This window comes from Arachis hypogaea, chromosome 5 (genome assembly GCF_003086295.3).
Source record: "Arachis hypogaea cultivar Tifrunner chromosome 5, arahy.Tifrunner.gnm2.J5K5, whole genome shotgun sequence".
NCBI classification, from domain to species: Eukaryota; Viridiplantae; Streptophyta; class Magnoliopsida; order Fabales; family Fabaceae; genus Arachis; species Arachis hypogaea.
In genome coordinates this window covers 110,321,200-110,393,288 of record NC_092040.1, presented here as the reverse complement: position 1 = coordinate 110,393,288, position 72,089 = coordinate 110,321,200, and the positions used below count along the sequence as shown (strand labels likewise).

The following is a 72,089-nucleotide window of genomic DNA, read 5'->3' as shown; positions in this document are numbered from 1 at the left end:
GTGACGGGTCTCAGCTATACCCATCAAAGTAAGATAATGGCTTAATGCACGTGCGATGGTGAGAGCTTCGTCCAATGACAACTTGGACAACTTTGAAGCCAATTGTTTCTCTAGCAACTCTGCCATGTCCTCAATCCCTGCTTGTCGCATGTTACAACCACTCTAGCAAATAAGAACATACAACAACAACAAAAATTAAGAGCTGTATCCTCAGTAATCTCCTATTTTTTACATACTAGAATTTTATCCTTGTTCTCTAAATACACAACAGCACATGGCAATCGACTTTTCATGAAGATATAAATATATGTGTGTGATGACATCTAAACTAGTTGATTATGTGAAAAGTGCAATAGCAAACTGGACATCACACTCGACAAAAAAACAAGTGTTATGGCATTAGATGAAACCACATCAACGCGAAACCGGTCACCTGATTAGTCTAGTATTGGCTAAAAACTAGATGCCTCAGCAACCAATAAAAAATTGGGTAAACTATTAGAATTGGTAGACGTTTATATGATTAACTGTTTTAAAAAAATAATTTTCTTTCAACAAAAAAATATCTTAATTTCCCTAATATCTTAATTTCACTAATTTAATAATTGATCTTCTTTTTAAAAAAAAAGATTCTTAGCATAATGAATTTACGGCTAGTCCATAGTCCATATTATATAATATTCATTTGTTAACATAGCCAAAACCAACAAGAGAGAAAACAAAGCAAAATAAGGAGAGCAGTGCTCTTAAATGATCACCATCCTTATTCCTTTGCAGATAGTTCATCTTTTGCATTTTTGGAATAACAATTCGTTATGCCATCTGTCCATAGTAGAAAATTTCTACATTTTGTGCATGCATCTTCATTTTCTTTGATGATACAAGAGCCTCACACAGGGCTTTGCTGATTGTCTACCATCTCCTTTCCTTGACCGCTACATTCCTATTCCTCCCTCCAATAATCCCCTCCTTAGAGTATTCATTCGTGTTTTAATAAAAATAAAAAATTCTTCTCCAGACTTGTTTAGACACTTTTTTTTTGAAGAGTAAACAAGCTCAATTCACTAAGTGGAGCATACAAGAGACAAAATATAAATTTAAGCAACCTCTATATCATCTCTAATATAGCCATCAATAACATAGATTATTTTGCATTAATTCTTAGAACAATTAAACACAGTTAAATATTATCACGTATCAGTCTATCCAATCTTATTTTTGATATGTATTTTTGAAATAAATTTAAAAATAATATACGTTGTTATTATTTATTAACAAAAAATATTTTAAATATTTTATATAATTAGAATAAAACATTAAAAATTAATTTATATTTTAATATTAATAAAATATTAAAATATTATTACGATTTATTTAAAAAATAATTTATATTATATATATATGTATCCGGCGTCTTATCTGTGTCATGACGCTGCGTTTGTTTCTGAGAACAGGATAAGACACTAAGGATAAGACAAGACACTGATGGATAGAGACACAAAATTTTATGTTCTTGTCTTCTGTTTGGTGATAAACTAGAACAAATTATGAAAATCCAATTTATTCTTTTTTTTCATTCAAAAAATTTGAGATGAAAAGTATAATAATAAAAAATATAATTATAAAAAATCAACAAGAAAGAAAAAATTAAAAATAAGTTGTGTCCCTTGTTAGTGTCTCCGTGTCACAAAATACACTAATTTAGTGTCTCTGAACACATTGTCTCTATCCATGTCTCTTTTGTCAAATACGATTTTGTGTCTCTATATTCCTATTTCAGTGTCCTGTCTCTATAAACAAAAGCACCTTTATATGAGTGTTTGTCCACAGATCATAATTCCAACCTTTTATTAAGTAGGGCAAAATAGTATGGTAGGCTCATTTTACTTTCGTGGAGCAGGTCAAACTGGCCAGGCCTTTACACTATTGACAGAATAGAACAGATAGCTTACTTGGCAACCCATATCTCCTGGTCATAAGCACCAAGGCCAGCAACATAATGAATTCCTCAAACATAGTATACTAATAAAGTAGGGCCAAAGCCCTATAGGGCCAACCATATTGACACTTCTAATAGTATTGGGCTCTCTCTTACATAGTAGACCCAATATTAAACTCTCTTGGTACAACAACCAACTCTCCCCATAATCCACCCGTACACTTCGTCAATTTTCACGGTAGTCTCTCTATTCTCTTCGAGCCTATTGTCATCAAAGAGCTAAGTCAGCTAACATTCTATATACAAGAGCCTTTCCTACAACAACCTACTCTCCCTACCACTACTCAACAGAAATAGAACATTGCCCCTTCCAAGAACCGAAATTGCTTCCCTTGAAGATGACGATTCTTGGAAAATTGTCAATACCACATCGTCAGTCAAACCAATAGGATGCCATTAGGTATGTCACATCAAATACTAAGTTATTCTTCAAATTTTCCAGCACAATATTCGCTGCCTTTTAGATAGATGATGACATAGTGATAATAGAAAATTCAATATTTCAAATCATATTAATCAAGTACGCACTTCACTCTAGTTTCAAAATTAAGGGCCTTGACACACTTAATTACTTCGGATTAAGGATTCTCATCACAAGATGGAAAACTCTAAAGTTCTCCACGGAAAACATAAAAAAAAAAGATTAAAAAATTAACGGTAGTGAACATTTCAAGAACAAAGATTAAAACAAAAAAAAAAGGCAATTAAGACATGTTAATGTTCGAGAGGATGAATCCCAAAAAAATAAAATAAAAGTAAAGATAAAAAATGGAAACCTGTGCAAGGACACGGATTTTGTCGAGCATCTCAATGAACTTGGTTCCGACCTCACGCTGCAAGACATCGTTGAAGAGATTGGCAAGTAGCCTACAGTCATCTTCAAAGGTTTGGAATGAGATATCTTCTACTATATCATCTGTGGTGTCTGTCATTGTTATGTTGTTACTTGTTAATGTCGATGATCGAAGAAATCAAATTATTAAACGCAAAATTAAAGATCCATGCAGAACAAGAAGAATAAGGAGATAAATTAATGGAATGAGAGAAAGAGTGAGTGTAGTTCATTGCGCGTAAAGAAAGATGGAAGAGAAGATCGAGAATGTGGGTTGTAAGGTTGAAACCTGCATCCAACAAGTGGCAACCACTGCGGGAACCAAGAGCGACTGTAGTGGAATTTTGATCATCTCTTTTTCCATCATGTAAAAGAAGACACTTTTAACACGGTCAAATTCATTTTACGATTTTTTTGGGGCCAAGGGAGGATCACTAACTTACATAAGAAAATTAAAAGATAAAATCTAATTTCGTTATTTGATATTTTAGTATTTTTTTAGTGAATAATTAATTAAATTCTATTATTCCAATTTTGTATTATTATCCATCTTGATAACGAAATAATTCTTTATTTTGGTCTCTAAAATTTATTTTACGAGTCTCTTGAGTTTAGAATTAATAATAAAATAGTTATGAATAGTTATGAATACAAATATGACTATTGGGTTATTAAAATATAGCCAGTTGCAAAACCTGTAGAGGAAAAGGAGCTAGGGACAATGGTCTCCTAAACTTTAATTTTTTTAATATTATATATAAATTTTATTTTAGTATTCTAAAATTTTATTTTAGTTTTTTTATTGTGAAATAATTTTTTTTTTGTTTACACCAGGGTATCCATCAGGCAGAAAGCTCAATGACTAATCCCTCGGTACTGCAGAGGCATACAAAGTGGACGATTCTCCCAAACAAGCAAGCTCCATTCTCATCCTCCGGTGAGTATCGAATCCAGAAGAGATGGTTAAGGGACACAGACCCTCATCTATCTGTGCCAACTTGCGTTGGCTGTGAAATTAATTTTTAACCCGGTTAAAACTCAACCTAGTTTCATCTTTAATTATAGCCCCGTATTGTCTTTGAGTGTTGGTGTGTGTATAGTGGTGTAGACATCAAATATGTCATGTTCAAATTTCAATTCCAAAAAATAGTACACTTTCTAATATTCTAATAATAATGTGGTAGTATTGCAATCATAATCGAGGGTTACGTTTTCATGACATCAAATTTGGCTTGATGATGAGAAAAGAAAAAGAAAAAGAGTGAAGTGAAAAATAAATTTTTGAATATTTATATTTTAGATAAATTAATTATTGAAAAAAATGTCAATAAATTTTTTTAATTACAATAATAAACATAGATAAATTAATTTAAATTAAGATCTTTTATTTTTTAATTATAAGAGTTAATTTAAAAGTAATGTATCCATAATTATTATTATAAAAGATTTTATTAATATTTTTTTTCAAGAATTAATCAATCTAAATTGATAATATTTAAAGATTTATTTATTACTTTATTATCCGAAAATTAACGATCTACTACTAATTATATTGGCAAGGACAAAGTGAAATTTTGACCGTACACTTGGCATACAAGGAGTGAATGAATGAACTCCAAAATTTGTGGGAGCTTGCACAAATTTTGGCAATACATTCTATGAGCTTTTATGAGGAGAAAAAGGGTGAATAAATTATTTGCAAGTCAATATCAAAGATGCAAAGTAATATAAGGAATTCCAAGCTTCAAAGTGAGTAGTGGAGATAGAGTAAAGAATACTTGCTAACCTTTGATGGAATATAAAAGAATGTGCAATAGCGGTGTTTGCGGTGAGATTTAGTTCGATTATTCATTCGATTTAATTTTATATTATTTTTTTTATTTTTTACCAAGATCGACCAACTAAACCAAATTGATTTCGATTTATTCAGTTTCTCAATTAATCTCAAATCAGACACAATGTTATGAATAACACTAAAGTTTATGCGATAAAATAAATAATTTATACAAATCCAACCAAAATTTTTGTGATTTATCAACAATAATAAGTAAGATGAATAAATAAACTATCTAAATGGCTTTCTAACCATCCCAACAACTTATCTTTCTACCTCTTTAGGCTGAGTCAAAAAAGATATCCAGTATGTCCTATTTTCTACAAAGTTATAGATAAAAAGATTTATCCTTTAAAATTGAAAATTGCTCTCCTTATTTGACCTATAGTAAAAATAATGAATCATTGAGATTTTTTTAAATTTTGCAACTTAACAATTATCTGAAGATAACATCTTTGCTGAATTTTAACTATTTAACCAAAAAGTATTACAATGCAATTATTATAGATTTAAATGTGAAAAATCTGGAAGGGTCAAGTTTCCTTGCCTCTTTTATGTTATGTTATAAAAAGTAGGTGGCTAATAAAAAAGAAAACCACCAAACCTACATAGGATTTCAATATATAGTTCTTGCTTGAGTATAATTAGCTATGTGCTTTTAATTTATATTTTGTGGAGCATATTCAAATATGTATAAAAGGTATCAGATCCAAGTTCAATTAAAGAAGAAGAAAAAAACTAGGAGAAGAAGAGAACGAAGAATGGATGAGAATAGAAAGATAGATCTGAAAGTATTGTATTTACCACTATCAAAATCACATACTGCATGAGCTTCTTTTATGTTATTTATAGACCTTACTAACATGCCATATCACACTCTCTAACTAACTAACAGAATCGCTAATAGAAGTAGTGTGCTAACCCATGTGCTAACTCATTTACAACTGACTCCTCTGCTGACTCGACTTATCTCTTCTAGAATCTGATGGTCTTCTAGATTCTTCTGATGATCTTCTGGACTCTTCTCACATACTATGCCAGCCACACTATTACTAGCTACACTATTATTCTCCCTCAAACTCAAGGTGGAAAGAGTTTGCACCTTGAGTTTGTCCCTAAAGTGCAAGAAAGAATCAGAAAGAAGAGGCTTAGTAAGAACATTGGCAACCTGCACCTTTCTTAGAATATGACAAACCCGAACAAACCCAACTATGACCAAATCACGGACAAAGTATATGTCCATCTCGAAATGCTTCGATTTGGAGTGCGAATCGGGTTGACAACAAGCATCACAACACTTAAATTGTCGAATAAATCAGAGGAGGAGTAGCAAGAGGGAACTTGAGAGCTCACCAATCAGATTCTTAACCTAAATGAGCTCTGCAATAAGGTCAGCCATGCTCCGATACTCTGCCTTGGTACTGGAGCGAGCGACAACAGATTGCTTTTTGGATGAGTAGGAGACGAGATTCTTCCCAAGAAAAATACAATACCCCCTGAGACTTTTGATCGTCAGGATCACCTCCCTAGTCCGAATCACAGTAAGCAACAATCTCTAGAGATGGGTCCTTGTCCAATAATAAACCAGAAGTAAGAGTACCAGCCAGATACCTCAAAATACGTTTTACAACCAGCCAGTGAGCTTCTAACGAATTTTGCATATACTAGGAGACCTTGTTGATACTGTATGCCAATTCAGGTCTAGTGATAGTTATATATTGAAGGTTCCCCACAACAGAGCGGTAGAGCCTGGGATCCGCAAAGGAAGCACCACCAATGCCCGTAAGCTTCATGGTGGAAGGCAAGGAGATTTGGTTTGGTTCGCATTTCTCCATACCAGCCTTTTTCAATACATCTCCAATGTACTTTTGTTGAGACAGCAGCAAGCCACCCGTTCTTGTTCTTGTGACCTGTAGCCCAAGAAAGTACTGCAGCTCACCAAGATCCTTAAGAGCAAATCACATGTTTAATTTTTGAATCACATCTGTAATGACGCTAGCACTTTCACCAGTTATAATAATATCATCAATATAGACAAGAATGAATGTTCGAACCCCATTTGAGAAATTTGTGAACACAAAGACATCAAATTTGGTGGCTACAAAACCGAGCTCCTTGAGACCACTTGCTAGCTTATGGTACCAAGCTCGAGGAGCTTGTTTGAGGTCATAGAGGACCTTGGTTAGCTTACAAAACCAGAGTTTTATCACCCTGAGTATACCCAGGAAGCTGCTGCATATAGACATCTTCTCCGAGATCACCATGTAAAAACGCATTGTTCACATCAAGTTGCCGTATGGGCCAAGCATTGGCAAGTGCTAAAGTTAAAACAATCCGAATGGAAGTTGGCTTAACCACCGAACTGAAGGTTTTAGTAAAGTCAAATCCAAGCCATTGAGCAAAACCATGAGCAACAAGCCTTGCTTTATACTTTTGCAAGGAGCCATCTGAATTGAACTTGACACGAAAGACCTACTTGCTGCCAATAGCCTCTCTGCCCTCTGGTAGTGTCACTAGTTTCCAAGTATTATTTAGCATAAGTGCATTATACTCAACATCAATAGCTGCCTTCCACTGTGGATTACTGAGGGTGTAGAGGTTTGAGCATGATGAATTGGGACTCTAGGAACATAAGGAATTGTTGGCATTGTAGGTGCAGCCTCTGAAGGAGGATTCGGAGCCAGCAACTTAGCAAAGGGAGAATTACTATCTTTGAAAGAAAAATCAGTTTCTGAAAACACCACATATCTAGTGATAACAACCTTGCCAGCAGTGGTAAGACACTTGTAGCCTTTATGTTGAGAGCTGTAGCCAAGAAACATACAAGAAACTGGGCGAAAATTCAATTTGTGTCTGTTACAAGTCCTCAGGTGTGGAAAACATAAACACCCAAACACACGCAAACTATCATACTAAGGCTTTGTGCCAAAGGCCTTCTGACGAGGAGAACAATGTTGCAAAGTTGGCGTTGGAAGATAGTTAATGATTCTTGTAGCTGAAGCGAATGTTTTTCCCCAAAATCGGCTGGGCATACCTGCTGCAGCTAACAAGGTTAGGCCCATTTCAATAACTTGCCTATGCTTCCACTCAACATTCCCATTCTGCTGATACACATGAGGACACGAAAACCTGTGAATAATATCCTTAGCCTGCAGATCTCTAGATAAAGACAAATATTCAGTAGTATTATCGCTTTAAAAATCTTTAAGTTTTTGATTGAACTGTAATTCAACCATAGTAAAAAAATGATTAAAAACTGATTTGAGTTGACTTCCAACTTGAATTAAGTACAACCATATATACTTAGTACAAACATAAATGAAATTAACAAAGTACCTATTACCACAACGGTGAGAGACAGGGGTTGATTGTTGAGTTGAATTTGTTATTGAAAATTATTGTTGAGATAAATTTTTTTGTTTGTTTTTTTTTTTTTTTACTAAAATCTTAAAAATATTTTTGTCACGAACACCATGAAAAATACCACCATTGCAAGAACATGCATCATCAAATAAATTTTATTCTCTTTTATTTATTTATATTAAAAAAATATTTTATATTAATAATTAATTTATTATTTTTTATATTATTATTTATGTCTAAAAATTAATACTTATTTTTATATTTGTGAATACATATATTTTAATTTTAATTTTATTTTTATAATTTTATATTATTATATAAATCAATAAACTACCAATTAAATTAATAATTCAGTGATCCAATCGTATCATCAGGTTAATTTTTGGTTGGATTCCAATAACCATGAAAAATATGATATTTTATTTGAATGACTATTTAGTACTTTTTTTTTTTCCCAGGGTCTTAATCAAAATGTTCAAAGCTGGATCAATCTTTTCTAGGAAAGATCACTCAGTGGACTAAACCAAAACTTTTACTTCGGTCAAACGGTCAAACTCAGCCTAAGCGACACCGTACGTGTATAAAATCCTGATAGCACACAGCACCACAACACAGAGGCGGAATAGAGCGAGTACACAATACGCTCAAATTTCTCAACCACATGAAAATGGTCAACAAGGAAGGGCCATCAGCGCCGACATCTCCGCCAACGCCGGTGCCAAGGGTTGCGGTGGTTGTTTTCATCTTGAAGGGAAAATCTGTCCTTCTCGGCCGCCGCCGCTCCTCCGTTGGCAACTCCACCTTCGCCCTTCCGGGAGGCCACCTTGAGTTTGGTTGGTCTCCTTCTCTCTGATTCCTTTCTCTTGTCTTCAAAATTTTCTTTGATTTCAGTTTGTTTCTCTAGAACGTATGTAAAAGAATTTCATCAAAATATGGTTAAGAAATTTAAAAACAAAATTATGACATTTATTAGCAGTCTTTTATTTTATTTAAAAAAAAATGGATGTATTAATTGTGAAAGGGCTATTTCGGACTTTGCACTCTCAGGGGAGAGCTTTGAGGATTGTGCGGCAAGGGAAGTGAGAGAGGAAACAGGATTGGAGGTTGGGAAAGTGGAGCTGTTAACGGTTACAAACAACGTGTTTTTGGAAGAGCCGAAGAAGTGCCATTACGTCACTATCTTCATGAGGGCAGTCTTTGGGGCAAATGAAGCAGAGCAGGTGCCACAGAATCTGGAGCCGGAGAAGTGTGACGGGTGGGAGTGGTATGCGTGGTCTCATTTGCCAAACCCGTTGTTTGGGCCTCTTGAGAGGATGGTCAAAGGGGGTTTTGATCCATTTCCAGTGTAAAATCCTTTTTGGGCTTAGTTCGGTTTGGTTTCGTTAACTTTGGGTTATAATAGATCCGCATGAGCATTGTAATGTTAAGGTTTGTATTTATTTCTCTTTTGGGTGCTGCGACTTTGTATTGGAATTTGGTGAGGCAAGAAATGAACGAGCAAGCATAATTCGATTAGATTCACCAATTTCAAATAACATATGGTATGCTGTTAAAATAATAATCTAACCAAATTGGCTTGGTCGAGATTAGTCAATTCACTCGTCAGTTAAGTAAATAAATGTAAGTGTAAGAGGGTTGAATTTTGTTTTGTATATGCATGAACGCATTAGCTAATTGACAAATTCTTAAATGGAGTTTAGATCTTTCAGAGTAGAATATACGGAAGAAAATCAAAAAATAAAATCAAAATCATATGCAAAAGTTTTAAGTTTATTTTCTGGACAAAAAAAAAAATTCTCGAACGAGTTTCTAGTAATTTAGAGAGAGACAAACACATATATATATCTTAGATATTGTATTTTGATTTTATTTTTTCAAGTACAAATATAAAATGAGACATTTTTATCTTTTAATTTGGTGATTTTATAGCAATTGATTTTTGTATGTTTACGGTTTAATTTGTGAATGACTAAATGTTTTTAGAAAATGAAGCAACAAATCTCTGGTTTGAATTTTTGTTTCGATTTTTATCCAATTTTTAAATAGTTATTCAACTATTCTAACAAAAATTTAAATCTAACAAAAGTAACTTGCTAAATATAAAAGTTGTTACTCAACTATAAAAAATTCATTAGTATTTGTTATTTAGGTAATGTTAGGTAATTAATAATTTTTTTGAACATGGACAACCACCAATCAAATCAAAACACACTACGCCTCCAAATTATCCACCTAAATTTTAATATTAGAATAACCATCACATTATTTAGTATTTTTATTATCTACCTATACTTTTTCTTGTTATTTTTGTCTTTCAAAAAATCTTTCAAAATTATTTTATCAGCAATATGAATTTTTAGATATTATTTTTGTAATTTATCTTCAAGTTTTAACTATTGACATTTTTAACTAAAAAATACATTAAATGGAAAACCGTCAAATACAAAATTACTTAGAAATTACTGAACCGGATAGAAATTAGCCAGTCGAACCAAACTGGAATCTAGCCGATTTTCCAGAAACGGTATCGTTTTGCATTCACTGTGCCCCCACCCCTTCTCCAAACTCCTTCGTTCCTTCCTTCAGAGCTTAGTTGTCAGAACTAGTCAAGCTATTGGTTAAATTAATAGAATCAATCATGTGTAAATAAAAAATATAAAATAATTAAAAATATAAAATTAAAATTTAAAATATATATCTTTATTAATATTATAAAAATAATTAAGCATTAACGAATTATAATCAACAAATTATAATTTAGTTATTATTAAATGAGTATATAAAATTCTAGTATTTTTTTATAATAAAATTTTTTTAATTTTATTTTTATATTAAATAACTATTTTATTTTAATAACTAACTAACTAGTTTATATTTATTATATTTTTATACACTATATGTATTTAATAAAAATAATATTAATAAATATCATATAATCATAAAAAAAATTATATTATAATAAACAAAAATATTTGATATTTTTATTTATACATGTTTAATAACATTTATATTAATAATTATGAAGAGTAAAGTATTAAATTGGTCCCTTAAGTTTTGGCGTATTTCTGTTTTGGTTCTTAAGGTTTAAAATGTCCTATTTGAATCCAAAAAAGTTTCATTTAACTTTAATTTAGTTCCACCGGAGGTCAAAAATAAATAATTAGCGAAATTTTCTATATGACAGTAGTATAAGAATAAGGTCGATAATTTAGAGAATAAGTACAAGTTCCAAAGGCACAAAAACAACGTGGATGCATCAATATATTTATTTATCATTTTTCTTATAATTAAAATGAAATATTTTCTATAAAACCAAAAAAATGTTAAATGCATGTATTGATGCATCTACGGTTGATTTTGTGCCTTTGGAACTTGTACTTATTCTCCAAATTATTGACCTTGTTCTTATATTGCTGTTACATAGGATATTTCGTTAATTATATATGTTTGACCTCACGGTGGGACTAAATTGAAGCTAAATGAAACTTTTTTGGATTCAAATAGGACACTTTAAACTTGAAGGACCAAAACAGGATTACGCCCAAACGTAGGGGACTAATTTAGTACTTTACCCTAATTATGAATAATAAAAATTATAATTAATTTAAAGGGATAAGTATTGTTTTGGTCCCTCACGTTGAGCGTCGGAATCGAACCCGTCCCTGATCTAATTTTCGATTTAGAATCGTCATTAACGTTTTTTTCGTATTAAAATCGTCCTTTTTATTTTTTTGGACAAAAATACCCTCCCCTTTCCCCTCCCCCTCCCCCTCCCCCCACCCCCGGTCTTCCCTTCCCGCCTCCCCCTCCCCTCCCCCCACCCCACCCCATGTCCCCTTGCCCCCACCCGCGTCCCCTTCCCCCCACCCCCACCACTACAAGCACAATTACCTTCTCCTCCAAATTCAGAAAAAATTCATCAACAGAAATTACATATCAATCACAATATCAAATTCCAGATTCAGAATTTCAAGCAAAAATTCAAATCCATTATTCCATAGTAGACACAACAGAAAAGCCATCAATAGAACAGGAAATCAGAAAATTAAAAGCTGAATCATCAATCGAGGAACAGAACCAGAACCAGCTAAGGAAGACGACGACGTCCACGGCGGCAGAACCACTCGGAACAGTGGCGGCAGATCTATTGGATCTGGAATCGACACCAAAGCCGCCTTGCTGGTTCACGGACGCGGCGGTCGTAGGCAAAGCAGCTGTGAGAAAGACCGCGACGAACGACCCGGTGGCAGTAAGCGGCGCCTCCGCAAAGGGAAAGCTCGCGTCAACCCGAGTTGACGAAGCGGCGAAGATAAGAGGAGGAGGAGGAGGCAGAGGTGGCGAGACGCAAAGGCGGCGAGGCTCGCGAGGCGGCGGCGGTCACCCTCCCACCTTCCCCCTCCCCCCCTCTCCCCTTCCCCCCACCCCCGCGTCCTCCCCCCCCCCCCCCCAACGCGTGTTTTATTTTATTTTTTTAAAATTTTATAATTTTTATTAAAATAAGAGTAGTTTAGGAATAAAATTAAAAAATTTATTAAAAATGACGATTTTAATACGAAAAAAATGTTAAGGGCGATTCTAAATCAAAAATTAGATCAGGGACGGGTTTGATTCCGACCCTCAAAGTGAGGGACCAAAACAATACTTATCCCTTAATTTAAATATAAGTGAGTATAAAATTAAAGTAATATCTAAAAAATTATTGTATGTTTTTACTATATAATTAATAATTAGCATATAATACATCAAGGAACAACATCGTTTAGTGGCAAAGGAAGCATGTAGCTACAAGGATGACCTAGGTTCAAACCACATCTTCATCAATTTTAGAATTTTCTCTTGAGCAATTTAGTTAGACTGATTTCAACGGCTTTGACTGTTTCTTACCGATTCTCGTTCTTAAACGGTCTTCAGACTAGACCAGGTTGGTTGGGACTCCGATTCACCAGTTTTTCAGTCGAACCGACCAGTCCAGTCCGAGTTAGTTTTACATCTATCCAAGTTCAACAGCATCTTCCTCGAGCTCATCGTCATCTCGTCACCGTTGTTCGTCATGCTCAACCGCTCTCGGTCGTCACACTTGTTTTTCATTTTTTTATTCTCTGATCAGAAATCATTAAATGATTATTGAATGTTTTGTACTTTTGTTAAATGATTATTTGATTATTGATTATCTCTGGCTCACTATCACCATCCGTCGCGCTCAGGCACCACCGTCTTTATCTGGTAGTGGTGTTTGAAGTCTCGAACTCACCAATCAGAACGAAGGTTTAGGATTCTACTAGGGCTACTCAGATTGGTTTCTTCTGCTTTTTTTTCTAATTTTTTGTTCTTGGTTCTTTGCTCTTTGGTTAGGATTCTTTGTTCTTGATTCTGTTATTGCTAGTGCTACTCAGATTGAATTATTGAATGATTAGCTTTGTTCACTGCTGTTACGATGTGATGTACTCTATTGTTTTTTGTTTGGGCTGTATTGAAAAGAATTGTGTTGAAAGCCTAAACTTTGATAATTCTTGTTAATTTTTGAAAAAGTTTGTTAATGTTTGTTGAAATTATGCTAAAATTTTGTTAAAATTGTGATCAATTTGCTGTATGCTGAAAATATTATTAATCTTTGTTGAAATTATGTTAAAATATGAGCTTTGATTTGTTCTATATAATCAGACTTTTGTTGAAATTATGCTAAAGTATGAGCTTTGATTTGTTCAATATAATCATACTTGTCAAAAAAGGAACAAATTGGTTAATTCAATATATAATGGCTATTTTAATGAGTTCAACAGTGATATAACAGTAAAACCAAGTGTAATACTTGAAGAGGTTAAAGGTTTTTGTAGATTTTGATAATTGATGATAAACTTTCATGTTGTTATTTCATATTTGGATATTTTCTTTTGTTATTTGACATTTGAATTTGTATTTTGACAAGATCATAAGATTTTGGTTGAGATTTTATTATTTGACTTTTTGAGTTTGTATTTTGATAAGATCATAAGACTTTGGTTGATGTAGTGCTTTAAAATTAAATGATATTTTAATATTTGAATGAAATATAATTATGTTTTAATGTATTTATTTATATTTTAGTTATTATTTTATTATAAAACAGTTTTTTTAATTGAACTACAATTAGACCGGTTGGACCAATATATTAATAAATCAGTAATTAAAATGGTTTGATGATCGGTCTGATTTTCAGAATCTTAGAGAGACACATATATATTTTAGATATTGTATTTTGATTTTATTTTTTGAAGTACAAATATAAAATGAGACACTTTTATTTTTAAATTTGGTGATTTTATAGAAATTGATTTATTTTTACAGTTTAATTTGTGAATGACTAAATTGTTTTAGAAAATGAAACAAGAAATCTCTAGATTGAATTTTTGTTTCGATTTTTATCTAATTATTAAATAGTTATTCAACTATTTTAAAAAAAATTTAAATTTAATGCATAAGTAATTTGTTAAATATAGAAGTTGTTACTCAATTATAAAAAGTTCATTAGTATTTGTTATTTTTGTTTTTCATTAAATCTTTTAGAATTATTTTATGAGCGATATGAGTTTTTAGATATTTTTTTGTAATTTATCTTCAAATTTTAAGTATTGACAATTCTAACTAAAAGAGATATTAAGTAACAAAAAATATTACACTCAATATTATTTTAATATTTATCTTGTTAGGACCTACATTGTTAATGGCAACAAGATATCGGTAATAGTATTTTGTTGACACTACTAATGACACTACCAATGAAATAAATACTAAAAAAATTATAAATACTTTTGCAAACGAGATGTAGTAGATAGGAAGAAATTTTTTTTTTTGTTTTGGGATGATTTTTTAATAAAAATTCCTTCGAATTTTCTATACAATTTTATGGTGCACTCTTCAGATATCAACAAACTCAATGAGAAACAGACACATTGCGAGAACACTTGACTTTTAAGTTAGTTTAACTTTGATGTTTAGTTTTTTTGAAATAAAATCCCGGGTATAAAATTATGGTTAGAGTTAGTTATTAGGAACATTTATGTTTAGTATAAAATTTTGGTTAGATTTCATTAGTAACATATATTTAGAGTAACCACTTAATTCTGTCCTTGTTTATTATTTGGGAAAAAGATAGATAGGTCCCTGACTTTTCAAACTTTTGACAAATACATTCCTGATAAAATTTAAATACAAAAAAGTCCCTGACTTTAACAAACGGAGGACAATTTAGTCCTTCCGTCTATTTGCCTCTCATATACCTAACGGAACTGACTGACGTGGCTGAAACGGTGTACAGGTGTCTGTTACGGTGCCACGTTGGAAGGGAAAAAAGTTCAAAAGACAAATAAGTCCTTGACATTATTTTACAAATAAAGTTCGAAGGACAAATAGGTCCTTGAGAATTTTTTTTTTTTTCATTATACTTCTATTATGCTTCTATTATGAGAATTTAGTTTATAAAATTAGGCTAATTTTTTTTTGTATGAAAAAAATATTTGTGTTTTTGTTGAAAATGGGAGAATGTAGTGTAATTATAGATGAGTGTATTTTTTTTGTGGGAAGTCAACACGTGGGGGGCGTGGTGCAACACGTGGGGGCCGTGGTGAACACGTGGCATCATTCTGGCCAACACGTGGAGGCGTGTTGAATACGTGGCAGCATCTTAGCCAACACGTGGGGACGTGTTGAATAATTTTCACAATACTGTAATACACTTCAAATGTCAATATTCAACCAAAATACCAATTTTCTTTCCATATTAAAAATAATTTCTGATAAAATTATGCTTGTATTTTGAAATCTAGTTAACTTGTTTTATTCTATAATTTAAATTATTTGTATTAAAATTGTAGAAATTGGGCTTGTTATGTTTCTACTCTTTTTCTTAAATTGCATTAGTTTAGTTTTAGTGCATTTGTGTATTATATTAGAATTTGTTAAATTGCATTAGTTCAGTTTTCATCATACCAGTGGCATTAGTTAGCATCAGTTTATTTATGCATCAAGTTAGCATTAGTTCATTTGTGCATCATTCATGTATTAAGTTAGCATTAGTGCATTTGTGTATTATATTAGAACTAGTATTTTTATGCATAATAACATTACGAGAATATATATATTTTTTTAAATTATAGTTCACTTTGTTCTAACAGTATAAATTATGCATGACACAAAAGATTTATAAAATCAAACTACTTTTACAAAAAAGTCGTAAGTTGACAAAAGTTTTTGACTATGAAGACCAAGATATCTGCAGATAAAAAATTAAATAATAAGATTTTTAGTTATTATTTTTATATGAAAAAGTCTAATTTTTTATTAGTAATTAATTTTAACATTCGTTATCTAAAATTTAAAATAATTTAATGTGTATAATTTTACATTTAAAATATTTTAATTGTAAAAAAATATCGAATGACATATTTTGATTTGTCAAATTACTAATATAAAATATAATTATATATAGAGTAAAAATAGTAGAGAGAAATATAAAAATGGAGAGAGGTAGATGAGAGAATTTAGGAAATGAGTTTATTAATTTTGAAAAAAAATTCTCAAGGACCTATTTGTCCTTCGAACTTTATTTGTAGAATGACGTCAAGGACTTATTTGTCCTTCGAACTTTTTTCCCCTTCCAACGTGGCACCGTAATGGACACCTGTACACTGTTTCAGCCACGTCAGCTAGTTCCGTTAGGTGTATGAGAGGCAAATAGACGGAAGGACTAAATTGACCTCCGTTTGTTAAAGTCAGGGACTTTTTTGTATTTAAATTTTGTCAGGGATGTATTTGTCAAAAGTTTGAAAAGTCAGGGACCTATTTGTCTTTTTCCCTTATTTTTTTAAAGGATAAGACAATATTTGTTTAAAAAAAAGTACATCCTAATTTCTGCATTTATATGCTGTCAGACATGGTAGTCCTTCCATGGGTTTTAACGTTAAAAACAAATCGAATTACATTGTGTCACTTAAAAGAGATGAATTGGTTATCAGGTGTCTGTTAAGTGCCAAGATGACAAGTGAAGAATGGACAGGAGTCGATCTGTGTCTTTTTCTCAAATAAAAACGTCGTCGTATAGATAGTAGGGGAGATTCAAATGATGCGCCTCTTCACTATAATCTTCGAAAATATCTCACTTTCTTCGACTGTAAACCCTAGGACGGCAAGATTGAGAATGAAAAACGTGGGTTGACATCAAATCGGCAAAGTGGGAGAGATGAAAATGAATCAAGTTGGAGTTTAGATGTTATTGGGAGTGTGGGATCAAGGAAGAAGAAGAAATGAGCTGCCTCAAAGTATAATTGTGAAATTCATGCAATTTTATTCATGTTAGGAACCGATATGAACCCAAACAGATTATTTTATACTTTAAGGTAGGTTTATTAACAATTAAAATTATGTTCATTTTATTTTCCATTAGATTCTTATAAAAGAAATCATTTTGTAGATTTCAATACCTCATTGCAAGTACTTTTGTTGGGTTGATAATTATGTTGCATCATTCAATGAGGATGTTACAAACACTCTTTTGTTTGAGAGTTTGAAGCAGAATCAAAATCATAAAAAAGGTTATTCTCCATAAGTTGATAACAAAGCTAAGGAGCCAAAGAAAAGATTGGTTGGTTTAAAAATTCATCTGAAAAAATCTAGACCGAATTTTAGTCAAATTAGGTGCACTAGTATTGGATGTTGTTTTGGCATTTGATGCTGAAATTCTAGTTCCAAATTTGTTTAGTGATGTAGTTTAGAGAGATCATATGTTACTTTTGAAGTATACACATTTAGTATACACACTTATTTTTAATTTATTGTTTTGATAACTGTTATAGAATTGTTTAAATGAATAAATTAAGTAACCATATAGGGAATATAAAGAATTTTAAAAATGTAAATAATTTATTTTAATTATTTAAAAAATTTTAAATTTGTTATTTATCATTATGATTTTTTTTCAAAATTTGCTTATTTCATATCTATTCTTATTTTTTTACACATGTATGTTTAATTTTATGTTATTTTATTTATAATATAATTTTTTTATATTTAGGTTATATCTTTAATTGTTTTAATTTCAATTTATCCATCCCTACAGAGATGTCAATCCTTTAGCCATTTTTCATGGAGGTCGGATTTGGGAAGATTATGTTGGTAAGAGACAAAGGCTTTCATCTCCCGTGAGGTGAGTGTACGATCACCTTGTAGAACGTGGCATATTACCTCAACTTGCATACTAATAGCAAGCATGTAGGTGGATGCGTAAGTGATTTTCCAAATTTGGCATTAACGTTTGACGTGAGACTAGGTAGAAATTGCTTGGAGCTAGGCCACCCATATAGTTAAAGGTGAGAAAGAAGGTGATTTCCATCAAACTTACGTAGCTTAGAGAGAGGATGAGCAGATGAAGCACACTCTTACTAGTGCTTGTCTCGAGATGCTACGACAATACGAACATTGTTGCATCTTGATGTTAATATGGGGATACTTGATGACAAACAAGTCAAACAATCTTATCCACATTCATTGGCTTCCACTGCCAACAGTTGTCATGGAGATCTGTGGTGCTTGCATGGATGTACCATTTCCTTCGTAGTACTTTTCACTGTGATGTGACTAACATTGCAAGTGTAATTTTGTGGCTAGCGTCTTGAATATAGCATAAGTGAAGTGCATATTTGGCTTTCATTATCCTATTGGTAAAGTGTACCAAGAATCATTTTGATATGTCGAAGAATCATTTGATCGTTCCCTCAGAGAATAATTTTTAACCAGTAGTATCTACTATCAGAAGGAACATATGTCTTCTCATTCAAAACCTCCATCAGAAAATGTCAGCATTATACATCGACTCATCTACAAAGTAATATTTGAAAAGACAAGCATGTCCTACTTCTTGATTTCAGTTGATCTATCTACAAGGAGTTGAAAAGAGATTTTCTCGATGTCCTCCTCTTCTGAATCATCAAACAACCACTCATTGATCCAACTATCCATGAGTGTTTTTTCTCACCTTCTTCTTCTGCCATACAAAGTCTCGTTAAACATATCATCAAAATTTTTAGACATTTGTTAAAATATAAAATTTAGTATTCTTTTGAGGTGATAAACTAGCTTTGAAGCGGAGTCTGTAATTGTAAATATTTGATAATTGATATTTATAAGTATCTCTGCAACAAGTAGCTACTTCTAAATGACTAGTTTTGCAATGACAACTTCTTAACGGCTATTTTTTTCTGTCTGATTTGTAACAACTAATTTGTAACAAATAGGAAAAAAGTTAGTTTTGCAATGATAACTTTCATAAACAATAACACATAATAATGTTAACTAATTTTAAAAGCTATATCACAGATGAATAAAAGATACTATACCCCAAAATGGAATAAAACATCACATATAGAAACACCCGATGAAAATAAAATGAGTAGCTACTTAATTTACTACTTAACTTTATGAATACAAAAAACCATTAAGTAAACTAATTATTAAGTATTTTCTCACATCCAATCTCATGAAGAGCTCGTCGTTTTTTACTCATTGTAGATGCATCAGCATTAAGTATTTACATGTCCATTTCTCTTTTCCTTTCCTTAGCCATACTTTTCATTTTCCTCTCCTTTGCATTTATCTCTAATTCTTTAATATACCTCTGAATTTGTAATTCTTGTTTCTTCATTGTCACTTAAATTTATAACTCTTTTTCTTTGATTGTCATAATCTTTTTTCTATGTTCTCTTTCCTCTTCTATTTCCTTTCCCCTATCCATTAGTTTCTTTTTCCTAACATTCTTAATATTCTCCATAAGAGATAGTTTCTTAATAATGGATGATTTCTTCTCACTAAGGTCTTCAGACATTTGTGCTTTTTCCTTACCTATTCTCTTGTTCTTCTTTAATCCTTGTGGGAGAACGGAAAAGTTCATACTAAATTCCTCAACCAACAATGCTTCTGGATTTGATGATGATGAATATGTTCCAATTGCACTGACATTGGTTCTCTTTGAGTCGCCACTTTATGTTAGTTGCTGGCTTTTCTATTTTTGTTCCAAACGAAGCATATTCTAATGCCTCTCAAAAGTGAAATTTTTACCATAATTTGTGGAATAGAATTTATAGACCTACTCCTTCCTTTATATCATTAGCATTCAAATCACTCCTTATATTTTGACTAGCTTGATTGTAGCAACTAGCGAGTTGTGCAACTGCCTTGTTGATCTTATACCATCGCTTCTTATATGCAACTTCTCCACTTTTCATGTTTGATGAGCTGATATTTTATACGCTTTTTAGCATCATTTTCATATAGTTTTTTTTATATTTTGTTTATATTTTATTATATTTTCATAGGTTTTAGTGCAAAATTCACATTTTTAGATTCTACTTTGGGTTTATGTGTTTTATGATGATTTCAGGTATTTTATGGCTGAAATTAAAGAGTTTTAGCAAAGTCTGATTCAGATGCAAGGAAAGCATAGTAGAAGTTGTCAAGATCTCACTGTCGTGCATTCAAACGAGCATTTCTAGAGTTAGAGAGGTCCAAATGACGCGTTCTCAATGGCATTGGAAAGCTAAATTTCATAGTTTTTTAGCAATATATAATGGTTTATACCTTTCTTTGAAGGAGCCTACCCATTCTGGGCATTGAACACCAAGGAGCTACCCCCTAGCTGGCATCCAACGCCCCAAAAGAGATCCAAAGCTAGCGTTGAACGCCAACCACCCCCTAGTGGGTGTTCAACGCCCAACACAAGCACAAGACAGCGTGGTTCACCTCCGATTACTCCTAGTGGACGCAAAACTCAGCCCAAGTACTCAATCCAAGTGGGCCCAAGGATGAATTTCGCACCTATAGTCTATTCTATCATATTTTTTTGTATTTCTTAGTTATTAGATTAGTATATATAGAACAAGGATCACCCTTGTTCAGGACCTTGTGCCATATTTTCGAATACATTACTACTTTCTGTAAGCTATGAGTCACTAACCTCCTAGGTTAATATTAGGAGCTCTGCTGATTTTTATGGATTAATAATATCATTGTTCTATTTCAATCTGGTGCACGAAATTGTGATCATCAATGGCGCCATCAATATGGTACGCTCAATTGCAATCTCAACTCTTTATCACAACTTCGCACAACTAACCAGCAAGTGCACTGGGTCGTCCAAGTAATAAACCTTACGCGAGTAAGGGTCGATCCCACGGAGATTGTTGGTATGAAGCAAGCTATGATCATCTTGTAAATCTCAGTCAGGCAGATTCGAATGGTTAAGGATGATTTATGAATAAAGCATAAAATAAAGATAGAGATACTTATGTAATTCATTGGTGAGAATTTCAGATAAGCGTATGGAGATGCTTTGTCCCTTCCGTCTCTCTGCTTTCCTACTGTTTTCATCCAATCCTTCTTACTCCTTTCCATGGCAAGCTGTATGTTGGGCATCACCGTTGTCAATGGCTACAGTCCTGTCCTCTCAGTGAAAATGTTCAACGCGCTCTGTCACAGCACGGCTATTCATCTGTCGGTTCTCGATCATGTTGGAATAGAATCTAGTGATTCTTTTGCGTCTGTCACTAACGCCCCACAATCGCGAGTTTGAAGCTCGTCACAGTCATTCAATCCTTGAATCCTACTCGAAATACCACAGACAAGGTTTAGACTTTCCGGATTCTCAAGAATGCCGTCATCAATTCTAGCTTATACCACGAAGATTCTGATTAAGGAATCCAAGAGATATCCACTCAATCTAAGGTAGAACGGAGGTGGTTGTCAAGCACACGTTCATAGGTGAGAATGATGATGAGTGTCACGGATCATCACATTCATCAAGTTGAGGAACAAGTGATATCTTAGAACAAGAATAAGCTGAAGTGAATAGAAGAACAATAGTAATTGCATTAATACTCGAGGTACAGCAGAGCTCCACACCTTAATCTATGGTGTGTAGAAACTCCACCGTTGAAAATATATAAGTGATAATGGTGATCATTGGCTTCGGCCCCAGAGAGGAAACCAAAAGAACCAAGATGAAAATACAATAGCAATAGGTCCTATTTATAGAGAACTAGTAGCCTAGGGTTTACAGAAATGAGTAAATAACGTATAAATCCACTTCCGGGCCCACTTGGTGTGTGCTTGGGCTGAGCATTGAAGCATTTTTGTGTAGAGACTTTTCTTGGAGTTAAACGCCAGCTTTTGTGCCAGTTTGGGCGTTTAACTCCCACTTCTGTGCCAGTTCCGGCGTTTAACGCCGGGCAGTCTTGAGCTGATTTGGAACGCCGGTTTGGGCCATCAAATCTCAGACAAAGTGTGGACTATTATATATTGCTGGAAAGCCCAGGATGTCTACTTTCCAACGCAATTGAGAGTGCACCAATTGGGCTTCTGTAGCTCCATAAAATCTACTTCAAGTGCAGGGAGGTCAGAATCCAACAGCATCTGCAGTCCTTTTTCAGCCTCTGAATCAGATTTTTGCTCAGGTCCCTCAATTTCAGCCAGAAAATACCTGAAATCACAGAAAAACACACAAACTCATAGTAAATTCCAGAAAAGTGAATTTTAAATAAAAACTAATAAAAATATAATGAAAACTAACTAAAACATACTAAAAACAATGCCAAAAAGCGTATAAATTATCCGCTCATCACAATCTATGCATGATTCCATTCTAAAATGTATCTTCGTTCTTCATCCTAATGAATTGGGAGTGTAACTTGACCGTCATCCTATTCTGCATGGGTTCTTGCGAGTCCTTGACGGGATAGTATTGAACCACAAGCTTGATTATACATCTCTTAGACGGCTAATCCACGACTTCGTTGGGGACTTGGAGACATCAGTTCAGCCGAGGTATGGGGTGATTAGGGCCTTTGTGGTATATGCTAGAATCAATGGAGCAGTATTATCTTATCCGGAAGATCCGACCTTGTCTGTGGCGCTTTGAGTAGGATCACCAAGGGAATGGACTACACGAGCTTCACCCCCGTTCAGATTGGATGACCACTGACCTGACATTTGATCTAAAGCAGAAGAGATTAATGACCACTGACCTGGCGTTAATCACTTATAGCCTGCCATGGAATGAATCATCAGAAGTTGAAGTAGAAAGTGAGAAAAGTAGATCCAGAAGGAGGAAGCATCTTCGAAGCCTCGATCGTTCTCTTATCAATTGATTTCACATCTATCCAATAATACTTTATTTATTCTGTTTTTATGCATTTTTCCACAATAACTATATTTTCTATCTGTCTGACTAAGATCTACAAGATAGCCATTACTTGTTCAAACCAATAATCTCCTTGGGATCGACCGTCACTCACCTGAGGTATTACTTGGACAACCCGCTGCACTTGCCGGTCTATCTGTGCGAATATTGCAGAGTCAATTTCGTGCACCAATGTCAGCGTTAAATTCTACACAATGGTCATGGATTCGATTCCAAGATATTTCACCCTTTTGGTCGGTACCAACTATAAGGTTAGTTGAAGCATTCAACCATGCACTAATCAACATCTCATCCTCTTTTCATTATGAGTGTTGAATAATATCTTACCTATGATTTTCAATTTCATCATCATTGAGGTCGATAGCATCTAATCCTCAAAAGTTGACAAAATCTGAATATTACAAATTTGGACTATAATTTATCGGAATTTGAGGGGATAGGTTTGCAGAGCCACCAATACTAGATGAGTCACGTCTCGATGCACTTAGTTGAGTTAGAAATGGCAATGATATTGGAATAATATTTCTGATAGAAGGGTTAAATATGGATGAAAATGTATAATATGGTGTTTGTAAATTTTGATTATGTGGTTGAAAAATAAAAAATTGATTATTGTAAAAAACTTGAAAATTAAAATTAGAAAGATTTTGTAAATTTTGACTTTAAAATATATTTAGTTATGTGAAGTTTTGATTTGAAATTTGAGAGTTTGAAAGTTGAAATTTTTAAGTATTTGGATATTAAAAAAAAATATAAGTAATTAAAAAAGAATTGAATTGATTTTGATATTTTTTAAACAAAAAATAATAAAACATTAGTTTCAGAAATTTAAAAAATATTAAAAAATTAAGAATAAAAGTATATATATATATATAAATAATATATGCAGAGTAACAAAATATTAATTAACAATAATGGTCATATAATGGTTATCTCATATCATGTATATAACGTGCTTTTAATTTTATTCATAAAATATTATTTAATTTTTTTATTTTTTAACATATGTTAAAGTATCATTGGTCACTTTTAAAGTGCAAACCCCTCTGAATGGGGTTTCAAGTGCTTCGAACAAAATGAAAAAGCTTCCTTTTATTTTGCTTCAATGCTAAGGTCTTACTTTTTTGACAAATAATAAATGAGGCTCCAATTTTTTTTATCGTTGGACTTGCTCTCAAAGGCACACTATTTTAAAGATTAAACCTGCTACACCTACAAATTTTTTGGTTTACAAGGTATACAAGTTGGTCTAAGTTTAAGTAAAAAATATGTGTATCATTTTTTTAGAATCGAGCGTCTAACGCACGTGCCTTAATCACCCGTTGCATTTTCCAACAACACGTTCATTATGCCACACTCTTCCTCTTCTTCCTCAATCAAAACGCAAATCGTCAAGATTCAAGCGACATTCGAAATAAACTACGATTCTGAAGAAACGTTCCAATTCCTCGTGAAAAGTAGAAGAAATCAAAAAGAAAAGATACAAATTTCCATAAAAAATCATCACGAAAAAACATTATTCAAGGTACTGTTGTACTGTTCTTCTAGGTTTTTTTTCTAGATTGTTTCTGTCATGTGCCCCATCCTTAACCAGCAAAACATTAAAAGATTTCAAGAAGAAATATACTGTCTCCTCCCTAATATTGTGGTAAGGTGTACTTCAACGAATTTTGGGTGTATTTCTTAAATCCTTTGGGTGTATTTCTGTAATCCTTTAGGTGTATTTATGTAATCGTTTGGGTGTATTTCTGAAGTTGAATAATTCATTATCTTCAAAACGATTTCAAAGCTTGATTTCAGAAACCATGAAAATAAAAAAATAAAGCAGAAATACAGAGAGAGAAACGCACGTAAATGACAAAGAAGAAACCAATGATAAATGTAGGTAAAACAACGACTGAAAAGGCAAAGAGAGAACGCACGAAGAAGATCGAACAAATTTGACAAGAAACTCGAAAAAGGAAATAAAATATTTTGAAAAATGGAAGTTATATATTCGTGCATTAATTGATTTGGATTGATTTAAAAGTCTGTTAAAGAGGCACGTAACATAAGCAGTGCGTTTAGAGGTTTCGTTCAGGGCTTATAAATCTTGTAAGCGCAAACACTTGTATGTAGATATTAATCCTTTAAAGATTTATCTTTTATTTATATATTGTATTTTTTGTTGAAGATAACTATACGTATAGTGTTAAGTGTTAACGGTGTCACTATTATTGTTAGATAATAATTTTATGGTTTAAAATATATTTTTGTATTCTTTGTATGAATTTATATCTTTACAATATAATTGACCTTTTGATAAATATAAAAAAATAAGTTAATTTATAAATAAGTTAAAAACCATTTGAACCAATATAATTATTTTTTGACTATCTTTTTGAATTTGTGAGTCAAATTTAAATTTAAATTTAAATTTATATATTAAATGAGTTAAATTTGAGTTTGAAAAAACTCAACTCATTAAATCAGGAACTGGATCGATTATATATTGCTCAGGAGTAATGGTTTGGAAAGACGAGAAGGATCTGACAGGTTGGCAAGACAAATCCTTAGAGCAGTGAGGTAGTGCCTACAATGATATTCTAATGTCTAAGTCAGAAAATTAGAGAAATAAAGTTTAGAAGGTATGTGACATACCTGAAGGGACTTTTGAGCTATTTATATAGTTTTGTCTAGTTATCTTATCTTACAAGAAAATATTTGAATTTACATATTAGTTAGTAATTCTCAGTTTCTAGCCTATTTAGACCATAGGAATGATTTGGACCTAGAGATCGGATCATCGCGAGACCGTTTGGAGCCAGATGCCACGTCTAGAACATATATTATTTATTATAATTGTTTATATTAATAATGTATTATGATTTTATATTTTTAATTTATAGTAATAACATATAATTTACATACATATAAAATTTATATATATAATTAAATAGAGGATATAAATTATAATTGATAAATAAACAATATATATAATTGATAATTTTTAAATATAAATTATAATTAATTTATATAAAGTTATAAATTATATTTATTATTTGAGTCAGTTTCTAGCCAATTAAAAATTTTTTAGTGGATACTGGATAGAACTTAAATTTTACAAATATAATAAATTCAATTATTAAAGAATTAAGAATTTAAGTTTGGCCTTATTCGATCCAAGTCAACCACTTCCTACTCTATTTGACACTAATTTGTGTCCTATTAAAAATTCTTAAAAGTTGATCTAGTATATTGTCCGGTTTTGAATTTTAATTTCTATACATCTGTAGGACGGATCTGTTGAACACAAATAATTTTCACCTACACAATAATGGCACAAGCCACCCTATTCACCTATATCGTACCCGTTTCATTTTGTAGGGTTGTAGTTTACTGGCTCAATGATTTTAATTGACGTGATGATGGAATAAATTTTTCCGATGACATTGGCTTTTTCATTTTTCCCCCTTTGGATTGAACGTTAACAATCGCTTTAGAAGGTTTGTTATGTTTGGTTCCACTAGGAAGTCTATAAACTATTAAAAAATGTCTAATGCTTCTATTATAAGATTTAGTAGCTGAATAGTTTGTTGACTGTCCTCTAGGATTTCCAAAACTTTTATGCGTAAGGTATGTGCTGTAAGTTGTAACAATCCATTAGTTAAGATTATTAGGATCTTATTCTATATATAAAAAAAAGGAATATTAAGATTTTATTACTGAATATCTTAACTCTTTAAAGAATTAAAAATTTATTGAGAATTTTTAGTGTGTACATCTAATATTTTTTTAGTTACAAAATATGTATTTCTATTTTTAGTATATTTGACTAAATTATTCATTAATCGCTGTGTGTGTACATTTTTTTTTGTTTCTTATTAGGTGTTTTCCAACTTAATAGATTAGAGATTAATTGCGTGTGTGTACATTTTTTTTTTTGTTTCTTATTAGGTGTTTTCCAACTTGATAGATTAGAGATTAATTGTGTGTGTACATTTTTTTTTGTTTTTTATTAGGTGTTTCCCAACTAGAGATTAATTCGTCGTTGCTGACTTGAGTTTAATTTAAGGGATTTTTTTGTTAGTGAATGGGTTACTCCATATAAAATACATGATTCAAATTTCTAGTATTTGTTTAAACGGACAAGTAAATTAACTATTATTTATATAATAATAATAATAATAATAATAATAATAATAATAATAATAATAATATATTTAATATTGATGTAGTAAAATTTATTTATTTTTAACCATAAAATATAAATTAAATTAAATATTTTTTCATAAATTAATATAAGTTATAATATTTATTAAAATAATAAATATATTATTATTATTATTATTATTATTATTATTATTATTATTATTATTATTTGAATCAACCAAATAATTATTGTTAATGTGTGTATAATGGTTAATGTAAGGTATTTTGATCGAATAAACTAAAAAAATATGTTAATTTAATTTTAGTAAAACGAAAACTAAATATTCTATAGAGTGAAAAAGAGCGTCATTTAAATATTATGCAATAAAAAAGAATGTCTTTATTTATAAATTCATTTGAAACATAATAAAATTTTAAAATTTTTTCCTATATAAAAGACTCTACTTTAGTTACTTAAAGAGTATTTTTATGATATTCTTTAACAAAATCCTTAAAAATAAATTTAAAATGAATTTTCAAAGTAAATAATATTATGAACAAAAGAAAACAAAAAATATATAATATAAAATGCTTTATCCATTAGCAAAAATAAAATAATTTTAAGAAACGAAAGATATACAAAATAAGAAATCATGAACCTGAAGACTCAAGGGTATGTTTTGGCTAGTTTAATTTAATATTAAAATTGAATATTTATAACATAAAAATATAAATTAATAAATAAAAGCATAAGTGAAAATAACATTAAAAATATTCTTAAACTAATAACATAATTTTTAGGCATTTTTGTTTAAATAAAATAAAAAATAATATTATCAAATTCTCTTAAACTAAATTTCAAATCATAAATTTTCTATTTTTATTAGTATATAAATTATCCTAGTGCTATGTACTTTTAATAATGTATAAATTATTATATTCTAGGATGATTTATACATTAAACTCATTCTAGAAATGCACATAAATCGTTTCAGGATTTTGAGCTTTTTAAATTGAATATAACTCGTCATAAGGTAGTATAATTTAGAAAAATTTTTAAGTGTACCGTTATATCGGTGTTTCAGTAATTTTTAACCGTTGATTTTAATTATAAAAAATATATATAATATATATATAATTAAGATCAACAGTTAAAAATCACTGATATATCGATATAACGATACACTTAAAAATCTTTCTATAATTTATAGTATTTTTAATCTAAAATACTATAAGATAATACGATTTACGTACAAAAGATAACTCACAATACCCTAATATGATTTATATGCAAAATTCTAAAAAATGTTAATAAACAAATAAAAAAATGTTATGTATATATAAAAAATTAGCTAAAAGTGTGTGTTTGGATTAACATTTATAAACGAATGTATAAATAGTCCTAAAGTGTGGTAGCTTATATATTATCAAAAATATAAAACATTGAGATGATTTATATATTAATAAAAATAGAAGATTCACGTTTTAAAATTTAATTTAAAAGAATCTGCTAATATTGATTTTTTTATTTTATTTAAATAAAAAAATCATTGTCAGATGTTGAGTGTTTATTTGTGAACACAAGGCTGAGTTATCAGGCTAAGACTCTGAATCTACTCCACTTAGCCATTTACTTTTTGAAAGGATAAAGAAACACGGAACACAATGGTGGCTAAATGGGGGCATTTGAATGCAGTTTGGCTTTCGCGGCGGGAGGATGGAATTAAAGTAATTACTGAAATAAAATAAATAAAAAATAATATTATTTGAATGTCTTAATTAATGTTTTTAATTATAATAAGATAGAATGATTTGTTATTTACACATAAATTATGTTATTTTATTTAGATTTAGCATGATATTGGTTTAAATAACATTTTTATATCTTACTATAAATTTACAATTTATTAGAGAATTTGAATTAAGACTAAGCCACTAAAATTACTTATAAAAGAGTTATGCACTCGTAAAAATACTCATAAAAGATGAAAATTTGTCACATATTTAATTATCTACATAAGTTTAATTTCGTGTACAAAACTAAACAAACATAGTTTAATTTTAACAGAGTATTTTTTATAGATAGTTTTTTTATATTGGTACGTATTGCTAAGTTGACGTATATTTAGTATCAATTAGGATTGTAGGTTTTATGAGCCTTAAGAAGACAAGAGGGATTGAATCAATGCATTTTTTTAAATTTGGAATACGTTACTGAACTACTGAACTAGTAGGAGATTTTCCTATTATGTTTCTTGTAACTGCAGAAACTTAAAAATAAAAGAAGACAGAAAGTGACACTAACATATATCCTGATTCAACTTTAAAGTACAATGAGGTCAATGTCTAGTCTTCACCACAATTATGGTAAAATTTTACTATATCAATAGCCAAAATTATAAATACACACCAATGTCAAGACAAAGACAAATGAACTAAACTGGTTTTACACCAAGAAAAACGAAGCTACATAAACACCAAGACAAAACAAAGCTACAATTTCGAACTTCAGAAACAAATGCCTCAAACTATAATTTTGAGATTCACAAACAAACACCATGACAAAGTCACACTTTTAGGCTTCACAAACAAAGACAAAATCCCAAAACCAAAATAAAACCAAAAACAAAGACTTAAACAAAAGCTGACAGATATTTGGCTTTTTTTCTTAGTTCATGGCTTTTCAGTCATAGGTTTTTTTTTTAAATGATTTTTCACAGAAATATAAGTCTGTTTCTCATAATTAAGAAGACTAAAAAACTGAAACTGAATCATCAAATTAAGATCCAATGAAGAAGAACAATGACCCTCAAAGTGCAGGTTGTAATCCTGAATTTTCTTCATACTTCTTTTTTTTTTATTGATCCCCTTCTCATAAGAAATCAGCAGCTCATTATTTTTATTGGTCGTTACTCTCCAAATCAAACCTCATAATTGTCATTATTGATTTCTTTTTTGATAGTGGCTACAATCTCTTTTAAATCCACATCAAATCTTGCTCTTAATAGTTTATTCTTTCCCTAAATAACCGAATCAACATCAGTGCTAATATCAAATCCTAAAATACTTAAATACACAATCAATCATAAAATTAATTGGGCAAAACTTAATTAACCCAACCAAATATTTGCCATTACAATAAAAGATAAAATATTTTTAAACTCAACAATCTCTCCGTTAATAACAAACATATTAAAATAAAGAACATTTAAAAAAAATAGGATAAGAATGAGATAATTTTACTTTAGTAATAAAATAATCTCCCTATAAATCTAATAGAGATTTATTTCAAGCTCCTCCTAAATATGTGCCATGAATCCTGTCAGCTGTAAAATTAGAGTGCAGCGAGAACACAAGCAAAAAGCAAGCAAAAGCAACGGTGTAACATGATAAACTAACATGAAAAACAGTAAAGAATTGCAACCATCAATAATAAATATAGAATCACTAAGAAACTAAAGTAGCATAAATAGTTTCAACAGTTCCAAAATAACCAAAACATCTTAAATCTCTTTATATCCTATTACTCTCCCTTTTGTCCTTAAGGGGATAAAATAAGCACTTGCAAACAGAAGTTAGAGACAAGAAAAAATTAAAGAAATAGTAGCAGCAAAAATACAAAATTTGAAATAGTAGCACTGATACTATCACACATCAAGGTTTGCAGCCGCTTACTCATCATCGACATCTTTAAAAATTTAAAGTTCCTCATAATATTGTCTGAATAGGTAAAAAAAGCAGACGTAGCGGAACAACGGGTAATGAATTTGGATTTGGATTCTCTAAAGTTTGAATTTCACTTTAGAGAGTAAAATGCAATCTTCTACCCTTGAATATTTTCTCTTTCATATTTATTTTTGGTCCACCTATGAAATCAATGGTGAGAGATCACACTTTACTCTTTAAAGTGAAATTCAAACTTTAGAAGATCCAAATCCAATTAATTTAGTGCACGCCATATAGATAGGATGTATGCTATGTGAGCAAGGGGTAGGAAAGAATAAAGCTTCTAAGAAGAAGAATTAATTTTTTTTAGATTTTCTCCTTTTCTAACTTTCAAATTCTGGACAAATGCCAAGTATGTAGTGATGGCTAATTTTTCAATTTAAAAAGCTACAACACTTCTAAATTATCAGTGCATTACTACTCAATTGTCAACAACTCATAATGACATAAACAATGAGCCCAATTTTTTTTAAAAAAAATATAGTCATCCAAAAAGAATTTAAATATCAAAAGATAATAGCAATAATAAGTCAACAACTTCATGCATCAGATGATTAAACGAAAAACTTAAACAATGAGCCCAAAATACCTCAATCAAATGATGTAAAGATGATCGACCATCTGTATAATAAAATCTCTTATCTATCTAAAAGGCAAAGCTAGAGACAAATAATTAGACCAGAAAAATTAATTTAATTCAAAAAACAAATAATTTCTAGAGTAACGCTAAGCTTGCAAAACTCCTCTTCAACCAAAGGTTTGATAAAAATATCAGTTAATTGATCTTTTGATTTGACAAATTAAATGTCAATATTTTGCAAGTGGACATATTCTCTAATATAATGATATTTAACTTCAATGTATTTTGTTATAGAATGTAAAACAGGATTTTCAAAATGTTAATAGTACTTAATTTGTCACATATTAAATGAATATTAGAAGCATTTAACTTGTAGTCAGCTAATTAAATTTTTAACTAAAAAACTTGAGATCAAGAAAGAGAGGCAATAATATACTTAGCCTTTGCAGCGGACAATAACACTATTCCTTGTTTCTTACTGGTCAACACATTGAGAGCATTACCAATAGTGCAGCAAATACTATTGGTCCTTTTCCTATCTATTATATCACTTGCAATATCAGCATCCAAATAACCAACTAAATTGATATATTTTGATTTAGGATACCACAACTCATAATATGTAGTGCTAAGGATATATCGAATGATTCTCCTCATTACACTCAAAGAATTGAAATGTTGAACATAGTCCCATGATGAAGATTATGTCGGTCCTTGAGGCTTAGAACTTCTTCAATGTCATTAGGCTTAATAGTTAAAATGACAGCCAAGTTACTTTAATCTAGATTTTTCAAAATTGATTTTGTAACTCTTTCCAATGATGGATTTCCAATAACAAATTCAAGTAGATAATTCTTATGGAATCTCTATTTTCTGGGTTTCGTTTGCTCGGCACTAGCTGTACCAGAATCTAAGGTTTCAATGTTGCATTCAGTTGGACTTCAGCAGAAGTAAGGGACGAAACAGAATTGTCTCCTGCAGAATTGTCTTTTGCAAAATTATCTGGCTTAGGTTGTAACCGTCCTATCTTTTCTTGATTGTTGGATGAATTAGTTGTTATTTCGTCAAGATCTTCTGTAATTTCATATATTGCAATGATTTTGTCCTTTCAATCATCTCCAAAAGTTATAAATTCTCTATCATATTTATTGACGTTGATGAAGAAAGTTGACTTTTCCATCATGTGCCTTGAACATCTGACAGTAAGATACTACTTTTTCTTTTTTCTTTTGGATGTAAGGCAAACTTGCATAGTCTTTTATGAAGCTTTTGGTATCCAAATTTATTTGGATCCTTTTATGTTAGTTTTTCTTAGTTGTCCAAAAACATTAGAATCATGAACAATTTTATAAAGTTTATCACCCATTAATTTTTCAAAAATAAAGCATTGAGGGCTTGAATGACCATATATATTAAACTTGTAACAACAATTTCTCTTTACTGATTTTTGAGTGTTATATGAGGTTTGAGACCTTTGAGATTTGGAAGTGAAAACATTAGGTTTTTCATTATTAGTTTTAAAAATTGTAACACTATCCCATCATCACTGCATAATCATCATCAGATTCAACTTCAATTTTTTACTTCAGAGCAACATCTTTCTTTTTGTTTTCTGTCTTCAAGTGAGTGGTCTCATATGCCAACAACTTCCCTCGTAGCTCATTATAAATGATTTTGTTGAGAACAAGTGGTTTGTGGGTATGGCTTATAGTGTAACGATAAAGCTTGTTGAGTCTCAAAGGGGAAGGGATATTATTCCTTCTCAATGGAGAAGTAAGAAGGTGCACTCTTCAAGTGAGCCTGAACGTAAGAACTCTAACTTCTTAGAAGAGAGAGTTTATATGTTGGAGAATATTCTACCCTCTACGGATGAGTATTTCCAAAGGATAGAATATGATAAGAAAAACCTTCAAGGCTCACGTGTTAGGAGAAATAGATGCTTTCAAAGAAAACATGCTCCAAATCGGAGAGAAACTTGAGAATTCCTTGAAGCTATTTGAGGAAGTTCAAGGAGGCAAAATCTCGACCAACCATTATAAGGGAGATGATAAAGATTGATTTTTCCAAGTTAAAGGAGTTCAAGAGCGTGAGGGATGCTCGAGAGGTGGAGAACTTCCTATGGCAAATGGAGATATACTTTGAAGGCCAAGAGGTGGTCGAAGAAGCAATAAAAGTATGCACTGCATCCCTCTACCTTTCTGATAATGCTACTTTGTCGTGAGGGAGAAAATGCGTAGATATAGAGAAGGGTACTTGCAACATAGCCACATGAAAAGATTTCAAAAGGGAGTTGAAAAGACAATTCTTCCCTGAGAATGTGGTTTATGAAGCAAGGAAGAAGTTGAGGAGTTGAAGCACAAAAGTACGACTAGCGATTACGTAAAGGAGTTCACTACTCTCACGCTTCAAATTCCCAACTTGGCATCAGAGGATGCATTGTTCTTCTTCATTGATGGACTCCAACCTTGAGCAAAGCAAGAACTACAAAGAAGGAATATTAAGGATGTCGATGAGGCCATCGTGGTGGCCAAATCACTTGTTGAGTATCATAAAGGAGACTCTAAATCCAAATCTTCCTCCAAGCCTAGTTTTACTAAAGGTGGGGGAGACAAGGAGAAGAGTTTCTCAACCAAGAAGGAAGTAAAATATTCTTCAAAGAAAGAGTACGAAGAAAAAAAAAGAAGGCTTTCGTGCCCAAAGGAGGATGCTTTGTGTGCAAGGGACTACACCAAATGAAGGATTGTTCAAAACTAGGGACTCTTGCATCTATCACCGAAAAACAAGAGGCTCAATCTCAAGTAACTGAGTATGTTGGATCTATCCAACTCATGAATGCTGTAAAAGACAAAGAGGCAAGCAGCAGAAAAGAAAAGCTTGATGTATACTTTATCAATGAAAAACTCGTCATGGCTGTGATCGACACTGGTACTACACACAACTTCATCACGACTGATGAAGCAAATAGGCTTGGGTTGAGGATCATCGAAAATAATGACTGGTTCAAACCTGTGAATACCAAGGGTGAACCTCTTAGGGAGTAGCAAAAGGAGTTGTGATGACTCTTAGTTTTTCGAAGGGCCTTGTGAATTTCTTAGTAGCACCTATAGACGATTTTAAGATAGTCATCGGGCTCGATTTGAAAAAGAAGGCAAATATAATACCTCTGTCATACTATGACATATTATGCGTCATAGAGAAAGGATCTCCATGCATGGTCTCTATAGTCTCTAAAGTTGGAGGACCACCGATGCTCTCTGCTATGCAACTGAAAAAAGGGTTCAAGAAGGGAGAGATTACATATTTAGCTCTATTACAAGAGGAGTTAACATCTGAAAGAGAAGACGTTCCTTCCGAAATCAAAGAAGTTCTTGAATAAAATAAGAATGTGATACCTCTCGAGTTTCCAAAATAACTACCACCTAGGAAGAAGGTGGACCACAAGATTGAATTGGAGTCAGGAGCAAAGTCGCCTAACTCAACACCTTATAGGATGGCACCGCCAGAATTTGAGGAGTTGAAGAAACAACTCAAGAATTTACTAGATGATGAGTTCATCCGTCCATTAAAGGCACCTTATGGCGCACTAGTCTTGTTCCAAAAGAAGCATGATGGTTCGTTGAGACTATGCATCGACTATCGAGTATTTAACAAGGAAAATTGTTCCTTTGCAAAGGATGAAGTCCACTTCTTGGGTCACATCATTAAAGGTGGAACTCTCTGCATGGATCAAGGAAAGGTGAAGGCTACCAAAGCATGGGAGCCGCCAAATAAGGTATCTGAATTAAGGTCATTCCTTGGGTTGGCTAATTACTATCGGAGGTTTATCAAGGGATACCTCGCCAAGGCTGCACCATTAACTGATCTTCTCAAGAAGAATCACTCTTGGGAATGGTTAAAGGAGTGTCAAAAGGCCTTTGATGAGTTGAAGACTGCTATCAGAGAAGGACCAGTACTAACACTACCCGACTACTTAAAGGTATTTGAAGTCCACACTAATGCTTCTGACTACGCTATTGGAGGGGTTCTGATGCAAGAAGGACATCCGATTGCCTTTGAGAGTCGCAAGTTGAATGATACAGAAAGGCGATACACCGTCCAAGAAAAGGAGATGACCACGATAGTACATTGTTTGAGAACTTAGCATCACTACTTGCTTGGTTCACACTTCATCGTCAAGACAGACAATGTAGCTACAAGCTACTTCCAAACTCAGAAGAAGTTAAGCCCCAAACAAACTAGGTGGCAAGATTTCTTAGCTGAGTTTGATTTCAAATTTGAATGCAAGTTAGAAAAGACTAATGTGGTAGCAAATGCACTGAGTCGCAAGGCTGAGTTGGCAGCCATTTCTATGGTCGAAGGAGATATCGTGCATACCATCAAATAAGGGTTGCATCATGATTCATTAGCCAAGAAATTGATGGAGTTGGCTAGAGAAGGTAAGACCAAAAGGTTTTGGCTAGAAGACGACCTTCTCTACACCAAAAGGAAAAGACTATATGTCCCTAATTGGAAAAATCTATGGAGAAAGCTAGTAAAAGAATGCCACAACACCAAATGGGCTGGTCATCAACGACAACAAAGGGCCTTGGCACTTATTGAATCTTCCTATTATTGGCCTCAAATGAGGGATGAAATGGAGAATTATGTGAAGACTTGTCTTGTGTGCCAACAAGATAAGATTGAAAACAAAATACCAAGTGGGTTGTTGGAACCTCTGCCTCCATCAGAGCGACTGTGGGAAAATGTCTTTCTAGATTTCATCTCTGCCTTACCGAAGTCTGAGGGGTTTGGACCTATTCTCGTGGTAGTAAATCGATTTTCAAAGTATGCTACTTTTATACCTGCCCCTACTGACTGCACTATAGAGGAAGCAGCACGACTATTCTTCAAGGATGTGGTGAAGTACTGGAGATTTCCTAAGAGCGTCATTAGTGATCGAGATCCACGCTTCACAGGATGACTATGAACAAAGCTGTTCAAACTGCTTGGGTCAGAGCTTTATTTTTCAACAAACTTCTATCCTCAAACCGATAGGCAGACTGAGAGAGTGAATGCCTTACTCAAGTGTTACTTGAGGCATTTTGTAAGCGCTAATCAGAAGGACTGGGCAGAACTCCTCGGCATTGCTCAGTTCTCATGCAATTTGCAAAGGAGCAAGTCCACCTGAAAGAATCCATTCGAAATTGTGACCGGACAACAGCCACTTACACCACACTCTCTTTCTTCCACTTACTCAGGAAAGAGCCCTGGAGCTTATCATATGATTAAGTCATGGAAAGAACAAGCAGATGTCACTCGTTCTTACCTCGACAAAGCTGCATAAAGGATGAAGAAATGGGCAGATAAGAAGAGGAAGCATACAAGCTATCAAGTAGGAGACAAGGTAATGATTAAACTTCTTTCACAATAATTCAAAGCCTTTTGCAAGGTTCATATCGGCTTAATTCGCAAATATGAAGGGCCATTTGAGATCATTGGACGTATTGGGGAGGTTGCTTACAAAGTACATTCGTGTGTTATAAGAATGTTATCAGAAATAAGTCTACTTTTCAAGAATGCAGTTTGAGTAAGGCTAATTACCTTGTTCATACACCCTTGGAGTCTGTGAATCAGTACCTTTGAAATGATTTTGTAGACAATAAAAGACAAATTGATGGGCCTTATCTGAGTCATATCGCTCGCATCTGGGACCTTTGGCACTAGACAGATATTGGTGTGGTTAAAATTTTTTAAAATTCTAGGTTCAACAAAAAACTCCTCAAATCCCAGAACATGTCTTCGCCCATTATATCCCAGTAGAATTAGAAGAATTTAGCCATTATACCATCCTCTCCTTGTACGCTCTGAGGATGGATACTAAAAGTAGCTCTTTTTACCAAACAGGTTTTTTAAGCCTATGGTTCTTATTAGCTGTAATCTTAGACTCGATGTCTGTGAAAAAAGGCCCAGGATCAACCTGATTAAAAGATGTGAAAATACTCTTAAAGTAGTCTTCATCCACCTTAGTAATATCAGCATTGGTTGTTGCCATATCTCCATTATCCCTCAGTAGATGTCATATCTTATTTCTTCTAGTTCTATATTTAAATTTTCTATAGAAGAAGTTTGTATTTTGGTCTCCCTTCTTTATCCATTTAATTTTAGATTTGTCTTTCTAATAAAGTTCCTCGTCCAAATATGCTTTTTGAAGTCGCTGTTCAAGCTCAAGTAATTTGGTGTCTGCCATGATGCCTGATGTCGATTTTTGTTCTAGAAGAGCAATAACTTCTACATTCTCCTTTTTAGAATTAAATGAGCTGTTCTTTTGCCAGAAAACTAATCGTTGTCTAACTAATTTAAGTTTCTGAAATAATCTAAACATCACTGAACTTTTTATATCTGAGTTCTAGACCTCACTAAGAAACTTACGAATTTGTTCTTCACCATACCAGTGGGATTAAAACTTGAATCTCCTCTTTGATCTCTCCGGTTGGTAGTTAGTATCCAAAAGAAGAGGGACACGATCAGAACCTGTCTCTAATAGCCTACAAACCGTAGGATAAGAGTATAATTGAGACTAAAATTCATCAACAAGTACTTCGCCAAACCTTTCCTGAATTAGTTCACCTTTCTTGCGTCTATTACTCTAAGTAAATAGTCTAACCACCATTTCCAAATCAATCAATGAGTTATCTCCAATAAAGTAATTAAAGGCAGCAATCGAAGAATGAGATTTAGGATTACCACCAAATTTCTTACATTGATCAATAATGGAATTGAAATCACCAACAATAACCGATTTACCTTAGAGTTGAGAAAACACTAAAGAGACTTTTTAGAATTGGGATAGCCAAATATTCTCATTGCAATTTAAATAAATATCTACAAAGTTTCATTCAATGTTGAGAGGGGCATATTTTATCAAAGCAGTCGTATAAAACTTAGAACAACTGAAAACGTGAAAAATAAAATCTTCCTTCCATGCCAATGCAAGTCCACCGCACTACCAGAAAGATCAATAATTTGTCAATTAAAGTAGCCACAAGTCCTGAATTTTCTTTTCACTTATTCATATTGATTTTTTATTTCACAAAGAAAACCAATTCAAGAGAGTGGGATTGAGCAGTCCTTTTAAGATTGTGAACTTTCAGGAGTTTAACAATTCTACGTTAACATTCTCATGGGTCTTGGGGTCGGTTGGCACTCTCCACCCTCTGATAAACAATTAGCTCTTGCTCAACACACATTTTTTTTACTACAAGCTCTATACAAGTCTCTAGTCTCTTAGAAAATTCTTCTTTTGTTACAAATACCAATTTCTCCTCTTCTTCCATACTTTTTAGATTCGGATGTGAATTTCTCCCTTTTGAATTCATTATACAAATAAGAATGTGATTATAGAATGAAAAAAAGATAAGAAGAATAAAACGAGCGAAAGAAGGAGAAAAAGTTGTAAAAAATATATTCAGATGAAAAAATAATTTGGAAGAATGAGAAGAGAACTAAAGAGTTAAAGTTGAAAGAAAAAAAAATTCTTGAGGACACAACAAAAATTCTAACAGAACAATTTAAAAGAGTATATATTTCTCGTACTCCACTTATGTATTATATCTAAAAATAAGAATCATTTAAATAAAACAAAATTATGTTAAAAAATAAAATTCAATTGGGACAATTTAAATTATAATAAATTGTATCAATTTTACTTTTTAAATTGCCAAAATATATAGAAAATGTCTTATCTTTAGTTTTCAAATAGTTTGATCTGTTGTCACGGTGTTGAAAATTATATTTATATATAATTTTTTAAAAAATATTAAATGAATAAATTATTTTTGTAATTAAATTTAATTAATTTTTTATGTGTATTCATTTTTTTTAACTGATTTTTATTGGGCTAATAAACTATTAGATCAACTTAGATGAATTTGACTAGAAAATAATTTAATTATATAGTATCATCGATTTTTTTTAAATTATTTCATTTATAATGTAAATGATATATATATATATATATATATATATATATATATATATATATATATATATATATATATATATATTACCATAATAATGTATTATAATATAAAAATATAAATAATCTCATATTTATACTTATTAGTTTAATTCTAAAGTTAATATCTAAAACTAATTTAATATATGTTTTCAGACAATTATTAAAATCATTATTAGTAAATTTTTTGTAAATAATTTATTTTAATAAATACACAATATATATATTAAAAACTTAAATTATATATTTTTTAAAATTTTTTAATTAATAATTTAATTAAAATATTATATATATACTAAAAACTAATTATTACATATTTTTGTATAAATATATATTATTTAATTTAATTTTAATATATATTATATATAAATAATTAATTCAATAATTAAATCTTTTTATATGTTGGTAATATAATTATAATTTTAATATGTAATTTTAAGACAATTATTAGCCAAACATATCTAAATAAACAAAGATCTTTTGATAAGCAAAAAAGAATAATTACCGAAATTAATTCCCAATGATTTTAAAAATGGATATTTTAGTTTTAAAAAAAAAATTAATATACAAGTTAATCTTCAACGTTTTTTTTTATCAAATATAATAGTCTCTGTCTATTTTACTTTTACTATATGTCAACTTTTATTATTATTAACTTAGCTTTGTGTATATGGACGATAATATTAGCATATTAATACGCTTTTTTCGTTAAAAATAAGTAAAGTGAATAATGATACTTTAAAATCCAAATTAAAATATTTTTTTATACAAATATATTTTTTAAAATAGAATATATTTTGATTATATTAAATACAAAAATATTAAATAATTTTAATATTAAATTTTTTTATAGAATAATCTCTAATAATTTTATTAAAATTATTATTATTATTATTATTATTATTATTATTATTGAGTAAATATATATATATATATATACTTTTTTTATTATAAATATATACATACGAATCTAATAAATAAATTTATTATTATTTTTGTCTAAAAAATATAAAAATTATAATACTATATTATTGTGTAATTAATAATAATAATAATAATTTTAATTTATTTTTTTAGATGAATGATTATTATGTTTACAAGAAAATATGTTAAAAATTATTTTGTGTATTAATTCTTTTAAAAATTAAAATATTTATTTTTAAAATTCGTAAAAATTGATCTAGATAATTACTCTATTTAAAAATAAACTAAAACTGATTTATCTATTAAACTAAAATCTTAAAAATATTTTTGTATATTAATTTTTTTAGAATTAAAATAACCGTTTCTTAAAATCTTTAAAAATTGATTTGATTAATTACTCATCAAACAATTAATGAGACTTTTAGTGTGGTCCCGGTGTTGGGTATGGTGGGTGTGGCTTCAACTGCTCTGAACTGTTACCAATGTAAGTCAGAGTAATCAGTCAAGCTCCTACTCGCCTTTTCCCCTCCCTCTCGGCCTCACCTTTCTTTTCTGGCTTTCTGCCTCTATGCCCCCCCCCCCCCCTGCCCCACCCTCGACAAAGAAGTCACACCAAAAGCTTCTCTCTTTTCCTTTGTCGACTGTTTCACTCTCCACATACACTACAACACCACAAAGGCACAAATCACATCTTCGTTGTGATCATTTAGCTAAACAATATTTTAGAGAAAGTCTTCAAGTACAATTAATACTATAATTAATATTTAATATAAAAAATATTTTGAATCTCTTAAAAAGAAAAATATTTGAGATTTAAGTAAAAAAATATATTTAAAATTTAATTTTAACCAAAGTTCATTTTTAATGAATTTAATATTAAATTTATTTAGAAAAATTTGTATAGTGTTGGCTAAAATTAGTTAAGCAGTATTGATTTTTTAGTATTATTCTATTTTAAATATATAAATTATAATATTTTAAAAAACTCACCTCTTTTAATATTTTATTAAGTATTAACACATTAAAATTTTAATATATATTTTTTATTAAAATGTTTAGTATAATTTTTATAATCCTTTTTGTGGTGTCTGTTTCAATTCCCATTTGTTGGCCTCGGAGCACTCACTCATCAAAGTCTCCAATTCCTTGTTTCCAATAGGTAGGTGGGGCTGCTCACCTTCCTTGAGTCAGATTCTCTTGCCTGTCCTTCAGTAGCACAAAACCTGACAAAATATATTTTAGAAAAAAAATTAGAAAAGTTGTTAGAAATGAACAATAAATCACCCATTAAAACACACTACCGGGAAGCCACAAAGAAGAAACCAAAAAATCACCTCTCACAAACAGAATCACATCGCATTATCCTTAATGCCAAAATGCTTCTCTTTATTACCCTCCTTTGCTTTCTTCAACCTCATGTGATGTAAACTCATTCACATATCAAAGATTTCAACCTCAAAAGGTAGAACAGAGTACCTTTCTTTTTTTATTCTGTTTTCTTTCCATGTTGTTCTTCTTTTATTATGAAGACAATAATGGCAGCCAAATCCCCTCATGAATCATCTTTCTCGTTCTCACGGAGGTACTTCCATTGGAAGAAGAAGCCACTGGATGAAGATGACGACGACGATGAGGAAGAAATTCTCAAAGTCAGCTCGTCTTCACATTTTTGTGAGGTCGATGACGACGACGATGACAACAACGACGATGGTCAGTTCAAGGTCGACGTGGCACTGGAACTGAAGCATACCAAGCAGAACAAAAAGAAGCACCCGAAATCGAAGCTGAAGTCAGCACTCACAGTATTCACGAAGAGCCGTTCACTTAACACGTCATCATCAGGGCTAGGCACGCGCGTGGTTGGCACGCTCTTCGGACACCGTCGTGGCCACGTCCACTTCGCATTCCAAGAAGATCCAAAGCTTCAGCCTGCCTTCTTGATCGAGCTGGCAACACCAACAAGCATCTTGGTGAAGGAAATGGCTTCCGGATTGGTGAGAATTGCGTTGGAATGCGAGAAGAAGAACAACAGCAAGGGGGCGAAGAAGAAGAAGCTTCTAGAAGAACCGTTGTGGAGGACGTATTGTAATGGGAGGAAGTGTGGGTATGCGAACAGACGGGAGTGTGGGCCGGAGGAGTGGAAGATTCTGAAGGCGGTGGAGCCCATTTCGATGGGTGCTGGTGTGTTGCCGGTGAGTGATGGTGACGGGAATGGAGCTGGGTCCGAAGGTGAGCTCATGTACATGAGAGCCAAGTATGAGAGGGTTGTTGGGTCTAAGGACTCTGAAGCTTTCTATATGATGAACCCTGATGGGAGTGGTGGTCCTGAACTCAGCATTTACTTGCTTAGAGTTTAGGATATGGCGGTTACTTCTTCCAAGACATGCTCATCTGAAAAATGATATTTGGGAACGGTTAAATAGTTTGATATTTATAATTGAAAATGTTTGATTAAACTATTTGACTATTCCCTATATTTTTCTTATGAAATGTATTTATGGAAGTAGCCATATTAGAATATATTGTTATTTAATTTGCATGATAAACTACCACTTCATACTTGAAAAATTTGAAGCCTAACATTTAGTTGGTTTATATTTTTAATAATTAGAATGGCGGGTGTTCAAATCTGTCAAGTATCGAATGAGAGTTTATTTTTATTTGCAGATAAATATTTGTCGAACACCTTGGTATGGATCTTTTATTCTTTCTAATGATAGACGAGAGCATATCAATGCAGCGTTCCATAAATGTTATCTTCTTTAAAGGTAACATTAGTTCAAGAATTCTGCTAGCATCGTGTTAGTACTTCAAGATTAGGGGGTTATGTATTTTTGGTATGTTTGCAATCGATGTGTAAACAAGGGTGATATGGGGGTGCTAGTTTCCTTTATTGCATGTTGTCTTTATTGACTTTCTGGGATATTTTAGGTTGGAGGTTTTGAAAGTGGCTTTAGTAGTAATACAAAAGGTGGTGGTGAAATTAATTGTTATTTGGATTCCAATGTTGAGCTACAAAGTTGTTTTGTTTCTTTTTTTTTTTTGAAGGAAATATAAATATATTACGAAGAGAGGCCCATAATATCAAGGTGGACCAAATTACAAATAATTATAGGGGTTTCTTCTAGCCACAGAAAATTTGGCTTACTAAGAGCTAAATTAGCTAGTGTGTGCGCTACTATATTTCCATTTCTTTCAACATGGGTAAAGTTGTAAAACCTAAAACTATTCAAAAGGACTTTACAGTTTGCTATGATAGAGATTGTGTGGCTTTCAAAGCTTGTATTACTTCAACATTATCTCTTTCCACTTCTACCTCCAAAAAACACCCTTGTTTCTTTAATTTTCGAAAGAAGAAACATTCTGTTATACGCCATTTGTTTATGGTACTTGGATTCCTTAATGGTGAAAATCCAGGAATATGTTTGGTTTCTGCTTAGAACCTAGAAGTGTTTGTTATGGCTCTTCAAATTTTGGAGCTTGATGCAAAACTATTTAATATGATAAAAAAAAATATTTTTTTTAAAAATTTTATTTATTTCATGATTTAAAATAAATTTAATATATTAATAGAATAGAATTTGATTCTTTAGTTAAATATTTTTTATGATTTTATACTTAACAAAGTTATTTTATTAAAGTTAAATTACACCGTTGGTTGTTATATTTTTACTAAAATTGTAAATTGTTTCTTAAAATTTAAAAATTTATAATTGGTCCCTAAACAAAATTAAATTTTATAATGTAGTTCCTGCCGTTCAAACAACGTTTGATTTAACAAAATATTCGTTAGCATATTCGCTATCTTCAACATGTGAGTTGTACGTGTTTATTGTTTAACAGTAGAAACTAATTTACAATTTTAGTAAAAGTATAGGACCAATATTATAATTTAACTATTTTAAAATGACCAAAATATTCCTAACCCACCCCATCCTTCATGAATTGAAGGAACACCTTGCTCCTCAAGATTTTCCTTTTTCTCTTCGTCCTCAACTCTTTTTCTCTCTTCCTCTACTGTCTCACATACTCTTCCAATTCTTCACGCTCCAATGCTAACCTTCACAATTAAGTTCCTCTCCTAAGATCGCAGAAGCAACAACAATCACACTATCACTCTTCAAAGCTATGGCCAATTCTCCTTTCTTACCTTCCTTGGACCGACGCCAAAGATCCAAGGCACCAACACCATAACCCGCTCATGCGAGGGCTACTTCGGGAATGGCTCTGGTGGGGACTCATTGGCGGTGAACACACGGCCAATAACATTGGTGCGGGGAGCGGCGCCACTGTGGTAGGGAAACTCATTCCAACCGAAGGCTTCTACAATGTCGTTGAAGTCATAGAGATTTTGGATCGGAAATCCTCCGAACACCACGACACATCTTTTCCGAATTAAAGAATTCAGGTATTCTCTCCATAAGTGAGACTGTCGTTGCTGCAGGAGGAGCCACTATCACCAGGAACTTAACTTCGTTGTAAACCTTCTGTGGAACCTGGATCTTCACAAATGCCTCTGATGTTATCATCCTCGATTGATCTCACTGTTGACTCTGAAATGATTACTATTGAAGAGAAAATGATAAAGTATATAATATATATTTTAACAAGTAACAAATTTGAATAATAATACAAGAGAGAAGGATTTTGCTTGTGATATGGTGAAGTCCTTGATTATTGCTAATTTAAATATTGTTGGGTTGAGTTGAATTGAGTTCATACATGATTCATGATTCAACTATTCTAAAATTGTTGTTATTGAAGCCGTATTGTTGTTGTTGTTAAAAACGAAGAACATAAACTATGAAGAGAGCAGGAGAAAAAGAGAGAAGATAAAGAAGAGGACATTATGGTAAATGTGTATTTTTTTATGGTAAACATTATTGAGAATCTAATTATAAAATCTAATTTTATTTAAAAATTTAATTACAAACTTTTAAAATATAGGAACTAATTTATAATTTTAGTAAAAATATAAGAATTAACCGTGTAATTTAACTTTTTATTAATTATAAATAGAAATATATTTGACATTTTACATATTAAGTTTAAGAGGTATGAGAATTATTTTAAAAAATAGATCTCTTTTAATCTGAGTTGTAAATAAAAAAAATTAAAATTTAAAAAAAAAATTAAATTATTCATTTTTAATTATTCTAAAAAAAATTTAACTCTTAAATAAATTTTAATTTCTAACTTTCTAAACAAGCGCTTAAGCAAAACTAAAATAAGAATTGCATTATATTAGCAATACAATTTCCTTTTTTTTTGTTCTTTTGTTGCTTTCACATGATAACTTTGTGTGAGACAAGAGCTTCATTGGTTAGCAAGAAAGTGACTAATCAATATTTACATTTTCTTTTAAAAAAAAGAAGCAACAAAAACTATAGGTATATCAACTGAAATTCTTGTCGTGATTATTAATTGTTTCTATTTAGATAAATTAATCACTGGCCTGCAAAAAATGTAAGGTCGGTATAAAATTTTCAGTTTCCTACATTTGTGGATAGAGGTGAAAATAGGCCAAATTTTGCTCTTAATAGATTGGGCATGTTATGTAATTAATTTATAAAATTTATAAAATTAATAAATAATTAGTTAATAAATTAATTATTAATTAAATATTATAAAATAAAATTTTAAGATTTAGTGAGGTAAAATAATTAAAATAAGAATTCTGACACTAATTTTAAAAAATTTGGCCCAAAATTAAACCGAATGAACCAAACCGAACCCGTATTGAGTCTAAGGCCCAACCAAAACCCACTAACACATATAAGATCAGCCTTCTCTCCCCTTCTTTAATGGGAAACATGGAGAAACTGAATTGGGGGAAGAGAAGAACAATGAGCTCTAAACCTAACCCTTGTCTTGATTTCAATTTGTTGTAATTTTCAATCCGAAACTCCGATTGCCACATTGTTTGAGGTCACGCATTCACCGCAACGAACTCTATAAAATCCATCCAACAATTTCATAGGTAAGCCTTATTTGTACTCCATACATCTCAACCCTTATTTTCGAAAATTAATTGAGTTTAGTATTGAGAAATTGTGTAATTTCGGTGTTTAGGATCGAATTAGCTTCGTTGACTTGCTAGGTCTTATCCTAATTTTGTGTTGGTAAGGTGAGGCAACCCTAACCCTTGTCAAATTACTGAATTTGTGAATCCTAAAGTAATCCTAGTGTTGTTGTATAAAATTTAGATTAAATTGTGTACTTGGAAACAATTTGGTGGTATTGGAGACAAATTGGCAAAGTTGGGAGCTTTAGCGTGAACTTTGATAAGTGAATATGAGATTGAGTTAATTGTGATGTTGTTGGTTGAGATTGGTTATTATGTATATGGTTAGTGATTTTGGAGGTTGTGATTGAGGCTCTTATGAATGATGCATGTGGCTTGTATATGATATCGAGATTTGAATTATTGAGTTGAGATCGATGAGAGTGGAGGATTGGTTGGTTGTGAGGTGAATAAAGAGGTTGGAATTATGAATTGGGAATGCTTGATGCTGATGTGGTAAGGTTTGGTTTGGCTTTGAAAGCTTGAAATTTGAAATATTTTGAAAGTTGAGGTTTGTAAGGTTTAATGAAAACTATTATTTTTGACCAACTTTGGTGGAGCATAACTTGGCCTCCAGACCTCCAATTTTGGTCCGAGAGGATTACACCGTTCAAAGAACGGAGAAAAAATATTTTAAACCGACAAAGTTATGAGCGATCAAAGTTTGGTGCGCAAAACAGAAATTCTGGACTTAGCAGCTCTTTGAGATTTCTACTAAGTATGCGTATGCAAGGAACACACACGATACGAGCAGTCCATTCAAGGTGGAATGCTCATGTACGCGAGCAAGGAAGTCACGTACGCGACCACCCATTTTTAGTCGTGTGCGTACGCACGGCAGGGGTGTGCGTACGCACAGCCCCTGTTTTCTAAAATATGAATTTTATGTTTTTAAATGCATTTATCCAGCTTTCAAAACCCTTTTAACTCTTGTTTAAAGTCTGGTAGGTGGGATTTGGGTAGTGAAATATAATTACGGCTGTGAGGGACGTAACTTGTTGATGAAGAAAGAAGTAAATGATGATGATGGTATTAAGGTATGATGGTGATTCAACTCGAGTGAATTGTGTGAGATAGAGGTGACCGGTAAGAGGCGGTGGCATTGACCACTCGCTCTGGGAATATGTTAAGAAAGTATAGAGATATTGAGAATGTATGGAAGATGAACTAATGGATTGGAATAATAATGAAAATGAACTTGAATTTGATTGTAATATGCCTCCAGGTAAGATGCAGTGGTGCTATCCACTTGCTCTGGATAAGAGGCGAGAATACCGGGTAATATGTAGTGGTGTTATCCACTTGCTCCGGGTATGAATTGAGAATGAATGGATGAAAGAATGAATTGTAATGATATTGAAAATGTGTTTCTGTATGTGACTTCGGGTAAGATGCAGTAGTGTTATCCACTTGCTCCAGAAAATTTCCAGATTTCGGGTAAAACGCAAGGGCTGTGTTCTATCATTGCTTACTCCGGGTCAAGAACTGTAACACCGTCTAGGTAAAAGGCAGTGATGAGGTTGTCCCCTGCTCCGGGCACGGGTAAGATACAAGGATTGCGGCATTATCCCACTTGCTCCGTGTTTGGTGTTATATCCAGGGTTTGCTACCGAACATGTCAGATTTGGCTTTATAACTGACAAATGAGACTCATCTGCTATACAGCAGGTATTCATCATATGCATTTGTCTGTTCTGATTGAGTTTGCATTTCTTGGGATTTCCTAATTGATAATCCATGCTTACCTGCTATAATTGCTACCTGCCGTATCTGTATTCTACTTGTGTTTGCTTTGTCTGCTTTATTTGACTATGTAGTTCTACTGGTAATTTTGGAGGATTTCGGGAGGAAGGAGAAGGATTTCTATAAAGTGGGTTTAGTTAGAGTTTGGCTATGTTTAAAATCCTTAGAGGACCACCCCTTTACGGCTTTTGTCTTTGAATCTTTAATTTTTATAATCAAGAGCGTTGGAGTTCTAGGATTGTCTCTGGCTTTCACGGGACATTATATGTTAGTTATGTGGACACCGTTACCATGCTGAGAACCTCTGGTTCTCACCCCATACATATTTTCTAGTTTTTAGATGCAGGTCAAGCGCACCTTGCTAGGCATCTGGACTTACTCGAAAACGAGCTTCCCTTCGCCCGACTTTTTTACTCTGATGTCATTTTGTATTAGGACTAGGTCATTTACAGCAAAACTCCTTCGAATGACGTTTTGGTTATACCTTATCGTCATCCTTTGCTTTAATGCTGCTTGTCTTATTTGTGCTTTCTCTCGGACCTTTGGAAGTAGTTCAAGCTGTTCCTTTGGAGCTTGGATGTTGCCAACCTCTTCTGTTTCCGGTTGCTCCATTTCTGTTTCTCGCTTCTTTGCAAAAATACCTCTTCTTTGGTTCTTTCGCTTTCGCCCCAAGCTTTCTTCTTCTCTGAAGCCTTTGGTGTGGATCGTTCGTGTTCTGTGCGCCCGTTGCTGTCGCTTCTTTCTTCATCGCAGGTTGGTGCATTAATTTTGTGCTTTTTGTGTTTTTCTGGTTTGTTGGTAGCTACAATCCTTCTTTGTCGTTGGCTTCTAGTGATGTTGCATGCTTTTATTTCCGCAAAAGTTTTGATCTTTTGTTTTGCTGTGCCTTTGATGCTGGCGCCTGGGTTTCTGGTTTTTTCTTTGTGCTTTTCTTGCTAGGGTTTTGATTCCTTGCGTTCCTTCCTTTTCTGTATTTGCATTATTGCCTCCAAAGGGTGTTCCCGGGTTTTGATGATGATTTTTGGGAACCCATCGCAAGAGTCCTTTGACTTGCAGGAAAAACCATTGCAAGAGTCTTTTGAATTGCAGGGCGAAGCTAGTCTGCCCAACACACTCACTGTAAGAGTCCTTTGACTTATAGGAGTATATGCTAGTTGTGTTTTCTTGATACCTCTATAAGAGTCCTCTGACTTACAGAATATCATTATAGTTAAGTATCCCAGGAAACTGCTCTCGGTGGTCGCACCACCATCTATCTGACTACCTCAACACAGTAGATGAACACAAACATCTCTAGAGTTGCCTTAATGCAACAAATGACCATTCAACAGACCATCTGCTTGTTTTCTAATCTCTTTATTATATTACTCTTTTCTCTTTGTCTTTTTACTCTGCTCTGATTACTCTTTTCTCTGTATCTCTTTATTCTGCTCTGGTTACTCTTTTTTCTGTATCCCTTTATTCTGCTATGGTTACTCTTTTCTCTATTTAACGTATGTATTTAAAGCTTATGTAAATTTCGGTGTGAATAGTTAGCCTGCCCAAGTATAGGTTCATTAAGTCTATATTGAAACAGTTTAACTTTTCATATAATACCTGACCCTAGCCACAACTCAAGAACTAACTATGTTGCCCTAGTTCGTTTACTAATCTCTGTTAGTTTCCGTCATTAAAACTTTACAGACTTTTTCTTTGATTTTTATATCTTCTTTTACTTTTTATCTTTCCTTTATCTTTGCCTCACTAATATGTTATTACCACTCCCTAAGTGTTTTATGAAGGTAATTATGAGATTCTGCCCTTAAAGTTGTCTTTCTAAAGCTTTTACGAAAAATTATCTTTTTCGCATTATTTTATTATTTTAATTAAAATATTATTTTTAATTAAATATTATTATTTATTATTTTATTAATATATTTCAAGATTTACCCTTTCTTATCCTAAAAGTTATATAAATTCACTTTTTACCACCCGTAACTTTTAATATTTCAACTTTAACCATCCTAACTTTCAGAAATTACAAAATAACCCCTCAAACACCAAACTAATTACAACCTTGCCCTTTTTAAGATCTAAAAGGTGTTATTCAATGTTCTTCGTCACACTCACAGTATTCTTCGTAAAATTTTCAGAATCTTTCTTTATTTTCATCCGTTTTTCAATCTTTTCAACAACCGATTTTTACCATAATTCAAAATAAAATTGCAGCCACCAAAGCCCCATATTTTCCCCTTGATTACAACACAAATTGAACTCCAATTTAAGGATTAGGATTGGTTTTTCCTAGCTGCCCAAGAACACAAGTTCATAGCTTGAATTTCATCAAAATTTAACCAAAATTTCAACAAGAATCACTCATATAAACAATCAATTTCAAGCATAACCAAACCATATCATAATCACACAACTCAAACACAATTAATCAAGATTAATTTTACCAAACCCTACCTTGATTTGCTGCTCCAAATTCGGTTACTCTTTGAAGTGTTCTTAAAGCACTTTTTCCTCCTAAATCACATCAAAAACAACTTTAAACACAAAATCCCTCAACTGACCGAACCTTCATATGAGTGTTAGGATGAGATTTCTTACCTTACTATTGCTAGAAATTGAGGTTTCTTCGCCCTAAGTCAAGTTAAGCATGATTCCTAAGGAAGAACATCAAGAAAACACATGTTTAAGCATGATTCCTTGAAAACCGAATTCAAATGCGAAAGGAACAACCATCTTACCTTATTTACAGCCTTGATAAATTACATGGTTATGTATAGGAAGAATAGAGGATCATTTTGGTGAAATTAGAGTTTTGATTTGAGTTTTAATTCAGAAGAAATCAAGCTTTGAAGATTTAAGTGTCATAAAAGTTTCTCTCTTTTCTCTCTTGTAATTTTCGGCCAAAATAAAAAAATGAGACAAACTTGGAGGTCTTGGGGGTGTAAGGTGAGTTGTGATTGGTTGGCTTGGAGGTGGATTAAAATAATATTAAAATATCTCAAGTGTATAACTACTAAAACTAGATGTATCGGAACACTCGTAAAAATATCTCTAAAAATTCTTTTCTGAGCTACTAGCATAAATGAAACTAGTAACATATTTAATATGAGAATAGAACATGTATGATGAGACATTAGCATTGCTAAAGTCATCAAAGAGTGCTGGTGCTAAGCTGCACCAATAAATTGTTAACTCGGTTAAACCAATTTTCTGTTTTTAACTAAAACAGACCAGATAAACTTATAATATCATTCAAGCATCTTCTAATACTAATATGATGATAATATTATAATATTATCTCTCTTCTCTCATGAATCGAGTCCGGTTCGTCAAACATAGACTAGTTACAAAAACTAGAATCAAAACTCCTAACCGAGACGGTTCAAAAATAAGGTTCTTCGCGATTGCGTTGTCGAGATTGTCTCAACTGAGGTCCTAACCTAAAAATGACATAATGACAATGAGGTTTGAGATTCTTGATAATATATCAGAGGTGTTCCTTTTGTTGAACTTCCGGAGAAATCCGTGTCTTCAGAAAAGATCTCGCGTACTCGAACGGGATTCTTACACCAGGTACATTCGACTTTTGAAGTTACTGAGGTGGTGTCTTGGGTCGGTCATTCCATCATAGAGGTCTTTTAAAATTCATAGGGACCGTAGCCTACATGATCTCTTCTATGAATGGATCTTCTCCTCCAAAAAGGATTTCCTCCCAATCCGCATGGTTACTTCGACTTCGAAGGTCGGCCTCTAGTTTCGAGAGTTTTTCTTCAAGCACTCTTTGTCGGGTACCTCCTTTCGAAAATTTCTTTTAGCTTCTCTTTGTCACTCGATCTCCTGTTAAAGTTGCTCTAATTGTATATGGTTCCGGTGTATGAGTCCCATGATCTCAATTGGATGCGGGGCTCTTCATATTCTAGTGGATGTATTTCTGAATGGATTCTCCTAGGTGGAGGGTTTTCCAATGTTCCCTCCCTGTTAGGCCCACTCGTTCTATCATGCCATGGAGGTATCATGAGTGTTCAGTTATCGTTATGAGGTTCTGACTCAGATGTCATGTGACCATCTTCGAACTAATTGTCTGCCATGATTGGGTGTAGATTTCTATGTCCCCAGCAACGGCGCCAATGTTCCGGGTTGCTTTTGGGACTAAACGTAAGGTCCAAGCTACTTTGGGATAGTGTCTGACGTCTCTCAGTGTTGAGATATCGCCGTCCGAGTTCATCTTGAGGAGGTGGGGGTGGTACCTGCAAGAGACTCTGATACTTAAGTTAGCAAGGGTTTTAGGCAGGTTTGTAGTAGATTGTATTTTGAATGTACCTGAGGGAGTCATTATATTTATAGTAGAATAGATAACTACCTTTTAGAGTAGTTTCACCATTGATGATGGATGATCATTTCCTTTTTCTAGGAAAGTTATTGAGATCTCCCTTCTAGGTGAGTGAAAGATATCTTAGGAGTTGGTTACTTATTTAGATAAGTATGGTTGTACTGCTATCGTCGTATCTGACCTCTATGAGGTCGGGTAGGAGTGAATGAGGTCAGACCTCTTAAGTGGGCCATTATTTATTTTGGTCCTGGCTATGTTTATGGGTCAACGTATCAACAGGTACTAAATAAAATTTTTAATATAACAAAATTTTTAAAATTTTTATATGTTTCTTATTCTTTTTTAGTATTAATTTAAATGTGCTAGTTTTTAGAAAAATAATGTGCTAATTTTAAATGGATAGTTTCAAATTACGTGATATGCCCAATCACCCACTAATCAGTGAGTTGAAAACTGCTTATTTCCCCTATTATTTTGAAATTGCCAATCTTCTCTGTTATTTAAAACCGTCAATCTTTTCTATTATTTGAAACGTTTTATTTTTAAGAATTCAGTATAAACAAGGTTATTAATTTAAAATTAAAAATATAGATGAGATATAAATTAATTAAAATCGATCTAAATAGTAACAAAATATATCGATTTTTATTTTTTACATTGGTCCAAATTAAATTATTAATATTTTTTAATATTTTTAAAAATTATATTTTTATATTTACAAGTATACATATCTCATTTACAGTGTAAACGAGATATGTGTATCTTTCAAATTCCATAAATCTCGTTTGTAAACGAGATAAAGTCAAATAAAATCATATATTATCTCGTTTTCGATGTAATCGAGATATAAGCAATCTTAATTCGTTTACATTATAAACAAAATATATAAAAGAATAGAAATTGGTAAATTTGCTACAAATTACTTATATCTGTAAATAAAATATTTAAATTATTTATTAAAAAATATCCCAACAATCTCTTCTATGTACGGTATGTAATTAGAATCACATGCCAAAAATATTTAGACCCTTTCTCGACCTAATCTCAATGGGAACAATATCTAATGGAAGCTCGAAAGCTTACATCCACACCATGATTTTTTTCAAGGTCCTGAAAATCAGTTAGAACCAATCAGTTGAACCGTGAATCGGTGAGGATTCCTATTTAGACAGAAGTCATAATCGCTCTTTTTGAAAACTATTTTCAGACAGCAGGATCGGCAGGGAACCATCTGGTCGAATCGAACTGGAACCCGGCTGGTTTTTAGATTTTGCATCAAAAGTCCAAAACCCTAATCCCCTTCCCAACTCCCTCTTCCTTGAGCCCTCACTCCCTCTCTACCTCTTCCCTCTCTAAAAACAAAAGGAAGCCCTAGCTTGACCGTCGCCAACATTTTTCTCACCGTCGTCGTCCTTCCTGCTCTGGTCATCTCTCCATTGTCCAACCGATTGCCTCCAACCCCTCTGTATATTCTCAAATCGTAAGCTTCTCTGCATCATTCGTCGCACATCGTGGGATGTCCTGCTCGTCGCCTGGTCATCCGTTGTCCGTCTCCCGTCATCTGTCGCATGTCGTGAGTCGTCGTGCTCGTCACCTTGTCAGCCGTCGCCCGTCGCATTCTCATCACTGACATTCTTGCTCCCTCTCCCTAATACCCTGCTCATTGCTCACTTCTCAAAGTCTCATACTCTGCTCAGAGTCTCATTTGTTATTCAGATTCAAAGATGTCCTTTTCCTCCTTTGCTTGGTTTAGATCAGTATGATTCAGTTTATTCATTTAAGATCTTAATTAATATTTTTTTTATGCATAATCACTTAGTTGGGCATTTGGCTAAATTGAGGATAATTGTGCAGAGCAATGACTGGATGGAGGTTGCAGATATTGTTTTAGTTGATGGTTGTTTTAATTAGTAGGTTGCAGTTCTAGTTCTTATTTCATTATTGGATTGTTGTATTAACTTGTTTTGTTAACTTATTTTGTTATGTTCTTGATCTGTTTAACTTGTTACTTTGATAAATTATTGTTCTAGGACTGTTCTTGATCTTGTAAATTGTGATTATTAAGTTGTTGTGTTATTTTTGATATTTTAATAACTTGTTAATTTGATAAATTATATTTATTGTGGTTTGTTATTTTTTATCTTGATCTTATTATTGTTATTTTGATCTTAGTTTATGTTGTTGTTCTTAATTCAGTTTTTGTCATTGGGTTACTGTTAACTAAAATTTGTTATTGGCTAGATGATAGTATCAATTTGGTTAAATTAGGAATAATTGTGCAAAACAATAAATGGATGGAGGTTTCATATCTTGTTTTAGTTGATGGTTGTTTTAATTAGTATGTTGCAGTTCTAGTTCTTATTTCATTATTGTATTGCTGTATTAACTTGTTTGTTAACCTGTTTTATTTTATGCTTGATCTTTCTAACTTGTTACTTTGATAAGTTGTTGTTCTCGAACTGTTCTTGATCTTGTAAATTGTTATTGTTAGGTTGTTGTGTTGTTTTTGACATTTTAATAGCTTGTTAATTTGATAAATTATATTTGTTATGGTTTGTTTTTTACTATGATGCATAGACACTGACACGGACACGGGACACAACACGACACGGACACGTCGACACGCGAATTTTAAAATCTTATAAGACACGAGGACACGCATACATATAAAATATAAGGTATTTTTTTAGATAAATCGTACTGATATTTTAATATTTTATTGATATTAAAATATAAATTAATTTTTAATTATTTTTAATATCTTATTTTAATTATATCAAGTATTTAAAATATTTTTATTTTAATAAATAATAATATATACTATATATAAATTTATTTCAAAAATATATGTTAAGAATAAGATTGGACACGCTAACACGTGATGGTATTTAAGTGTGTCCAAGCGTGTCCGATAAAATTTTTTTATTTTTTATTAAGACACGGTTTGGACACAACAGACACGCGTGTCGGACGAGTGTCAATGAGTGTCGTGTCCAAAATGTGTCCGACACGCGGACACGACAATTCAACAAAGTGTTCGTGCTTCATAGGTTTTTTTATCTTGATCTTATTATTATTATTTTAATCTTAGTTTATGTTGTTGATCTTAACTCATTGTTTTTGTCATTGGGTTGTTGTTAACTAAATTTTGTTATTGGCTAGATGATAGTATCAATCAATTTAATTTGTTGTTCTTGTTATTGGGCTGTTTGATCTTAGTTTATGTTTTTGTAAATTTTGATTACTAATGACAAATTTTGATATTGACATTTTATGTTTAGTTATTTTTTTTTTGTTATTTGACTTCTGAGTTTGTATTTGGATGATATTATAACATTGTGGTTGATGTGATACTTTTGATTTAGATGAAATTTTAAAATTTAAATTAGATTATAATTATCTTTTAGTGTGTTTATTTATATTTTATTTATTATTTTATTATAAACCAGTTATTCTAGTTGAATTACAGTTGAACCGATTGAATCTATAAATCAATAAATTAATAGCTAGAACAGTTTGATGATCGGTTTAATTTTAAAACCTTTATTTTTTTTCTTTTTCCAATTAAACCATTGTCAAGTTCTATCTCAAAAAAAAACATAACTAACTTGACAAAAACCGATGACTACCATTAATGAAGTACAAATCTCCGAATAAGGTTTTTTTTTCTAGATATGGACTCAAACTCAAGATCTCTGTTTAAGAGATTAAAAAAACTCAAGCTTGACCCATCCATATTGACATTGGTAGCACATGAATAGAAATCCAAAAGGAAAATAAAATAAAAAAGAAACTACAAAATTATACAAGATTATAAAGAAAAATACAAGACAACATTTTTTTAGCAAAAGAGATGATACACATTATGAAGAAGATCACAGGAAAAAAATAATTCATGGCTATTAAAATTGATTTTGAAAAAGTCTATGATAAGCTTAATAGGGAATTCATAAACAAAAAGGCTTCAGAATTTATAAACCTAATCATGAACTACATCCAATCAGTGAATTATAGTGTGATATGGAACAGAAACAGAACTGAGGAATTTACCCCTATCAGGGGGCTGAGGCAGGAGGACTCTCTATCCCCTATCTCTTTGTCATTGCTATGGATGCCCTGTCTTATCTCATTAAAGAGCAGGTTTAGAGTGGAGGATGAAAAGCTATCGGAGTTGGAAGAGAAGGACCAGACATCTCTCATCTAATATTTGCAGATGACTTGCTGCTGTTTACAGAGGCAACTATGAAACAAATAACAAAAGTCATAGAAGTCTTCTATAATTTTTTCAAAGAAAACCCAACCAAACACCAAAGAGGAGATAACAAAGCTAACCAGGTTTAGAGAAGAAAGTGACTTAGGTAGATGTTTGGGAGCTATGATAAGAAATAATCGGAAGGGGAAAAAAAATTATAAAGACATGTTGGGAAGAATGCATAATAAGCTTAAGGGATGGAAGGACAAATGTCTGTCCCTTGCAGGGAGATTAACTTTAGCACAGTCAGTGTTGAGTCCAGCCATCTACCGAGAAGTAAAAAAGATCCAAAAAAATTTTATTTGGGGTGAGGACAATAATCAACGAAAAATACATCTAATTGAGTGAAAAACTCTTTATTAGCCAAAACATGAAGGAGGCATTGGATTTGTGACTTAACAATAGTGAATGATACTTTTTTGTTCAAAATTTTATGGCAAGCCAAAGAAAATTTAGAAGTGTTGTAGGTAAAAGTGTTTAGTCATAAGTACTGCAATGGAGGAAGCTTGAACAATCAAATCAAATTGAAGACTACGGATTCCCCTCTTTAGAAGGAGTTGATGAAATTATGGCCTATTTTTCAAAATTTCTCCACCTACTACATTGGAAATGGGCTATCAACTCTTTTTTGAAAACATCAATGGGTGAAAGAAGAAAGTTGTCTGTTCAATTTGGCTCTTAATTTCTAAGGGCTTGTTTGGGTGAGCTTTTAAAAAAAGATCTTTTTTCGAGTTATCTTTTTTTAAAAGATCTTATAGAGAAGTAAAAGTAATTTTATGTTTGGATATCTTATGTAAAAAGGTCTTTTTATCTATCAATTATGTTTGGGCATAACAATATAAAAGTACTTTTTTGTTTATTTATTACATGAAAAACATTTTTTTTAAGGAAAAAAGATCTTTTAAAAAAAGATGTAAATTATAACTTCTCAAAAAAAATCTTTTTTATTTTACTAGTGCTTTTATTTTTACTACTAGAAATTTGCCAAACACGTTAAAAAATAAAAAAAGATATTTTTTCATTGAAAAAAGATCTTTTTTTAACAAAATAATGGCGCCCAAACATGCTAACTCAATTGACCCTGACAACTTTGTTTGGGAATGGACAAATCCAAATGGAGACTGGGATATAGACAAGCTCCACCAAAACCTGTCCCTAAATATTGTGGAAAAAAATCATCGTTATCTCTGCTCCCCAAGCAGAATTAGAAGATGATAGAATTGGATGGAAACTATCACAGGATGGAGATTTCTCTTTAATTGCTACATATAAATATTTTAAGAACTTGTCGAAAGAAGGAAATACCATTTGAAAAAAGGTATGAAGTTGGAAGGGACCATAAAGGGCTAAAGTTTTTCTTTGGACAGCTATGCACAGGAGAATCATGACAAACCAAAGTAAGGCAAAGATAGTTGGTAGTACAGGAAACTGCTCTCTCTCCAATAGTGGAATAGAAGATACTTTACATGCTCTAAGAAATTGTTCCAAAGCATCCACCATATGGGTCAATTTGCTGAAAAGTAATAAAATCCCAAGTTTTTTCCAATCAAACTAGGAGCACTGGATTGGAGTGAATTTACAAAAGCAATTAGGGAAGAACGATAACCTAAATTGGCTAGATACCTTCATAACAACTTGCTGGAGAATTTGGTATTAGAGAAATAAGAAAATGCATGATACTAGTTACAACAGACCACAACAACTACATGAAGAAATTCACAAACAGGTGCAAAATATTAAAGAAGCATTAGAGAAGGATTATTTGGTAGGAAAGCGGAGAGGAAGAACTGAGAGAAACATTGGCTGGCAGCTTCCTCCGAGATATTAGCTTAAATTGAATACTAACGGCACGGCACAAGGGAACCCAGTTGTTACTGGGTGCAGCAGACTCCTCAAGAATGAAGAAGGAAATTGGATCGCAGACATCACCCATAAGATAGGGGCTGGAACGGCTTTTCTGGCAGAACTTTGGGGAGTGAAGAATGGCCTCAACTTTGGGAAATGAACTTTGGTGGAAATTGATTTTGCAGCAATAATTAGCCTTTTGAATAGAGAAAAGAAGCTGAAAAGTCATCCCAATACAAATGTTAGAGAGATAAATGACATGAGAAAGAATAATTAAAACATATTTTTTGTAAAACATTATAAAGAAGGTAATAGATGTGCAGATTACCTTACAAAAATGAGTTTAAAGATAGAATCAAATTTTTGTTTTTTAGAATATGCCTCCTCCTCTTGAAATAGTGAGAATCTTGAATAAAGATGATAGAAGGGTTACCTTACCTCCTTTAGTTTGTAATTAGGTTTTTTTTCTGGGTTTTGTCCTTTTATAAAATAAAAAAAAATACTTATTTGATCAATTTTGAAGTGGCAACGTGTTATGCCTCTTTGAAGGACCTGAAGGTGGCACCGTTCCTTTAGGTGGCACAGTTGGTTTTGCTTTCCCATGAGCAGTTCTTCTGTTTCATTCAGCCTCAGAGTTGGTTTTGTTCTTGTCGGGAAACAATAACAACTAGCTAGTAAACCAAAAAGAATAGAGAGAAGTTCTTGAATTGAAGATTCAAAGATCTAAAATTATGAGAACCTCCCATTGAATGGAAAGGGCTTTAGGGATGTCAGATACTTGGATTACCAAACAAGATATATCTTAATTATGTGTTACAAGGAGAGTTAGGCAACTAAGATTGTGAATAGTTGGAGATATTAACAATAGAAAGTAATGAAGGGATCTGACAATCCTGAATGTTAAAGGCTGAGTGTTCGTCTAGATATTAAGCTAATTGCAAAAAATTAATGATTCTATCTCATCCCTCCTGGTCATTGCATCTGAGGTCAACCCAATCGACGGTCCACAATTCTTTATCACAGCTGTCTTGTCTTGCACCCCCAAGAAGCTCACATTATTGTACTTGACGAAGCATCCGTTCAGCTGCAATGTGCCACCGCATGCGTCCAGGCAGCCCAGTTGACTGACGGCGATGAGTCGGTGTCACCAAAGCAGCCTCCCATGGGGAAGAGCATGATCATCATCACCGCCAGGAACATAACATGATGGTGATGACAGTTCATCGAATCACTTGGCATACTGCCTATGTACTTCTAGTTCGCCGAATAACCAGGCGAACTGTGATAAAACTCAAACAGAATACTGGATGCTGGTAATTAAAGTCAACTATTTTTTTAAAAATAATGATTTTTTTTAATTTATTCCAAAAAAAATTCGGTTTTTAAGAGTGTAAGGCAGCTAAACAATTACAAATTTTGAATATTTTCTAAACTATATTGGGTTCAAAAACATTTTAAATGGTATTCCAACCATCAAATTGTCCTTGGCTCTTCACCAGTGAATAGTGTCAAATCCGAATATACTAGTACAATCCAAACTACAAACACTACCATAGTAACATAGTTCGGATTGAATTGATTTTTCCTGCAAGAAACTCAAATCCCATTGTTAATGATGAAATGGGTACAAATCCCCCAACTGCCTGAAGCATCAGACAGTCCATCCAGCTTCACATCTAAACTGCAGGCAAAAATTCACCTTGCAATTATCATGTTTTCCAGATACACAACATACCACAATGTACCTTTCAAGACACAAATAAATGTCACTGTAATTAATTTAAAAGGACAAATTTAAACAGGAACGTATCTTTTGTTGATAACCTTATGCAAAACTGAGCTACACTGTGTTTCACATTTTGGCAAAAAAAAAAAAAAAACTTCCTACATAACCTGCATACTCTATTTAGCAAGAGGACAGTCATTGGGAACAAAGTACTCTAGATGGAAAAAAGAAAAGTAGAAAACTCCCATAAGACGAGAACACGGAGGTTAACCTTAACCCCAAGTAAGATTATATAGTTGCTTCATAGCTGCTTGCCTATTTAAAAGAGTTCCCTAATTAGAAGGAATGAGGATACAAGTATTTCTATTGTAATATCCATGACAAATAGGAACTAGTTCAATCATGATGTGAAAAATTTAAAGATCATCTTTATTGCAGATTCCTCCTCCTCCTCCTCTTCCTCCGCCTGCCTCCGCCTCCCTCCGCCTCCGCCTCTGCCTCCGCTGCCTCCTCCCCTATTTCTCCCTCCCTAATATCATTTTCAACCCCAAGGTTTGTGCTTCCACCTTCGTCTTCATATTCTGTGGCACCATTTTTTTCCACACAATCCACAGAGTTGGTTACAGCACCATTGTCATCCACAATGTCTCTTGATACTTCAAACTGTAAAAATGTGTTTAAGGAATAAATAGAATATAAAAAAAAAAACACAAATTCTGAATTGAAAAAGAAACCTTGACAATGCCAAAGGGTGTAGCAGTGAAATAATTAACTATTGGATATTTTGATTATTCTGTGATGGTCAGGTGGACATATGTCATGCAACTGCTGAGGATCAGGGACTACAAGGTGATTTATCGTGATGATACACAAGGTGGAAGGCAAGTTTGGTTTGAGTATATTGCAGCAGATGATTGTCTCTATTTCATTTCTCTCTTTTTTTCTTTTATACATTGTTGTGTTTTTCATCCTTCACTACCCTTTCTGGGTAACAGCAAAGCATCTGAACTATGGATGGGGGAAAGAAATAACAGTAGGAATGTTATACCCTTACAACCCTTTCTTCCAAGGTTCTTGTCGTCGAGACCTGTACGGGAACTGTGCTAAGGATGTTGCCGTCTGCTTCTACTAATGAGGCACCAGGGTCAACTTCAGGAATTTTATTCAGCTCTGGTTTACTAGAAGCAACTTCTTTCTGCACGCCTCGTGTTCTATTGGAAAAGTCTACTGTAGAACCTACACTGCGTACCAAGATATGAATGATATTAGAACCACCAAAAAAAATTCTGACCACAAAACTCAGGAAAATGAATGAATCACAATCTGTACTAACTATACTTTTGGCCCTCTACACAGCCAATCAGCCATATGCAAGACACTTGCAATAACACACTTAAAAGCATCCCACATTAATTAAAATAACATGAAGTAGTCAATCACTCAATTCATCATTTCAATTTCCTAATATTATCATACACAAGGAAAATGATATATACAATACCGAAAGAATACCCTATACAGAATAAATAAATAAAGGAAATGTATAACAAAAACCTTCTGTCAAATAAGTAATGTACAATCTGAGAACCCAAAATAACAAAAATTAGTTGACATAGATTGTGTTGCTTCAATTATTAACTCTCCTTTCACCAAAAAATCCCAAATTACAAAACTAATCAACAAATAATAATTTTCTCTAACGTTTGACTTATCAAACTACAGATGGAAACTGTCATCAATTTTAATTACTATATGAATCTTAATGTGGTTCTGTCTCTACACAAACATAATAATCGTCTAGCTAAGAGACTACATCATAACAATTAATTAATCACCAGGATGTGATATTATGTCATTCTCAATATCAAATACGTATGCAGTAGTAAAGATCAGTTGAGATGGGGTATGTCATAACATTACAAGATAATACAATCTTGCAAACAACGGTCAAAATCATGCAAGCCAGTTAAACAAAACTGGCACTACAATCTTTTATATTCCTTCCTGGGTATGGACCAGGGGGGCAACGATAGAGGACTGGTCTTTCAGTGTGGAAGTCAACAAAAAACGTTTCCATAATGTCATTAAGAAAATTACAATTCTCAAATGTATCTAGTTCACATTTACATTCAAGAGTATTATACTCAATTAATGGACCCAACCAGCATAAACTATAAGAATAGTGTCCGACAAAATCGCCAAGACTGAACTTACATCTTTGGATGCCTGAGATTGTATCGCTTCTCTCCAGTAACTTGTGCAGGTGGAGCAGCCATTTGCCTCTTCTTCCTGTGCCCCCCAGCTGTAATGCTTTCTGATTGTCCATCACTATCATCTGCATTCTGCTCACTTTCAGTAATTCTTGAAGTTTGTGCGCGTTGTCGCTTCCTTCCAGTCCTACCAACAGCTTCATCAATTTGACTAGAGTCTCCTTGACTGTCTTCTTTGAAATGATTGGCATTGAGAGACAGCAAACTCGCATTTTCTATTTCCTCAGAGGCTTGCCCTAGGAACTCATTGGCCTCTCTAACTACACCCTTCACTGAGCGTGTTCTAGCAATTCCAGATTTGCTTTTCTTCCCAGGTCTGCCCCGACTGCGGTTTGGAACTGACTGCTGAGAATCATCTGGACTTCCATCTACAAAGCTATCCCTGTAGCTATGATCATCCATGGACTCTGTTTTGAACATCCACCTGTCGAAAAATTCTCTCAAATTGGGGTTGTGGAGTTTCCGAAGAGTGATGAGCTCCATCTGCTAGCTGTTGTTCTTCAAGAGTGACCTCAGCTCCTTCTATAATGGGCAGAGATTCCAGTTCAGGTACCTTTTCTGTAGCAACATTCACATCTGAAAGTGGCATTGTCCCATCCTCATTAGAAGAACCAACGCCATCAGTTCTTTTATTTGGAGATAAACCGAGGATTGGTCTACATTTACGGAGGAGCCAATTTCCGGTCCATGTAGATCCAGAAGAGTCCAAATTGGAAGCAGCTACCTTGTCCTGGGAGTTCTTAATCGGCATACCATTCAGAATAGGAGAGGTGGCTGAGGGAACAATGGATCTTTGTTTAAAGTCAGGCAACGGAAGATCAGATACAACAAAGCCCCCAACAACCTCACCACACTCCTTGCAACACTTTAGCTTCTCAACAAATGCAAGAAATTGATTTCTTTCAGCCACAAGTATTTCACGTTCATTTTTAACCTTCCGGCTTAGATTCATAAGCATTTCAGAGTCCTCGTGCATCTCACGTTGGCCTGACTTCAACTGCTGCTTGTTTGACTCAAGCTCCTTCCTCTCATTTTCTAACCTAAGGCCCTGAGACTTCACTTCTTCCCATTCCTTCTCAGTAACATCCTTCAAGACATTAATATTATTAAGCTCCCTTTCCATCTTCTCCTGAAATTTTCTCTCTCTTTCCTGCAGATCTTTCTCCATTTCATCCTGCCTTTTCTGGATTTCAATCTCAAGAGAACTTATCTTCCATTCAAAATCCTGAAGCATTTGCAATTTCTCATTCTTCAACTTTTCAGACAAAAGAAGTTTCTCTTGCTTCATTGATTCTCTAAATGATTCCTTCTCTAGTTCAAGCTTATCTAGTTGATTCCTTATATGATCTTGCATATCGTGTCTCTCCCTTTTCAACCGTTCATCTTCACTGTGATGTAGTTTTCTTAATCTTTCGTTCTCCACATCAATTTCATGTTTCTCTCTATTAATTTCAGCTCTTTTCTCATCCAATCCTTCCCACTCTTTCTCAAACCTCAGTCTATCCTCCCTTAAGCTTTCAACTTCATTCATAAGAGAATCCTTCTGCAATCTGGTATGTTCTATCTCCTGCTTTAGTTCCAATTGCAACCGAGAATGCTCAGCTCTCTCTTCTTCAGTAAGTTTCAAATCTTCAATTTCTTTGCATATTTTCTGCTTCTGCTGAGAAATCTCATCTTTAAGCTTATCAAGTTCATCTTTTAAATTCTGCAGATTTTCCACGTCAGCAAGCAATTGCTGTTTTTCCTTCTCCAACACTTTTTCATTGACCTTAATATCCTTTTCTTTCTCCTTTAAAGATTTAGATTTTGTTTCAAGTTCCTTACTTTGTTCCTTTATTCTCTCAGCCTTCTTACTCAAACCATGTTCTTCTTTTTCGACAACCTTCTGCCTGTGGTTGATTTCAGCTTCCCTCTGCTCCAAGTCTTCCTCCTTGCTTCTAAACTCCTGAAGGAGAGATTTCCGTCTTTCCTCTGTTTCCAGCTCAAACTGCTGCAACTTCAAATCCAGCATAAACTTCTGCTCTTGAAGGAGCTTCTCAATCCCCTCCTGTGAGAACCACAATTAGAACAGTCAGTAGCATTATCAAGCAAATAAATCAGTTATTGGAGCTATGTAAACAGTCATAGCATACTCCATATGATACATCTTATGAGCTTATATAGTAACCATCTAACATCCAATTTCTTTCCGCATTTTCAATCAACTATTCCTAGGTATGTAATAAAAAAATACCAGTTAAAAGTGAATAAAACAATTCATTATATACGCTATCCTATGCCAATCTATAAACTCAAGATTAGGCCTTCTTTAATTATCTCTAACAATGACAGCGATTTAACTCTTGAAAGTGATCTCTACTTAGTGGAAAAGCTACTATGATATTTCATTTGGCTTTAAAATTAGAGTCATTCATAGCAGCTAATTTTTCAAAAAATTTAGGATGAATTTAGCAACAATTTCACAAGAACAACTTTCAACACAAGCAAATCAGACTTAGGTGTCATTCATTATTGCTTGATTGGTCCTAAACTTTTTGAAAATTTAGCTGTCAGGGGTATATTTGATGCAAATCGAAAACTTCAAGGACAAAATTGAAACAAAATAAAACTTAGGGGTATTTTTAAAATTTTTGACAAACTTCAGGAACAAAAAATATACTTTAATGCAACTAACATTTCTGGCATTACACCCGTTTTAAAATGCAGACTACTAATGGTAATGCCACATGGGTGCAGTATACAATGATACAGAAACTAATATATAACAACCATAGAGCAACCATAACAAAATTTATCTTATATGAGGAAAATTCCAAAGATCCTGTCATCCTACTTCACATTAAAAGACCATAATAAAGTTTTCAAAACCTAAATATTTCGCTATCTCTTGCCAAGAGTACTTGAGGATTTGTGTATACTTGTGCCTCGCTATCTAATTAAAATCAAAATGGCTTAGGCAATCATATATATCCCAGCATTTTGATGGCCATAACATTGCAGAAACTTCCATTTTATTGTAAAGCTACCAGGTACCTAGACTTACTTTTTCTCTAGCACTAAGCTTCAGTTCCAGTGCAAGTAATTCTTTCTCTTTAACATCCAGCAAGCTCTTTACAGAATCAACTTTCTGAAATCATAGGCGCAACACTGAATAACGGAAAAGACCACATAAAATCACATAAAAAGTTACCTGAAGCAAAAAAGTGCAAAAAATCATCAAGGTCATAATAAGTATGAAATGCACCTCTTCTTTAGCATCTAGATCTGCTAGTCTTGTACTTATCTCAGCTTTCTTTTCTTCCAACAAAGACATAGAGGAATTAATATTCTTTTCCAACACTTCTAAATGTCTCTCTTTCTTCGACAATGTCTTTTCAGTCTCAATCATCTTCTCCTCTCTCTCACCAAGATTTCGCCTACCACCACATAACATATCTTCTCTTTGCTGAAGTTTCTTCTCCCACTCCTTCAAATCTTCCCTCTGTTTGTGGGACGTTGCTTCAAATGATTCTCGACTGTATGGGGCAGTAGAATACCAACTTTAGATGAATTAAAGCACATAACAAACTAGATAGCATATTATGATGACTGGATATTCATAAACTATAAAGCATGGTACATACTCGGTAGCCACCGACAACTGTTCCTTGCAAAGCAAACTTTCACGAACCTCCAGTTCTCGCAACTTCATATCCAGCTCTGCACTTTTGCTGTTCACCTCAGCAAGCTTAGATTCTGCATCATGCAGTTTCTTGTTGACCAGTGAAGACTTCTCTTCAATACCATCAACCAATGCATTTGCTTCAGATAACTTCGTCTTGGAGGACGAATGAACTAGGGCATGCTCTTGTTGCATCGCACGCAGGGCTCTCTCAAGCTGGCAAGTGATACGGTCACAACATCAACATCAAATAAAAGAACATAAGAGCATGCTTATTAGATGTAGTCAACCTTAACCACACATGAGGCCAGTTGAAAATAGCCCGTCACAAAATTGGATTAGAAACAACCTAGTAAAGTAACTGAACAATATTGTTTGAGAACATGTATTAGGTGATTTACTGATAATGGACTGGGAATATACTAATCTCAGACATTTTTCTGTTTTTTAATAAATTCCATATCATACTTGCGAGACCTAAAAATGATGAATTTTGAACAACATTATCAACATACGTAACATATGTACTACATTGTGTTAGTCACGTCAGCAAAAATAAAGAGAAAACTTAGGGTCAAAACTAAAACGAAAAAATTTAGGATAGAGACTAAAACAAAAATTCAGGACACATACAGAGAAAAAACTGGTTTTAACTAAAACTAGCAGAGAAAATAAAGAAAAATATATATCACATGCCTAATCATGGATATATGTTGCATATTGAAGTTCTAGGAATAAAAGGAAGAGAGCAAAAAAGGCAAAAGTTAAAGTCTCTGTTCAATATGATCTAAACAATTGACCACATGAGAAGAAAGAAAATCAACAAAGAAGAGCATACATCAGCCCCACACTGCTTTTCTGTGATTAATGCTTTCCTCAAATTTTCCTCTCTCTTTTGTACTTCGGATAATGCGATCAAATGTGATGATTGTTCTCGTTTAAGAATCTCCTCAGTCGCAGATAGTTCTTGCCTTAATTGATCAAACTTCAGATTCCATTCTTTTCTTTCAATCAACAGGATGCCCATGTTCTCCTGGTAGTCCAAAAGCTGAAAAAGAAAAATGAAAGGAAACAGAGGTTCCATTAGCGGTCAATTATTACAAATTTTCAATGATAAAAGCAAAGTGCTTACTCAAATAGTAACTACGGCATATTGTTCCTTATAGATAGATAGATAAAGCCAATATAAACCAAAACTACAAAGACATGAATCATAATAATCTTATTGCATATGCATCAAGTAAATTAACCTTAAATTTATCATTCTATCTTTCAAATTAAATTTTTAATGTTACGATTTGATTTATGGTGTCATTCCAAAAAATCTATAAAGAGGTACCATAATGGAAATAATGGAGGTATTTTGTAATTCAATATTGATATTGATGACAAGACGACAAATTTGGAAGGAAAAAAATGTAAAACCAAACAGACCTGAATGTTACTTTTTTATGAGCAACAGTAACTGCAAGTTGAGATTTAGAACTAATAATCAAATCAAAATTTTCCTACAGCCAGTCAACCACCATCAAGTGACCATGATCAGAAACTGGGAAGGAAAGCAAATTAAGAAAAATTTAAAAAAAAAAGATAAATACATAATTAAATTATCATATATTACCGTTAAAACATGAACCTAATTAAACCCAGCAATCAAATGACTATTAGCAATCTTGGCAAGCATAATCCAATTGAATCCAGAACCCTAAAGAACAATGAAATTAAAAGTATCAACAAGGAAAAAATTGGCAAAATGTTTGCGAAAACCAACCTCTTTTTCGAGCCTAGACACCCTCTGCAAGAGTGCTTCATGGTCTTTTCGCTGCATAACCGCCTCATCGAGCAAACCTACTTCTCTGAACTTCTTCCAATCATCGACGCTCCCCCCATCGAACCCTACCGTCACATCCGTCTCCCGGGTTGCTTCGCTCAGAGAACCCAACGGCGGCGGCGGCGGCGCGGGATCGTCGGCGACGACAACGGCCTTGCCCTTGAAGAGAGCAGAACTTGCCGCTCCGCCGCCTCGGTGAGGCGTGAATGAAGATGCCGCGGGCCACGCCTTCCTCTGCGGCGTGAACATTGCGCCTCGTGTAGAAATTAGAACTCGCTGGAAAGAACCCGGTAAAGGTTTTGCCGGAGAAAGAAAATTGGAGATTGTTCGTCTTTGGGTGCTTGTGGAATGTGGAGTGAGGACTGAGGAAGATGGGAACGGATTAAAGGAAGGGTTTTGGATTTGAGTTAAACTTTTTTGCGAACTTTCTCCCCACCTTATGTATAACAGTCGTTGGAGAGAGATTCGACCCAACTGAATGGTTAATTGCAGATTTTCAAATTGGTCATCGGTAATTAATAGGACTAACTTGATTACTATACTGATATATTTATAGTTAGATGTACATAAAATATTTATTTTTTTATATTTATGATTAAAATATATTTGAAAAAAATAATATGAATAATTTATAAAATAGTTTTATATTTTGTGTTATTTATATAAATATCAAATAATGGTATAAAACAAATAATGCCTTATATGTATTATAAAAAATTATTTTGATTGTAACAATTTAATTGGTATATATTTTATTTGATAATTATTCTATTTTATTTTCTTTTACTATTTATAATCATAATGAAAAGTTATTTTATTTATGATTTTATATAAAACAAATTTTGAAAATATTTAATATTACTAAAAGTATTTTTTTTAATAGTTGTACGTCTCCAAAATATCTATGCTAGTTAAAAATAAAATAAAGAATATCAAAATAAAAGTATACTCAATAAATTAGGAAATAAAATTTTAAAATAATTACCTAATATTAAATAATAATAATATTTTCAACAAAGAACAAATAAAAAATATTATTTAATTATTAAAATTTAATTAAAAATTTCTATTTAACATATTAACATATTCATCTCATAAGAGTACCAAAATTTGTAAAACTCTATTGATCTATTATTGATGGCATGCTATCTGGAAATCTGCATCATGGTGAAAATGAGGAAATGGGTCCTGAACCACATGATATCGGCATCCTCGAAGAGGAATACAATCACATCAATCTAATTTATACATCTTAAAAATGTATCTTACTTCCTATATAAAATATTTCAATTCTACTTTTTCTTTTAAATTTTTTCTCCACCATGTAAAAGAAACTCAGTGTGTATAATGAAAGAACAGCCATTGAAATACTTACTATGAATACAAAATTGTACCACATCTCAAGAATAGAACATAGGAAATTGTCCTGTTAACTGCGAAAAGGTGGATTGAACGAGGAAATTGAGATTGGAATCAGAGACAAGGAAATGGAAGAAGATGTTCTCAGGGCAAGGGAGTGCTGGAGGATGAAATGGACGGCGGCAATGGAGCCGGCAATGGAGTTGCGGAGGTACTCGTGGTTGAGGGTTAAGGCAACATGGACAGGAGAAGAGTTGCAGACGGTGGTTAGGGTGCAGTTGTTGGGACGGTATTGCTCTGCATTTCTAAGTAGCTAGGTAATCCTAAGAATTTGGGATTAGAGTTCATCTACTTAGGGACTAATTTGAATTGTTTTAAAAGATTTGTCTTGTCAGCAATAAGAGAGTGCTACTTGGCGTCTGCCATGCTGGCAGTTAACGGGACACATCAGCGAACATTTGCCATCTCAGCGAAGGAGATGACGGAAGGACGAACGTGACCATGTTGGTCATCTTTTGGGGACGAATTCAATTAATTTTATCTTTCGAGGACGAAAATGGAGATCGAAGTATCTTTTAGGAACGATGACTATTAACTCCTTAAAATAATTTAGGCCCATAAAACTATCAAAATAATTTTTGTTGAAAAGAAGCCCAAATTTAGACCAGCTGATGAATCTATATTTGACGATAAATTTTGGTTTGATTAGAGTGAATTTCATCATATAAACCCACATTTATTCACCTAAATAGCATGCTTTTGTGTTCTCTCTTTAAATTGTGCCTAATTGTGAAAACATACTATTTTGTGTTTATTTTAATCAATTTTATTCCACTTTCATTCCATTCATTACCTTGATTTTTTTTATGAGTGATTTCAGGAGTAATATGTAGGAATGGCTTGATAAGAGTGGAAGAGAAGCATGCAATTGGGAGAAAACATGAAGAAATCAAAGGAGAAGCACACAGCCAAGTGTGCGTACGCACGAGTGACGAAACCAGCAAGTGTGCGTACGCATACATCTGTACATACGCACAAGAAGAAAAATCAGAAAGTGTGCGTACGCACAGGTACCAGCGCGTGACTTCATTAAAAAGTCACGTGGTTCTCGATTTGGGAGGCTCTTTGGCCCATTTCTGATGGCTTTTAAACTTATAAGGAGGGGCAAGCAATCATATACAATGCAATACTTCATACTACACGCTTAGATAGTTTTTAGGGTAGCTTAGTTTAGGTTTTCTCTCAATTTCTTTAGGGTTTAGTTAGGGTTTATATTTCAAGCTTACAATTCCCAATTTTGTTCTTGGACTCTAGCTTATTTCTATTGTAAGTATTTTTTAATTTTCTCTTTAATTGCTACGCTTGAGTTACACTTTCTTATAGTTAAATGATATTTTGTTAATACATATATATTTTTGCATCTTTAAATTTTAGTTGATGAACTTGATGATTCTTGGTTATTATATGTTTATTTGAGTTATTAGTATTGATTTCGATCATTTGTGGTTCATAGTTTTTATCATTTTCCTAATTTTGCCATGTTTTATGAATATGCCTGTCATGTGTTTGATGAAATGTCAACTTTGATTATGAGGTAGATTTTCACCCCTTGCCTTGGAAAAATGAGTATATGGAATACTAGAGTCATAATGTCTGACATTTAGTGATAATTCTTGGGTTGTTAGTTGTTATTGTTTCCACTAACACTAACTTTTTACTAAGGTAATTAGTAAGTTAGCTAGGATTTGTGAATTAATAACAATTATACTCACTTGACTTACTCTTCGATATTAAGGGTTGACTAGGTGAGATTAATCCATCATAATTATCATAGTTGTGGTTATGGCAAGGAAGGAATTCCATAACTCATCCCAAGTCAAGGCTTCATTTATGTTTTAAACCACAATTCCATCAATTTTGAGTCTTACTTGTTTATATTGCATATATAGTTCTTTTATTCCTTTATTAGTTTATTAGTTATAATTTTGATCGTTCTTTTATTTCTTTAATTGTTTACTTCAATCATTGAAAATCCCTTACTTTTCACAACCAAAATTGGGCGCTTATTGTCACTAGTTCCCAGGGAGAATGACCCGAGGTTTAACTACTCTCGGTTATTTTAATTTGAATTTAAACTTTGATTGGGAGGGTTACTTGTCGGTTTAGACTATGCTACCGACGAAGTAATTCTTGTTTTGCTAAATTTGTGAACCGTCGTGATCCTCTCTCTACATCACCAGGCTAGTAATTGGACTTGATGCATTTGAAGGCTCAACCAATCTCCTTCTTGACTAGGGTTCATCATCTCCCAATCATTTTCCTTCATAAAGAGCAGAAACGCCCCCTCAACGCTGCCTCTTTGAAGCGATGCACCCTCTGGCTCAATCACACATGACCAGTCGCTGCCCCTCC

The 72,089-nt window shown here is 32.9% G+C and overlaps 4 protein-coding genes and 2 long non-coding RNA genes across 6 annotated transcripts in view; 3 read left to right on the top strand and 3 right to left on the bottom strand.

The window, feature by feature from the left end:
- LOC112802704 (phosphoenolpyruvate carboxylase 4) overlaps positions 1–3,075 on the bottom strand; it is a 15,615-nt gene extending 12,540 nt beyond the window's left edge. Inside the window, exons 1-2 of the mRNA XM_025846034.3 lie at positions 2,776–3,075; positions 1–162 (exon numbers count right to left, since the gene is read on the bottom strand). The exon at positions 1–162 is cut by the window's left edge and continues 2 nt beyond it. Of these exons, the coding sequence (XP_025701819.1) occupies positions 1–162; positions 2,776–2,931 (318 nt within the window). The 5' untranslated portion in view covers positions 2,932–3,075. The remainder of the gene's footprint in view (positions 163–2,775) is intronic.
- Positions 3,076–8,526: 5,451 nt separating this feature from the next.
- LOC112802703 (nudix hydrolase 1) lies at positions 8,527–9,543 on the top strand. Its single transcript, XM_025846033.3, has 2 exons — positions 8,527–8,861; positions 9,076–9,543. Exons 1-2 carry the CDS (start codon positions 8,690–8,692, stop codon positions 9,375–9,377), a joined length of 474 nt encoding a protein of 157 aa, XP_025701818.1. The 5' UTR covers positions 8,527–8,689; the 3' UTR covers positions 9,378–9,543.
- A 32,157-nt stretch (positions 9,544–41,700) lies between these two features.
- On the top strand, positions 41,701–43,353 carry LOC112802702 (protein MIZU-KUSSEI 1). Its single transcript, XM_025846032.3, has one exon. The coding sequence runs from the start codon at positions 42,126–42,128 to the stop codon at positions 42,957–42,959; it is 834 nt and encodes a 277-aa protein (XP_025701817.1). The 5' UTR covers positions 41,701–42,125; the 3' UTR covers positions 42,960–43,353.
- A 10,429-nt stretch (positions 43,354–53,782) lies between these two features.
- LOC112802701 (uncharacterized) lies at positions 53,783–54,762 on the top strand. The gene is made up of 2 exons (XR_003202504.2): positions 53,783–54,490; positions 54,588–54,762. It is a non-coding gene; the product is annotated as an uncharacterized lncRNA (long non-coding RNA).
- A 3,811-nt stretch (positions 54,763–58,573) lies between these two features.
- Positions 58,574–59,524, bottom strand: LOC140184765 (uncharacterized). Its single transcript, XR_011882423.1, has 2 exons — positions 59,159–59,524; positions 58,574–59,047 (listed from the first exon to the last, which is right to left on the bottom strand). It is a non-coding gene; the product is annotated as an uncharacterized lncRNA (long non-coding RNA).
- A 1,099-nt stretch (positions 59,525–60,623) lies between these two features.
- Positions 60,624–68,838, bottom strand: LOC112803981 (protein CROWDED NUCLEI 2). Its single transcript, XM_029298564.2, has 8 exons — positions 68,259–68,838; positions 67,326–67,535; positions 66,450–66,703; positions 66,071–66,341; positions 65,870–65,953; positions 62,771–64,873; positions 61,605–61,797; positions 60,624–61,219 (listed from the first exon to the last, which is right to left on the bottom strand). The coding sequence occupies exons 1-6, from the start codon at positions 68,565–68,567 to the stop codon at positions 63,221–63,223; spliced, it is 2,781 nt and encodes a 926-aa protein (XP_029154397.1). The 5' UTR covers positions 68,568–68,838; the 3' UTR covers positions 60,624–61,219; positions 61,605–61,797; positions 62,771–63,220.
- Between the last annotated feature and the right edge of the window lie 3,251 nt (positions 68,839–72,089).

Excerpts from the sequence above, each read along its gene's own strand:
- LOC112802703 (XM_025846033.3), top strand. The coding sequence starts at position 8,690 with ATGAAAATGGTCAACAAGGAAGGGCCATCAGCGCCGACATCTCCGCCA. Across the intron at positions 8,862-9,075 it reads GGGAGGCCACCTTGAGTTTG|GGGAGAGCTTTGAGGATTGT; the intron begins GTTGGTCTCCTT and ends TTGCACTCTCAG.
- LOC112802702 (XM_025846032.3), top strand. The coding sequence starts at position 42,126 with ATGAAGACAATAATGGCAGCCAAATCCCCTCATGAATCATCTTTCTCG.
- LOC112803981 (XM_029298564.2), bottom strand. The coding sequence starts at position 68,567 with ATGTTCACGCCGCAGAGGAAGGCGTGGCCCGCGGCATCTTCATTCACG. Across the intron at positions 66,704-67,325 it reads AAAAGCAGTGTGGGGCTGAT|CTTGAGAGAGCCCTGCGTGC; the intron begins GTATGCTCTTCT and ends ATCACTTGCCAG. Across the intron at positions 66,342-66,449 it reads CAGTTGTCGGTGGCTACCGA|TCGAGAATCATTTGAAGCAA; the intron begins GTATGTACCATG and ends TGCCCCATACAG.